The sequence below is a fragment of the Peromyscus maniculatus genome, chromosome 5 (genome assembly GCF_049852395.1).
Source record: "Peromyscus maniculatus bairdii isolate BWxNUB_F1_BW_parent chromosome 5, HU_Pman_BW_mat_3.1, whole genome shotgun sequence".
In the NCBI taxonomy this organism is placed as follows: domain Eukaryota; kingdom Metazoa; phylum Chordata; class Mammalia; order Rodentia; family Cricetidae; genus Peromyscus; species Peromyscus maniculatus.
In genome coordinates, this window is record NC_134856.1 from 137,572,023 (window position 1) to 137,642,907 (window position 70,885).

General features: G+C 49.3%; 1 protein-coding gene and 1 long non-coding RNA gene across 2 annotated transcripts in view; both read left to right on the top strand.

The window, feature by feature from the left end:
• Positions 1-196, top strand: part of LOC121829637 (uncharacterized) — a 2,702-nt gene extending 2,506 nt beyond the window's left edge. The window contains exon 3 of the long non-coding RNA XR_006072699.2: positions 1-196. This exon is cut by the window's left edge and continues 326 nt beyond it. This is a non-coding gene — a long non-coding RNA (uncharacterized LOC121829637).
• A 12,985-nt stretch (positions 197-13,181) lies between these two features.
• Tgfbi (transforming growth factor beta induced) lies at positions 13,182-43,255 on the top strand. Its single transcript, XM_006976758.3, has 17 exons — positions 13,182-13,389; positions 17,866-17,964; positions 26,796-26,860; positions 28,272-28,432; positions 28,718-28,882; positions 29,145-29,291; positions 31,186-31,327; positions 33,964-34,176; positions 34,770-34,907; positions 35,453-35,598; positions 36,242-36,378; positions 37,023-37,153; positions 39,193-39,317; positions 40,298-40,400; positions 40,711-40,790; positions 41,854-41,878; positions 42,609-43,255. Exons 1-17 carry the CDS (start codon positions 13,256-13,258, stop codon positions 42,647-42,649), a joined length of 2,052 nt encoding a protein of 683 aa, XP_006976820.1. The 5' UTR covers positions 13,182-13,255; the 3' UTR covers positions 42,650-43,255.
• Positions 43,256-70,885: the final 27,630 nt, after the last annotated feature.

Here is a 70,885-nt window from a genome sequence, read left to right on the forward strand (position 1 = left end):
CTTGCCAATTCCTCAGCTGATCCTATTTTCTCAGACTGGAAACCTCTGAGTCCTTATCCAGGTGGATCTCAGCTGAACTGCTGCTCAAAAGCCTAAAAGTTTAACCAGCCTAATTCCTGGTCCTCATGCCTTATATACCTTTCCGCCATCACTTCCTGGGATTAAAGGTGTGAGTCACCATGCCTGGCTGTTTCAGTGTGGCCTTGAACTCACAGAGATCCAGAGGGTTTTCTGCCTCCAGAAGACTAGGATTAAAGGTGTGAGTGCCACCGTTTTCTAGCCTCTGTATCTAGTGGCTGTTCTGTTCTTTGACCTCAGATAAGTTTACTAGGGTGCACAATATTTTGGGGAACACAATGACACCACACACAGCTTGGTTCTTAAAGATTTTAGTTTGGTTGGTCTGGGGTACGGCCTAGGTGCCGGGTGTATAAGAACTCCCCGTGATCAGTGACTCCGAAATAAAGCCAGGGTCAAGCAGTACAGGCTTAGGAAAGATTTTGATTCAGAGGATGGGTCTTCTTGAGAATGTGCAAGGGATGCTAGCATTCTGGGCCGTGGACCATCTTTGTGATAGCGATGAGTCTATGGCCTGCAGGCTGCAATCTAACTGCTTCTGGGAGGACAGAACAAGAAGACCTTTGACCTCCTTCACTGGGCCGATCTTGGGATGCTGGCATCAGCCGAGAGAGGACTGCTTCAGTCCCCTGTACTTTCGGTACTTACGGACAAATGGAGGCTCTAAAATAGCTTCGGAGGATGTACGCAGACCTTACCAGAATCCGTTTCCAGGTCCTTGGAGTGCATGCTAAGAGCGCCCCTCCTCTCCTCTGGCACTTCTTCCCCATTTTCCTCCTCACCTTAACAAAGTAAGACTTCCCTGTAACAACCGTGCCAGGCACTGTGCCAGAGCCTCAGGCAAGGGCAGGGAGACAGCACAGGCTCCAGGATCCGCAGCAGAAGCAGGCAAAGTGTGCACCTGGTGCAGTCCAGGCCGTCTCTAGCAAAACAGACTTGTCTTTCTCCCCAGAATTAGACTCTTTAAATGAGACAGTTGTCAGGAAGGCAGGTAGTAACATGCTCCTTTGAATTATGGAAGTCATGCTTCTTTTACCTAAAGAAGTCTGGGCCGGTGTGACAGCAAGGGCGGCTGTCACAGTGAGATCCCTCAGTAGTGGCCACATAGATCCAGCTGTGTGAACCAGCTCTTATGCAAAGCCTTGCACGTGTAGCTCATCCAGCCTTTCCAACAGCCTGTTCCATTATTCATTCCATTATTTCCAATTACAGAGAATATTCATGTACAAGAGATTAATAATTTGCCCATGACAGAGTAGATGCAGTTGAAATAGGGCAGAGGTTTTTTTCATAAATTATGTTAACTAAATTTACACTTCCAATATTTTGACAAAAAGTAAAGTTTGTACATATTCAATATAATGCTCTGGCATTTTAGGTAATTGTTTAAATATATAATATAAACCTTTATAAGTTTTTAAATGTACAATAAGGTCAATTCTTTGAGGAGGTTTATAAGCAATATATTTGAAGATCACTGACTTTGAGCCAAACAGCCCCAGCTAAGACTCTTGGCTCAGTCCCTATGCTGTGCTGGCCAAGCCCCACCCTTTCTGAGACTCAGCCCTCATCTGTAAAAATGAAGACAAGTGTCTCTTTTCAGCAAGGTTGTTGGAAAGATCAGATGAGATATCCCAAGAAGCGGCCTGGCTTGTAGCCCACTCTGCTGAATAGTAAGAATCATTAACATAGTTGGCATCTTGGAAACCTTCCTGGCATGGGAGGAGGGTCCATTTAAGTGAGCATCCCCCCCTTTGCTAAGAGCAATGGTTCCCACATTTGTTCCCATGGAAATCTCATGTGGAATGGGAATATGATGCAGCTAGGCTCCATGTTCCCATTGTCTTCCCTTTTCAAACTTTCTCAAAGAAAATCTCAAGACATGCCTTCTCCGAGAAGCTTCCCTGAAGTCGGTAGGACCACAGTGGCCTTTCAGACCCATCATGCTAGGAGCTTCATAAACAAATAATGGGCTGATGATGAATTCTGGGAATAGGGTAATAAATGAGCCAGGCATTTCTCCCACCCTCACCAAACTGGTGATCCAGTAAGGAGAACAGGAATCCACTGGTTGGCATGGTGACAGTGGACCATCAGGGCCAGTGGAAGAAGCCCAGAGAAGGTACCTACCAGGTTAAAGTCACCAACAAGAGTGTCCTAGAGAAAAATTGTCTCAACTAAAATGTAGGGGGCAATCGGAAGGCACGCTGGATTCTGAGAACTGAGATTTCCTTAACATTAGCTGTGGAGATAAATGTTTATGGGTCTTGAACTTGATGTCACTCATTTCCTTGCCCTCCTAGACAATGGCATATACTTGGCAAACATAAAGAATCTCTCCTCTAAGTTTTGTGTTTACAGTTCTAGTTGCTCAATTATGCAACACCACAGCTAACAGGCAGTAAGTGTTACTAAGCTTAAGAGGAAGGGAGGCCTCTTGGAAATTCTTGTGCTGTGTCTTCTCTGGGGCTGGGCAGCACTTCATGAAACCCAGTCTAGCCAGACAGGGCCTACCAGAATCCCACCTGTTGGATCCTAAGGCATGAATCCCTAAGAGGCAATATTCTGATGTTCACACGTGACTCCAAAATCAGGATTTACCTGGGAGCACTTGGGCAAAGGAGTGTATGCCCACTGATCCCCCGGCTGGGGCTTTGGGCCAATAATGGTGAATGGTAATGCTGTGACTTGTCTCAGCCTGCATCTGCTGTCCCAGACCAGAGAAAAGCAGAGTCATCAGTGGGGATGAGAGGGCAGGATGGTCTGTTCACACTCGCTTGTTCTTAGCAAGTCAGATCCAGTCACTCAGCTGACAGCCTCAGCTTGTCTTGTTGCCCCAAAGTGACCTTTGCCAAACCCCCACCCTCACCCCAGCTCACACCCTTCATGCTGTTCTGTTCAAGCCCACAAAATTCACAGACTCAGGGAAATAAGCCCTGTTCACCAACAAACCAAAGCCAGCTGGGACTGGATATTCTTTTTAAGACCCAAAATGAAGACCTTCTGGGATACTTCAGAATCTTCGATTTGTGGGATGTTCCTGGAAAGCTTCTTGTGTTCCCAAGAGCATGAAGCTGATTCTCACACTGCCAAACCATCCCAATCTTATGGTTGGCTCCAGAGGGTTGGTGGTGCCATCCCGGCAGCCTAACTCCTGACCCCTCTGCTGAAGAAGGCCACACTTAAGGCAGATCAAGCTGTGTGTTTTCCAGTTGCCCACCTTCAGTGCTGATTTTCCTGTGGTTATGCCAAAAGAAGTTGCCCAGTGAGTGAAAACACAGAGGAGACTCTGAAGTCCATGGGAAAAGCAAAGCACAATGTAGGAAGCCAGACTCAGCTAATCGGCCTCAAAACTTTGACCCACACGTGAAGGGTTTGGTTCATAGACCAAGGTGCTCAAGGCTTACCTTGCCCCAGAGAGGGAGACCAGCCCCTTGAGCCAAGCCGATCCAGCCACTTCCAGAGAACCCCTTTTGTGAAAGCAGGCCTGTCCCTACTGAATCCTGTCGTATGCCTGTTGGTGGCCCCAGTCACTTGATTCTGTCTCATGCATGTGGTTGACTTTTGTAAACATTCACAATCGGGAATAATCCTCTCTTGCATCCTCCCTCCTGGACCACAGAACAGACAAACATTTCATTTGCAGCAAGGACAGGCTCCTGAGCTAATGGTTTCCCTGGTGCTATTTCCACAATAAGAGGTTTCTACCCCCAATCCAGCCCCCGCTGTGACCCTTGCTTAGGATTTCTTAGAAGCATGCCTTCTTTTGGAGGGGACATCTTGTGGTATGGTCTTTGTGGCTTGCTACCATCTTTTCTAAGGTCCATGCCAGGTAAACATTCAACATGGGCCAATGCCTCCAGCCAAGTGAGGCCTCTGAAAGAAAAACACACAGACCCTGCTGCTGGGACCAGTAGCCACTTGCTGTTAGCTGGGAAAGGACTGCCATTCGTTATTGTCTCAGAGCTGACACCATGCCAATCCGCACATCTGGAATCAGTTAGGAAGAAAGAAGAGCATGAAAGCCAGGGTCTCATGACCCTGCCGTCTTCCTTTCTGTAGCTCTATTTAATTCACTGGTTAGAGCGATAAGTGGGTCTCCAGTATAAGTACAGAGACTAAAGGAAAAAATAACTCACAATGGCACAACATATTATTTCAGGGGGCTTTGTATCTAAATAAACACTTGTTTGAAGCTGCACATCATGCTGTACTTTAATCCCCATGCCAAGCCTTTGGGAGCCCAGCCTTGAGGTCCGTGTCTTTCCCAAACTTGGCTGACTCTGCTTCGTAGTCCCAAGGGCTCAGAATTTGCACTTATTGGATGTGGTCACACGGAGAGAGTTGGGTGTTTGCAGGCCACAAAGACACACACTTCTTATCCTTCCTTGTCTCCTTGAAACTGCAAGCAACCAGAAAGTTCAGCAGGAGCCTGAACAGCACCAACACGTGATGCTGGTTGGTGGTCCTGCAGATGACATCAGGATCCACAAGTCCTTGGGGCCTACTTTAGGGCTTCTTGCTTTTGGAGAAGTGGCCCAGAGAAAAATCAGGTCTAATTTTGAGAAGACTGAATGAATCAAGCCTTGGGGTATTGAGTATATGCTATACCATGAAGAAGAGAGTAAAAGATGGTTTAATGTGAAAAGTCAGAATAAGTACGTATAAATATGACTTCTTTGGGCTCTCCTGAGTCTCCCAAATCATCAAGTACTAACAAGAACCAGAAAGCCAGCCCAGCAGTCCTGGCTCCAGTTTCTGCCTGAGGAGTTGCAGTCTACCTTGCTGACATGGCTTCCTCTTGCCCGGATGATGAATCACCTCTTCTGGGAAGATGCTGGGACCCCTGCCCCCCTCCCTGCCCACACCAGCTGTATGGTGTGGCATGTGGTTGGTACTTCCCTTAGGAGCTGCTTTTGCGTAGGGCCTCGTATTAGGCGCTGATTTCACTGCGTATGCCTCTGGCTCTATGGGCTGAGTGCCTCCCGCCAGGCATGACTCACTCCTGTCTGGAAGCAGCCCCTACAGGCTAGCTCAGGCAGCTGAGAAGACCCCATCCAGGCCTGCTTTCTGGAGTGTGCTGGCTTCTGAAAACTGTCAGGACATTTTTTTTTAAAGGACTGACTAATAGGATCAGCTCAGCCCCTAATGTGGCTGCTGTATTAGAAATGAGGTAACTCTTTTGTTGTCTGAAGACTTTGATGTCCTAAGTGTTAGACAAGGCCATTAGTTTAACTTATAGTTGATCAGTAATGAAATGAAGTAGTCCAAGTTTTTCCTTTCAATGTGCCTGGCGCAGTATTGTGGCACATCCGTGGGGCTGTATGAGCCACTCCCTTCCCGTGGGACCTTTTCCTTCTTATTTCATGCGATTTTCTGGTGCTTTGGAGTAATGGCAACTGCTTCACGGGTGTGAGTCCTTCTCCAGAGTGAGCTGCACTGGGAAAAGAGCCCGGCCTGGCCACAGTCAGACAGAGGTTGTTTAGTGCTTTAAGTGCAGAAAGCTAAAGAGGGATCTAGACAGTCTAAGCAGGATGATGGAGGCTGGCTGGCACCTGCCAATGTGTGCTTAGGAAGCCGAGGGCTGGCGAGATTGCTTAGGGGTAAAGGCACTCACCACCAAGCCTGGGGCCCGAGTCCCGCCTGACATCCATCCTTGCGACCAGCATGGTAGAAAGAGAGGAACGACTCCAACCTGGACATGCATCCTGTACCAGCCGTGTGCACACATAAAATGAGTGAATGAATGACTAAATAAATAAATAAATAAATAAATAAATAAATAAATAAATAAAAATGTTTTTAAAAAACCTAAAAGAGTCTCTTTTAAACTAGAGCAATAAATAAATTATTGCCTGGGACCTAGACAATCCCTGGTGTGAGGACTGGGGGACATACCCTCCAAGAGGCCCCAAGATACAGAGAGTGAAATATTAGTCCTAAATTACCTAGGTGTCCATGCAGACACCAGGGATATAGTACAGACCTAAAGATGAAGTCCCTCGTTGCCCTGCAAGGTGAGTAGCCACTTCCTCGGTTCACTTCTAAGAATCAAACCCAGGGCTAGGCAAGCCCTCCATCACCAGGCTGCATCTCCAACCTGCTTAGCCACATTTTTATTTTTTGTTGAAATTCTAGATGCTTCTTCAGAGTTAGCACCTGCAGTAGGGTTGTGGGGTGGGTGCAGAAAGTCATAGTTAGGGGCCAGCAGAGTGGCTGGCTGATTAGAACCTGCTCTGATGAGCCTGGGAAGCCCCAGACCACAGAGACTCACTAAGCCATGATAAGAAGTGTTCTTGTATGCTGGGAATAGAGACCATGTGCTGGTGAGAACTGTTGTTTATTTGAGAAGGGTCTCACTGTGTAGCCCTGGCTGGCCTGGAACTTGCTGTGTGAGGTCCACTTGCCTCTGAGGACACTAATTCAGAGGACCTTGACTGTGAGGTGAATCTGAACTTTGACCCAGTAGCTCTGGGCCCATTTCACTCTGGAGGAGAGTTCACTTGGCTACCAATCTCCTTACCAAAGCTGCCTTTCTCACCAGAGTGGCTTTGGAAAGCTGGGAGGATTTGCTCAATGAACCTCTATGCAAAGAAGGTGATAGGATTTCAAAGCTACATAGCCACTATACATGGAGAAGGGTACATCTTTGAACAACTCCTCCAGGAATAGACCTGACTGGAGGATTGAGGGAATGAAGAAAAGACACACACACATAGGAAAGTTGGAATTGGGTGAATGGGACTCTCTGATGGAGAAACTGCAATCAATATCTTGGAATCGCAGTGTGTTGATTATACACAATTGAACAGGTAGGTGGGGTTATGGCATACAGCTGAACTCAGAGGCAGGTTAACTAACGTCTATAGGAGTCATCTCTGTAGGGGAGCAGTCTTTAGGCATGAACATCTGGGGAGAGAAAGTTAATGATGGACATTTTCTGCACACACTGTCAACATTCACGCTTAGACATCCCCCCCCCCCAAGGAAGACTTTTCTATCCCTCTGAGCCTTGAGGGGAGGGAGGGACTTTGCCATTTTCCATGGACCTGATGCTACAGCCCTTGACATGGGCACCTGTCATATATCCACACAGGATTTCACACCAGGACACAACACACATCTACTGAGGATTTCACACACCGGTATTCAACACACATGGCAAGCTTGTACGGTATTTTGGGGTACAGCAGGCTGGGACAGGGGGGATGCTCTCTTCATATGTTGATTCTGCTTTGCTGGCTTTGTGGACACTCTTGTGAGTTCCTTTGATTCTCTCAGCCTTGACTTCTTTTTGTGTGGAGTACTGAAGACAACAGTACCAACCCATAGGATTCTCTCAAGGATGGGATGGCTTAATGCGTGTCTTTGGTAATCCACTGACAGGTCGGCCTTCTGTGTGTGCACATGCATGTCCATTTCTGATGTTCCTCTTCTGGTTCTTCCTGCCACCTTTCTCGGGATGTCTTTCCGCCACACAGCCTAGAAGGACCATGGAGGCTGGCCCTTGCTTTCATTGTGTTCAGAGACAATAATCCAAGTCTGTTATCTGTGTCCTCTTTATCACTACAAATGTTGTGCCCTTCACTATGAGGGATAGGGTGTAGCTAGCAGATATAACAACAGACCTGCCCTTGGATCCCGTCTTCTTGACTGGGCCTAGTGTCTTACTGGGTGTGGTTAATGGAGGGTTGGGAACAGTCCAAAATGGTTTTCATGTGGCTCTCTGTATGGGATTTAATTCTATCCTTTCATGGCTGGGCAAAAATGCAACGACAGAATCTTACCATCCTCTCCTCCACAAATCCCCTTCTATGGCATGGTTTGAAGGTCTGGGGTGTTCTGGGGTGGAGTGGCTGACACCTGGAGAAGAGCATTCTTAGGATCTGGGACTCAGCAGAGCCGGAAGTCACCATTGCTGCAGTCTGCCTTTGCCTTTGCCTTTGCCTTTGGCACAACACCGCAGCTGAGGAGGTAGAGACTGACTTCCTCATGGTTTTGAGGACCAGCCAGAGTCAGTGTATGACTTAGGGAGTCATACTCTCAGACTCTCAGTCCTTCGTGCTTGGATGGGATGTTTTCAGTGGGCAGTCAGCGGAGGAAGCCAGGAATAACATTCCTAGAGCCCTTCAGAGTTGTAGGCAGAGCCGGAGGCCACGCAGGACAGTGTAGTCCTAGACAGGCTGGCGAGTGGCTCCCCAAGCAATCCCACCAAAGTCCCTCTCTGGTCCAGGCCTCTCCATTGGAAACAGCAAGAACACACCAAAAACGATCTAGACAAGACCTTTCAAAACTCAGCAGGGCAGGCCACTGATGGGCCATAAATATCAGGTTGTTTCCATGCTGTCTTATTATGGGGTGTATAAAAAGACCACTGGGCAAACACACAGGCTGTCTGTCAAGACAGACTTTCACCCTCAAAAGGAGAGGCCTGTCAAGTGGGAAAACCCAGGAAGGGAAGCCAGCTGAAAATGCTCCAGCCCAGAGAAATTAAGTCATTTGCCTGAGCAAAACTTTTTAATGGTAAAGTTGGTTATAAAAGTGCTAGTATGTATGCACAAGACAAAGAAGGCGTGGGGAAGCTGCTGGGGCTGTGGGGGGGCTGTGGGAGGAGAGAAGGAGGGGAGCCAGCAGGAGCTGACAACGGTGCACGTGGGCAAGCGGATGAGGGGAATCAGGAACGATTTCGAAGGGGGCTCGGGTGTCGGGTGCACAGGAGGAGGGAAGGGAGTCATGAGATCTTTTGCTGTAGGTGATACGGATGGATTTTCCACTGAGCTAGTCTTTCCCCTACACTTTGTAATAACGTGGCTTATTTGTAATAATTATTTTGTAAAAATGTAATTACTTTTTTGTAACAATGTAATAATAAAGCTTTGCTCCTTTTTCTATATGTTGAAAGAAAAAAATGAACAGAGCAGTCTGGATCTTCTTCCATAAATAGTAGCTGTCAGGAGTGTCAGGGAGAGCAGTGTTTGGTGGTTGGGAAAGACAGGACGCTGGTAAACGTGGGTGAGGGGTAGAGTAGGAGATGGTGTTAAGCAGCTGGCTGTGGGTCAATAAGAGGAGGAGTCTGGGTGTTCAAGTGTTAGAGAGGAACAGACACTTTGAGGAGAAATTTGGAAAGAACTTTTGTCTTGGTCACAGAGGACATATGGGATCAGGAAGGGAGGAGAGGGAAACCCCCACACAGGGTTTCCTACCTTGAATGCTGCCATCGGCAAGAGTAACCAAAAGATATGTCACCCTAGAGAGCTGTGTGGGTTCCTGGACTTTGGAATGCATGGCCACCTGGTGCTATCCAGCTCTCTGGGGCCATTGCCTGCCTTGGAGAAAAGGACAACACACCCAGGGAAGCCGAATGGTGTGGGTAAGCTTGGTCCCCCAAGCCAGCGAACCGGCATCTGTGGGCATCATTCTGCAAAAGGATTTGAGGTTAGGCAATTAAAGCACCCCAGGAATGCCTCTGGCTTCTTCTCAGAGGTTAGAGCTGTGCCAAATCAATGAAGCTCTCTTTATGAAAGTCAATTTCCCGGGAAAACAAATTTGGGTTCTAACCAGCAAGTAGCATTTGGCAAATTCTCCTGAAGAAAACCAGTGTTTGGAGGAGGGAGGAACACAGCGAGTCATTGAGCAGAGCAAACCTGGGACCCTACTGCTGTTTCAGGGCTGTGGCGGCTGCTGTTCCCATCAGCTGGGAAGTCCAAAGCTGTGGCTTTGTTTTAAGATCTTACTGCCACAAACTCTGGTCTGTCCTAGCCCCTCAGAGTCTTGGAAGCGGGGATGAAGAACAGAAGACGACTTGGAGCCTGATTTCCTCTCCCTGTTCAGTGTGTAGAGGACACCGACTCTCAACAAGACCCAGAGCAATAGCTACTTGGAGGTCACACCTTGATGGCCATCCACAGTGGGAGCTAACCTCGGCATGAGCTGAGATTTCCTATGCGCTTGTTTCGCATGCAAGATCACCAAAAACTATTTGAAAACTTTTGGGTCAATCATATGATTCATACTCTGCCCTCACCTGAAGGTTACCTATCTAACATGACCCCATAGGCCGGGCCTTCTAGGGAACATCACAGAGGGCCCCTGTCAAAATATGGAGTCAGATTCTGTAGGTGTGAAGAGAGCCTTCGAGTCTGCATTTCTAGCACATTCTCCAGCGGTGTGGATGCTGCTTTTTGTACGTCACACCAGGAGTGGTAAGGCTGAGGGAGAGCTCTGGAAAGTGGAATCCCACACAGCACCATGGTCATCCCCTCACTGTAGTAAATGGGGCTGTTTCTTGCCTATGTTCCCTACATGAGGTCACACTATGTGTGACGTAAGAAACGGCAGTTCCCAGGTCTGATACATATGCTCTTGGAAATCCTGTGCAAAATATGTCTTACTATCCCTTCCAGGTGGTGTATGGAGCAGGCTAGAGAGGCTGAGTGTCCCCTGGAAAAGGTCTGACCATTTCTCTTGGTGCCCAAGCACTTGGCTTGGGAGCAGTACAGCCAGGCCTGAGTTGGCCTGATGCCCACCTTTCACCCATAGACACGGGATCCCGTGCAAAAAGCTCCTTGGAAACACTGGCTTGTCTTCTGCTTCTGAAGGCTCATTATCAAGTGTCCCAAAGTTGTTTTCAAATAGCTTTTGGTGATCTTGCATGTGCCACCGAACACAAAAGCCGTCATTTTTCTAAAGTACCTGGAAAAAGTCTAGTAATTATTGTTCCAAACAAGCCTCATTTTCTTGTGTTTAGATTTTCTAACATGGAAAAGGAAAAAAAAAAAGTTCTTAAATGAAAGCACTGTGTTTTGCCCTGGCAGCTCCAGGTCATGGGGCTAGAGGACCTCCCCACACAGCAACATCACCGTCTTTGAAGCAGCAGCCACTACCATGGGGGGTATGTTTACATTACTCCCTTTTATGCTGAGGGGTGGTGTGGAGCTTGTGGTGGAATTTTTAAAAATATCTAAACAGTAACTGAAGCATTACTGTGATCTCCTCACTGAGCTCATGGAAAAACTCGAGTCATCCAATGTTAGTTTTATAGAGGGGAGTGAGGGTGGCTGAGATCACTAGCCTCGCTCAGACCCCCTCCATCTCCAGAGATGGGGGTGCTGGACTGGAAGGTGGAACGTGCCTCCCAGACTCTTCTCCCAAGTTAACACTGCTGGTTTTCCTGGCCTGAGGGATGCTTTCTGGGATCAGGTCTGCACTTGACTCTCTATGGGTGTCTTCTAGCATCCTAGACCAGACAGTCGTCAAATGCAGAGCTGTGTTTTGCTTTCTAGCAGAGCAGAGGCTGTTTGGACCAGCTTTGTGTGCAGCATTTCTCTGTTGAGAGTTCCTCCATCAAGGCCTCCCTCCTCCCAATGCATCTCCACCCACTGGCTTGTCAGCCTCTTCTCTGCTGGTACCTCCCTCCAGCAAATCGCTGATTAGCTCTTGCTCGTGTCCCCTCACAGGAGAATGGCTTCCAGGTCTGAATCTCCATCTTTTACCCCTCCCTCAAGCCCTGGATCAGGCTGTCTGTAGACATTCCACTGAGATGAATCACGTGTACCTCAAACTCGTCAGGTCCCAAGCTACTCATCTTTCCCTGGCAGAGTATACCTGTCTCCGTGCCCTTCATATGAAAAACAGCAGCAGCAGCAGCCATCATGATGCCTGAGTCTCAAACACCTAGCTCATCCTTGATTCTTCTTTGTCCCCTGTACATAGTGTATCGGTAACTTTGCTCGCTGCTGGGACCTGACAAGAAACAGTTTAAACTGGCTTGCAGTTCAGATGATGCCATCCATTGTGACTGGGAGGGCAGGAAGTAGAGGCTGCTTGCTCACATTTCTGCAGATCATGATGCAGAGCATGGAGACTGCTCATGCTCCTCTTACCTTCTCTTTCCCTTCTTTATCCAACCCAGCACCACAGCCCGTGGCATGATCCCATCCCTATTCAAGACAGGTTTTTCCCTTTCGGCTCATCTTTGAAAACACCATTGTAGACACACTCAGAGCTGGGTTTCACTGATGCCCCTGGCATTTGTCAGTCTAAGTCAGTTGGTAACCAAAGTTAGCCATCACATGTAGCTCATGTGTTCCCCTGAGACTACTGTCTCCTAGACATACCTCCATCACTTCTCCCTCCATCCCCACCTTTACAGTAGCTCAAGTTCCTACGTGGTCCCTTCCGTCTCCCGTCTTGCCTTATTTATCTGGTCTTCTCAAAGCCTGCTCACGACACTGGCTGTGCCATTTGCTTGCTTCCCTAACACTGGCAGGATTCTCAGCTTGGATCTGGGCCCTGCTCTACTCCTGTCTTCTTCTGCCCTACTCTACCTCAGTCAACTGGATAGCTCGGGTCCTCTCAATCCATCCCCATTTTGCCTGTCTAAATCCTGGTCAGCCTTCAGATCTAAAAGCAGATGCTATCAGACTCTGCCTGAGGCAGGAGCCCCAGCTGCCTCTCTCCATGGTGTCTTCTTGGCCAGGCCCATGCTCTCCACCTCTGGGAGCTCATCCCTGGGGCTAGTAGAACCAGGTAAAGGGAGGGTGATTAATGGGTGCTAGGGTGAGTACTCACCTCCTTACTATGTGACTGCTTGCATACTCTGAGCTCCTCCAGGGCATGTTCCTAGCTCTTCCCTCTCTTTGCTGCATCTATCTGGCATTCACAGATTTTACTGAAGCCAGGTGAGGGATTCCTGATTGCCAAGGTGTGAACCCCACCCTTCCTCACTTTTCTACTCTCTGTCAACAAGAATATTTGCTCCTCATCTACAGTGTATCAGCATGGCTGGTGCATCTGTACTGGATGGCAGAGACCAGTCTGACAGGTCAAAGCTTGTGGGAGTCGGCACAGACCCTCTGTTTTCCTCTAGTCTGGTAGGGAGGTATCTTTGGGCTCCAGGCATGAACATTTAAAAGAAAGAGTGAAACTTGAGGGCGCCTTCCTTTGGACCCGCACTTTGTGCAAAGTGGGAGGAGGGTGTGCGAGCAGGCTGGGCGGTGCAGGAGGGCGCGGGTGCTTAGTAGTGGCTTGGCCTGGGAGGCGCCGGCCGCCCTTCCCCGCCCTCGGCCGCTCCCTCCCTCCTGCTACTAAAACCAACGCGCACTGCCTGGCCGCTCTCACTTTGCTACCGCCTCCGCGCCTGCTTTCGTCTTGGGTCGGCGGCGCGTGTTCCTGCTCCATGGCGCTCCTGGTGCAGTTGCTGACCCTGACTCTGGCACTGGCTCTGGGCCCCACCGCGACCCTGGCAGGTCCTGGCAAGTCGCCCTACCAGCAGGTTCTGCAGCACAGTCGGCTCCGGGGTCGCCAACACGGGTAAGCCCCAGCGGTTCCATGGTGGGCGGTGCAAGGACAGGTCACTGAGCTGCCAGTGCACTCCGCTGAGGACATCATCATAGTAGGCCAGAATTGCAGGGGACAAAGCCCGAAGGAAAAGCAGCCAGAACACAGAGAGACTAGCCCTGCGTGGAGGGAGGGACCGTGGGAGGATGAGATGCGGGGACCTAGTGGAATGCTTTGTGGCAAAAGGGTTGGGGACACTGACCAGTGACCACTCAGACCAAAGTTTATGATACATCTTAGGGGACTTTCAGTCTCCTCTCCTAACTCTAGGTAGAAGGGGGCGTTAGCAGCTCTCAGCACAGAATCGCCATCACCCTGAGAAGGTGTCCTCTGCAGAGGGGAAGCCAGCCAGGTCACTGTCCAGTGATTCCAGGTGTGAGACTGGTCACACCAGGTAGCAGGACCCTAAATGCCCGCAGCTCCTATACACCTGGCATTGCTCTGCACCCAGACACTCATCCCCAAACAGTGCCACAAGAGCAGTGTGGCACCTGGTAAAAGAAGAGCAGGAAAATTCACTACCCTTTATACATGCTAGACACATTGGGAAACCAAGACCTGAGAGGGTACCAGCCTGTCATGCAGAATGTGCTGGAGCCAGGGTTGGAATCTGTCTTGAAGCCATGGCCAACTTTGTCAATGCGAATCATTAATGCTTCAGATATTCCTCTGGGCAGTGCAGATGTGTGGACTTTAGGAGACACACTCTGACCAAGGGTATGCCCCGATGAAGAGCCTGGCATGGGCACAGTCTGCACAGAACTTCTACACACAACCAGGCCATGCCTGCTTCAGACATAGCCCGGCACTTCAGTCTACCTGGCTGCATCAACATCGTCGGGAAACTTCTGTGGAAAGAGTGGAGTAATGACTTCAGGAGTGGTCCAGGTGCCCCACACCCCCAGGCTGTGCCCAACTCTCGGAGAGACTAGACAGATCTGTACTCAGATTAAAGAAGAAGGAGGAGGAGGAGAAGGAGAAATCCATGTGGCTAGTGAGGGTTGGCTTTTAGGCCCAGACAAAACTGCAGCCCCCAACACTGGGCATGTCCTGAACTTGGGTAAAGGCTGCACTTTTAGGGAGCAGTCACCCTTTTTCTACATATGGCTTTCAGGTCTCTTATAGCCTCCCAGGTCTCAGGGCTTATGGGGAAGCAAGCAATGGGTGCAGGACTGACCACTCTACAGACCTGAGCCACAGCCTCACACCCTCCAGAAAGGAAGGAGGCAGTGTGCATGAAGGGTTGAGGGGACAGATCAGAAAAACGCAGATTGGAAACCTCAAAACCAAGCAATGACAACTGGAGCTACATCCCTGCCTGGTTCACCTTTGGCCCAGCTGCCTGTCTTGCATGATGCCTTCAGGTTCGAAGACGTGTGTCATGTGTGAGCTCCACGTCACACACAAGCTGCAGCACTGCCACCCAGAGCAGAAGGCCACAGCCACGGTGAAGTCTCTAAAGACACCGCAGACGGTCTCCTGCTGAAGCCACCCTCCTTCCCTTCAGAGCCCAGAATACCAATTGTCAAGAAAACTTGAGCATTTAAACTTATCGAGGTAGCTCAGCTAAGGCAGTTGCTGCCAAGCCTGCCGACCCACAAGGGATGAGAGAACCAGCCTCCCTCCCAAGAGTTGTCTGCTGACCCACACACTCACTGTGGCGTGTGCTCCCCATCCAAATACAAAATGAGGAAATGATTTAGACCAGCTTCTCTGATGTATCCCCAGTGCTTCTTGCACTGAGTTGGAAAACCTACAGTAATTTGTGACAGGCTGAGTGATCGAGAGGTGATGTGTGCTAAGCAGGGTGATGCATTATTTTAAGGCCAGCTATTCCTGAGGCTGGGGCAAGAGGTGGGCAATTTAGGGAGACCCTATCTCAAAATAAATATAAGGAAGACCACATCCGCACCCCTCCCCAAGGGAAATCTGGATGCCCAGGCACACAAACCACAGCCAATGATTTGGGGCATAGTTGCATTTATTCTGATCTAACTGTCCCTAAAGAACCACGGGACTGCCTGGCCTTGCACACATGGGTGTGGCCCCCTGTGCAGATGGATAACCTTGTTCCAGTTCCAGCCCTTTATTCAAAGTGAGAGCTGAAGAAAGGGGAAGTTTAAAGAAGTGCGGGGTGTCCCGCGAGGGGGGAGAAAGGACAGTGTGCCTAGCCGCTGGGCAGCAGTGCATGGCCGCCTATCCCCTGATGCACTCACCTCCCCACATGCTGCCCCCAGCACACTGAGAGCCTCTGGATGCAAGTCCCGAAAGCTGGTGGGAGGAGGGGGGCTGCTGGGTGCTCTGTTGGCTCCCAGCTGCCTCTGTGTTACTCTTGCATGGGGCATGCTAATGCGAAAGCAGTGAGAGCAGAGTGCAGCTGCACGTTTGAACAGCCTCAACAGAAACTGGAGGGAAGTTCTGGAAGCCCTTGCTTTTCAGATGCGCCTCAAACAGCGGGGCTGCCGGTCCTAGGGCAGAAGCCTGGAAATGGCCTGCTCGTTTTGATTACATCTCAGCATAGACACAGCTTATCCCCCCCACCTCTCCCCACCCCCAGCTTCTGCTCCTGTCACAGGGCAGGAGCAGTGCAAACTCTCTCCGCAGAGGAGAGGAATGCTGGAGCCAAGTCCACAGGGACTCACTGACGAGCGGCTGGCCGCCCATGGTGAGCTGCAGGGAATTCATCCACAGTAATTATTTCCTGCTCAGTTGGACAAGAGAGCTGGGGTTGTACAGTGGGAAGGATGAGCTGGGGCTGGAGTGTGGCCTGTGGAAGCTCTTCAGGGGTTATTCAAGGACCGTGAAACACGTGGATCACTGGCTGCAGAGTCTCTAAGCACCTGGTGAGACCCAACTAAGGTGGGCTGACCCAGCCTTTACCTGTGGTCACCTGTCAAGCTGGACTTTTCACCGTCACTTTCCTAGTATCACGCCTGCTCTGCTCACTTACTGCTGTCTATTGAACAACAAGAACAAAAATGCATTCTTCATACGGAGAAGAAACGGGGAGGAGAAATAACGGGTCAGAGCGAACAACCACCCAATCATCCAGCTGTGGACACTGTCCAAATAATGACATGGTAGCCACAGACCCCCCCAAATACTGTGCTCTGTGGATCACAGTTAGTTAGTTAGTTAGTTAGTTAGTTATAGTTAATTAGTTATTTGAAACAGAGTCCAGATTGTCCTCAAACTCACTGTGTAGCCCAGGCTCACCTTGAACTCAGAGCAATCCTCCTGCCTCTGCAATGCATTCTTAAGGTGTTGAGAGTTGCTATTGAGGCTGCCTGCATCTGAATGCACCTGAAGCTGTGGGCTCATGGAAATCTTGTGAACACCCTCAGTCCGTTTTCTTTGATTTTCTGACTTGCAGTTTAGTCAGATGGCTACTGCCTGCTCAGAAAGAGCCTCGCCTTTGTGATCACACATGGCAGCTCCCTTGCCCCGGAGTGCCAAAGAAGATGCCACCATCATTTGGCCTGAACACCACTCTGGTTGCTCAGGAGAAGAAAATATTCAAATAGCATTCTCCAGAACACCAAAGGCTCCAGAAGGCTCCAGAGAAGCCTTCTCAGCAGAAACCCAGGGAGTTTGTTTTTCCCACAGTTATTGAAGATCTTTTTAAACGAAATTGTTATACATTGTTTCCAACGAGCCTGTTCCCATACTGACTCTAACGGGCCGAGAACTCTTGTCTTTACAGTTCTTTTGAGGGTAGTTGGAGAGAGGTAACATTCATGACATATCAGTCACAGGCTCTCTTTGGTACCCAGCACAAAATAAAGCCAGCACCCCAGGTTAGAGTCTGGAAAGGAAAGTGTTGTCCAGGAGTTTCCTGGGGGGTGTGGGGGTGGCCCTGAGCAATGGGTAATGGAGGGTTAAGTGGGAGAGCACTCCCTGTCAGTACTGACAGCAGCTGGCCGCGCACCCTGGTTTACAGGGTGGATACTCCCAGTGTGTTGTCCCAGGAGCCAGGCAGCTGGTCTAGACACGCAGAGCATGTCTGTTTATGGAGCTGGCTGAGAGGTGCTGGAAGCCTCCTGACAACAGGACCTGTGATGCACACTGGGATGCCAAGTCTGTGCTCAGGGCAGGTACAGATAGAGAGGGAGGCTGGCACAGCTCAGCAATGTCGCTTGGATTTTGCTCATTTTCTCCGTCTGTAACAGGTAACCTAGACTTTAAGGTGCTTTGCACTTAATATTGGCCTGTGCCAGAGAAGGATGCTTAGTGTGTAAGACAGACTTGAAGGATTTATTTGAGGAGAAGATTTTTATGGGAAAGAAAGATGTACATAGACCGTGCCAGAGTTTACCCCAAACCACCAAAATGGCTGTCTCTCCTCTCTCTAGACAGCGCTGCTGGCCCTAGGAGGTTCACATGATGGGACGGACCTCAGTGTGGGCTGGCCTGCGACCATCTCACTAACACTGTTACTTTTGATTCCAGTCCCAATGTATGCGCTGTACAGAAGGTCATTGGAACCAACAAGAAATACTTCACCAACTGCAAGCAGTGGTACCAGAGGAAGATCTGCGGCAAGTCCACGTGAGTATCTGTAGCCTCCCAAGATCACCACCTGCCAAGGAGAGCACAGTGTGTGTGTGTGTGTGTGTGTGTGTGTGTGTGTGTGTGTGTGTGAGAGAGAGAGAGAGAGAGAGAGAGAGAGAGAGAGAGAGAGAGAGAGAGAGAGGCAGCCACCACTGTATGTGTATAAGTCAGCTGCCAAGGAGGCCACACTCTGTGGTGTGTGTGTGTGTGTGTGTGTGTGTGTGTGTGTGTGTGTGTGTGTCTCAGTCTTCACTAAACGATACTGAACAACTATTCAGAGGAGAAGCTATGTGACCCTGGGGATGAAAAGCTGTTGGTGAACTTACCCCAAAGGTCAGGCTTGCTCAGCAAGTGCCAAGGTGAACACTTCAGAAAGTCTCAGTGTGCCTAGAAGTCCGGACACCAGGGAGCAGCGCAGCAGATTTAGACTCAGGCTCTGCCGCTTACTTGCGGAGGATTCGTCTTTTGTGTCCTCAGTTGCCTCCTGTGCAAAATGGACACAGCAGAAGGAGGGTTGAACTGAGCAATATACGTAAAAGGACAATATGGTACCTGGCACATGTAACTACAAACCCCAGAATATGCAAATGGAGCTCACACACACACAGAAGGGCGCACCCACAGAGTGTGATGGTCACAGTAGGCCTTGTGGGTGCCTCTCTTCATGGAGGGAGGTAGCCTTTGCCCTCACTGCTGGCTGCCTGGGGAGAGCAGTTGAATGCATGTTCTAACAGAACTATGGGGAAAGCTGATCAGCTTTGGCATTGACAATCAATAGACCTCAGAACTGACTGTCTCTCACAGAAGAGAAGAGGTGCCATACAAAACCGCTTGAGCTACTTGTGGGAGCCTGACCTTCCTCTTTTCAGCAAAATAGGAGATTTCCCTGAACTTGTCCCAGTGTGAGAGAGTTTTAAAATGTGTTCCTTATGCCATCGCTTTCAGCAACTGTCTCCAGCTGAGAGGAGGAAACATGTTCCCTTAACATGTTCGTTGAGATGAACACCACGGTGTGTGGCTCAGATTATGTTAAGCAGTTGTTGATCTTGCTTTCATAGAGCGGGAGTGAGACCAGCAGCTCTCTGGGAGCCTCTGCACAGTCCATGGCAGCGGTTCACAGCCCGTGGGCAGCCCAGTCTCGCAGCAAGGTGTGAGCTGGGACACCGCTCAGATCCAGTGAACAGATGCTCAGCAGAAGTTCGTGCTCTTTGTAACAAAAAGAGATTATGCAAATTCTATATGGAACATCTTTGTAGGACACCCAAGTTTTAAAAACCAATTACCTCCAGTACTGATAGGTACATACGTGATCTACTCAAACTTTAGTTGCTTAATTAAACGTGAAGTCAGATTCCACACAATTGCTTCTCAGAAGGTGGCCAGCATGCTGGTGCCAAGCGGCAGATCTTCAAGTCAGAGCCTCAGGTTTCACAGGGCACCTGTAGCAAGCTGGCCACAAGGTGGCATTTGCCATGCTGTGTCAGATGAGCCTGTGTTATGGAATTTGACTGAGGAATTCATGGCGGCTTGACGGCATTCCTTGAGAGTTCCCAGACTCATGATGTTGACAGTGAGTTGTATTGCTTTACTGACTTCTACCCATGTCTCTTCTCTGTGTGCCAGGCTGAGGCACAAGCCACAGGAGGGGGCTGCCAGATGGTCCTGGGTAGAGTCCTCTCCTCTAACCTGATTTGGTTTTGAGAGCACAGTGAGGTACTGGGGCAGCCCTCTCACCCCAGTGAGTGTAGGAGGCGGGGGAGGCAGGCACCGGCCACCAGCTCCAGGAAGGGGAAGATGGATGGGGTTGAGGATGGAAGAATGGTGTTTGTAGTGGCGGTCAGTCAAGGTCCAAGGCCATCCAGGCTTTGACCTGGATCACAAAGCTAAGAGAAAAAAAACATTCACATCCAACTCTTGAATGTAGCTGAGGCTTTGGGAAGCCTCAAAAAAGAGGAAGTGAGATGAGGAAAACATGGGCTGATAAAAAAACTTTATGATCCCAGATGGAACATCACGCACAGCCTTGGCCTCAGGAGATGGAGCTGCCTTGGAAGAGACCCAGGGGACAAAGAGGGAAAGAGAGGGAGATGGGCCTCATCTCTGTGGTCCTCAAGGACTAAGAGCTTCACAGGAGAGCAGTGAGCACAGGGGGGAGGTCTCCAAGGGAGCTATTTTCTGACCTGATATGGCCACAATTAAGTGCTAGGTGGGGGGCTGTACTGGCTGGAGTTAATGGCGACTGGGTCCCTAGAGGTGCTTAGTTGACGATGAGTGGGAACTAGAAGCGTGGCACTTGGAACAGAGGACTGTCTTGACAAGCCAGCATGGGCACTGGCGTTTTCTCAGCCAGATGTCAGGCGGGCTACAGCAAAAGTATGTACTTCTGAGACCAGAAGGAAATTTTGGTCCCGAAAACAGATGATGAGCACCAAGTGTGAGGTAAAGATCTTGCCATGTGAGGTCACCAGAGACATGGAAACAGGCCTAGTGACTGTGGAGCCTAGAACCCCTTGTCTGTGCCTGTGAGGCCCTGGGTGCTGTCTTCCAGAGGGTAGGGGGTGGCCCTGCCGCACTCAGTGTGGTCCCTGCCACACCGGTGAAGCCACTGAGTCTCCCAACACTAACTGTCTGCATTTCCAAGGAGAGAAGAATCGGAGACTTTGGTGCTGTGTGTCAAAGCAGCGAACGCTGTCACACTGATTTACGGCAGGGTTCGGTCAGCAAAGGTCTCCCTGTTTGGTGACCTGAGTGGATTCTATTCCTTAGCAGCTCACTTCAGCCTCTACTTCAGAGCTGTAGAGCCCCAGAGTGATGCAATCACTGATCAGACAATAGACCTGTGGCTGACAGACAGGACCCGCTCTGTGATTTCAGGCAACCATAAAAGGATAGGGAACCATAAAAGTTTTATGTGTGGCTCTAGGCTCTAAGAGTCTAGACAGAAGCCTCTTATCTGAGGCCAGGGGATGGGGGTCTGCTCAACAGACAGGTTGAAGCTGACATAACAGGGATGTCATAGCCATGGCTGGAGCTACAGCATCCTGAGGTGATACTGTGGCCAATGTGGAAGCCAGCAGGTGGGGGCCAATGTGGAAGCCAGCAGGTGGGGGTGGCAGCAGTCCATCCCAAAGTCTTTAAATTGCCCCCCTGGCAGACAGCATGGCTCACAGGTGAGAAGCCATTTTCTGGAGCCAAGAGGAACTGACAGGACCCTCCTGTTTCTCCAGCTCCTGGTGTTATTCTGCCCTTCAGCTACATAACATAGTTCCTCAGCATTAGCAGAAATCGAACATGTCCTGAAGCCATCGGGGACATCGTGGCGCCTTCCTGTCAGCTGGAAGGTCTACTTCTAGTAGATGGTCATTCTGGCACAAAGAAGCCCTCCATTTCTCCCTCCCATGGATCCCTTCTTCTGGTCCCAAGAGGGAAAGAGGTGGTCAGAAGCAGGCTGCACTGTCCCCAGACCACGCCTGTGCGTATTTCCGGTCCCCATCCATAACTTGCTCTAAGATAACAGAGACTGAGCATACTCCAAATGCCCCATGAGGCAATGCTTTCCAAAAATTCTAGATCTAGACCATTCTGTGAACTAGTAGTCTGCTTAGCTGATGTGGAATTTTGTTCTGTTGAGAATTTTCACGAGCCCATGTAGATGCCCACATCCTAATCTGAAACCTGTAAATACATTCTTTTACATGGAAAAGGGACCTCACAGACATGACTGGGGTGTCTACCTGCGGTGAATCTGATGGGATCATAGGGGTCTTGGTAAAAGCGAGGCGAAAGTTAGAGTCAGAGAAAGGGGCATCCCGAAATCCACAGCTGGAGCAATGTCACCAAAGGCTGAGCCATCCAGCAGCCTCCAGAAGCCGAAGGGCAGAGAGGGGAGTGTCCTGGCAGCTTCTAAAAGGAAGATGGCCTTTGATTTTAGGCACATGAGGTCGATTTCTGACCCTAACCTTCAGAATTGTAACACAACACGTTTGTAGGATTTTAAGCCACTGAGTTTTAGGTAATTTGTCACAGCAAGGTATCAGAAACTAATAACAACCCTCGCTGCTCTGTTTATAGCCCTCAGGATGTGATTTGATCACCTGGCTTCATGGAGGGCTTTGCTTTTGATGAAGTTGTGTTTGTTATGTTAGATTATAACTGAGCTTCTATTTTAACAGTTCTGTGGGGGCGTTTTTATTTTCATCAGCTTTAAAAGCTCCACACTGAGCACTTAGAACACACCACTGCACTGAAGTAGTTCCTGTATGTTTGCCCATTCCGTTCCCATAGTCATTCTCTGACCAAGTAGTGGGGGATTATTTAAGAAGAGAGAGAGAGAGAGAGAGAGAGAGAGAGAGAGAGAGAGAGAGAGAGAGAGAGAGAAAAGAAGAAGAAGAAGAAGAAGAAGAAGAAGAAGAAGAAGAAGAAGAAGAAGAAGAAAAGAGAAGAGAAGGAGAAGAGAAGAAAAAAGACAAAAAGAGCCCATTTGTAGATGAGAATACTGAGGCTCCAGAAGCCTGCACAACCTACTGAAGAGTCATACACTGAGAAATGGGGTGGTCTGGCCACTTTGTGCCATCCCCTGGAGAATCAAGCCTGGCAGCTAGGGTCAGCAATGCCACAGGTATCCAAGGGAGCAGGCTAGGGTCTAGGTGGATTGTCCTACGTCTCTTTTTACAGCCCCACATCTGTAGCCAGGGTCTCCTAGAAACATGTCCTCTTGGAGTCAGAGATGCCCTTTGTGCCAGAGTCACTGTCACCTCCCAGTGGCTTATTCAAGTCTGGTGGTCATTATGATGACTGACATGAGACTGAGAACCAGAATTTCTCATCAGAAAACGAGTGTGGGATCTGGAGACACAGTCAGCATCCAACAGCCACCCAAATGCACTCCCATCCATATGGGAAATGCCATGAACCTATGTTCTGAAGTCACCTCGCAGCGCACTAGGCTCTGAAAGTTTCTGTGGCAGAGGCCTTCACTGGGGCACAGTCGGTTAGGAAACTTCAAGAATCAGCTTAGCCTCTGTCCAAGGAATGGCATGCAGAAAGAGCTGCTCCAGGCTGGCAGTCCATGGGGCATGCCGATATCTAGATGCCGTGAGTGTGTGTTTGCTCTACGGTTCATCTCAGGCAGAGTGACGCCATGAGTGTTCCCTATCACAGGAGGCTTTGCTTGGTCTCCATTCCTTACTCCGCCTTCTCCCTCAGTGTGGTCAGTCTCCTGCCTCTTAGGACAGCAGGAGACCCATGCTGCACATTTTGGGGAGTGAATGTTCTAAGTTTGTATTAGCTCAGTGGAAAATAAATTTGGGGAGAAATTAGTGATACTCTCCCCATCCAATCCAAGAGAAAACACTAGATAGGCATGGGAAAGGGCACCATCATGTGTGTTCCGGGAGCCTTTAATCAGAATCTAGCTGACGAGACAAGATGCAGAAACCAGTAGCCTGGTCCTTCCTGTGAAGGGACATGTGGGGACTGGGGACATGCAAGGAGAGGCACCCATCGTTTCCGTCCATTTCTGCTGGGTCTAGAGAGGTGGTACCAGACTTAAGTTCTATTCTTACAAAGTCTGTATATTCTCCAGTGGGAGCCTATGTAGAATGGAGCAGGGCAGAGAGGGTAGGAGAGTTCACTCTGGAGACTGCCAGCTCAAAAGGTCCTGGTCAAGAATGTTCCAGTCAGCTGCTTTCTCTGTCTACAGTCCCAGCTGTCCCTGCTACCCCGGGCCTGAGCCGGCTGGTTCTGAAAAGGGCTTATATTGTCTGGATAGCTAGGAGCATGGAACCTGCCACCGCAGAGCCTTCTCAGCACAGAAGGCTGATGTCCTCAAATGAGAGCATGGCCTAGAGAAGATACCTGGAATGGCTGCCAGTGAGCCCAGGAAGGAGAGTCTCCAGCGCAAGAGGATTGGAAAAGTCTTCCAGAGGGCTGTGCTTGGTTCCGGCCTTTGTCTGGAGAAGGATTCACAGCCTTAGAGACTGACGCTCTGCTGTGAGGACTGTGGCACAGAAGCCATGCCCATGTGAAAGCAGGGCACTGTCCAGCCCTGGGGCGGGGGGGCCGGGGCAGCGAGCCCACCAGAAAGGCTTTGCCTTCAGCGCTCCGGACACAGCACCAAATCCATCTGACCCCTCAAATGTGCACTTGGTCAAGAGCAGTGGTCAAAGAGCTAGCCTCGCTAAAACGGGGAGAGCCTAGGGACATCCCCACGTGTCTGGGCTCTCAAGGACCGCTTGGCCCGTCCTACCCCACAGTTTGCTTTCTGACTAGCCTAAGCTGTCTGTCTGTCCTTCTGAGACCGTTCTGCTCAGGTTGTCCCTTTCTCATCAGCCCCTCCACTTTCCACTTCTCCTTCATGTCATTCTCTATCCCTCTTGTGCATACATGTACACACAGGTACACACACACACATGCACTTTGAGGACTTTATCTTCTTTTATCTTCATTGAAATCCTGGTGAGGCCACCCAAGCTGTTTGGCTGTCCTTTGGTTTGGGGGAGGGGGACTAGAACTCAGAAAGCTAACATTTGGTGAATAGAGTCTGTGGGCAGTGTGGCTGGGCGCTCCAAGCCACGGAACATGAAACAGCCATGTTCACCAAGGGGGCCCAGAGAGCACTGTGTGGATAGGCCAGTTTTCCCCAAATGCGTCTCTAACTCTGTGGAATTCCGCGTCGGCACTTGGGGAGAATAACTGAATCGAGGCGATGGCTTTATCTGATTCCACCTCCCCAACTCCAGTCATAGAACCCTGGTGGTGTTTCTGCATTTATTTATTCTATTTATTTACGTGTGTGTGCGCGCGCGCGCATGCGCGCGCGTGCTCGTGTCTACTCGCGCAAAGGTCAGAGGACAGCCCAGGGGCATCGGTTCTCTCCTCCATGTAGGGCTGAGGATCGAACTCAGGCTGTCAGGCTTGATAGCACGTGCCTGCTGAGCCGTCTTGCCATCCAGCCTTGGTATTTATCAGAGAAAACCTGGGATTCTGCGTGAGTGCGTGCGTGCGTATGTGCTTGCGTACGTGCGCGCGTGGGTGTATTGGGGTACGGGGTCCTGATGCTGTAGGCTTAAAGCTTGGGGATCTCCCTGAATTGTAGAGCAGCTGCTTTAATTATGCTGCACTCTGTGGTTCAGGAAATAGAGGCCACAGAGAGAAGTGGGTTCCCAAGGTCACCCCACTAGTCATGGAGGGATCCTAAGGTGAGCCTCCTCATCCAGGACGGCTTCTCCTACACCACTCTGCCTTGGCAAGTTCTTCAGCGGCGGAGATGGCACACATTCAGAAGCTAGCATTGTGGGTTGGCCAGTGTCAGCCCTGATGTCTGTCTAGTTCTTTAAGTACAGGGATTCAAGGTAAGAAGGGAGAGGTGTGTGTGTGGGGGGGGGGGGTGCTGCAGAGCAGGATGCCAGAGGGTGGAGAGAGCAGGACACGGACTAATGTGTAGCCTGTTGTGCCTCTGTCTAGGGGGTGGCGTCTGTCTAGCCGAGTGACACCTGTAGCTCCCTGGCTGTCTGAGAACCTGAAACCTCCCCTGGGTAACAGATGACCATGCTTCATCCTCACGTAACTGAGTCTTTCCTGAACTGATTCCAAAGGAATTCACAGGAGCCAGCAGCCTCCTCAGCCCACACTCCTCCCCACCCCCACCTCCACCCCCAGCACCACCCCCCAGCACCACATCTCTTCCCGCCTGCCTGCCTCCTTTCTGATGATGTCATCCCTGAACGAACAAGACTGGCAAATCTCTAAGATACAAGAAAGAGAGGGAAACTGGATTGTTTGCATTTGGCTCCAGGCCTTGGGGGAAGGGGCAGGGGGAGAGGGGGCTGCACATCTGTGGGCAGCCGTGAGCACAGGGCTTCAGGCTCCTCTAGCTGCGATGTTATTTGAAACTCTCTCAGCTTTGTGGGGTCCTCAGAGTATCGGGGTGGCTGAAGCATGTTTTGTGAAGTCCCGACAGCAGCCAGCAGCCCACAATGGGCTCCTTGGAAGGAGGAGAGCAGACAGGCTTTAGTTTTCTGAAGAAATGACTGTTAAGTGCCCTGCACATCTTATGTCATCCAAATGCAGAGGATCATGCAAATTGGTGCTATTGGGGCCTCTGGAAAGACAATGGCAAGGTTGAAGATGAGGGTAGGTGGGAAGTAATTTATAAATAATCACTAAGATGTCTTAAATTTGAAACTGTAAACATGTTTTTAATACGTTTTTTAATGTAACTAAATAGCAAAACAAGTGCTTCATGAAGAGGCGCTCTATTTTCGTTTGCAAGTAAAAACCAAGAGAGCACAGTGATCACCCATACTCTGCCTTTTGGGTTATTAAATTAAGTTCTAGAATAGCAGAAGAGAGACAGAAACCACAGCCCCTCCACCCTCCACACATGCATTTTACATGTGTGTTGAGACCCAGAGAAGAGGTAGGACTGTAAGGATGAGGTAGGTTCAGAGCTAGAACCCACACGGGGCTTTCTAGTCCCCCCAGCTCCTTCCCCAGAACACCATTCATCTGGTTGCCTGTGCGTGGTTGTTGGAGGTCATTGCTGGGTGAGTTATGTTTCTGATTGGGTTATTGAGTGTGCCACCTTCACCTGGTTTCCCAGTCAGTTGACAGCTGGTGCTAGCAACCATCAGAAACATTTTACAAGGCTGAAGTGAGGTGCTCCTGGCCACTGATCAGGACAATCATGATAGAGCACACGCTGTCCTAAGAGTCAGGGCGCTGTGCCTGCCGCCTGTTTTCTGTCGTCCCTGTGACATTTCTTCCCTGAGGACATCTGGGAGGAAGAGTGATGTGCTGAGGGACATACTCCTATATCTCTCTTTCAGAGTCATCAGCTATGAGTGCTGTCCTGGCTATGAGAAGGTCCCAGGAGAGAAGGGCTGTCCAGCAGGTGAGTGAGCCAGGCCCTGCCTGTGGGTGGATGGGACGGAAGGGCAAGAGGAAGAATTATCCTGCAAAAGGCAGCAGAACCACAGCAGAGTGGGGGGCACAAGGTTGAGTTGTCCCTCCCATGCGCTCACTGAGCCATGAGGTGCAGAGGACGGAGGTGAAAACAGCACCTCTCCCCCACTACTCCTGACCCTCACCAAGCAGGTGGGGAAAGGCCACTCCACTCTGTCCAGCCTCTTCCCAGTGGCTGCAGGCTCTGCCCTTGCCTCAGTCTCTGGCAGGGATCCTCGGAACATCTAATTAGGGTGATCCGTTAGCCCTTCAGGGGCTCATTAGCCCTGCTGGGGATCAGCCAGGATAACAGGTCTCTGGCCTCTGGACCAGCAGGAGGAGCACAGCAGACCTGGTGGGCTCACCCATAGGCAACAAAGGGGCCCACAGACCCATAGGCAACAAAGGGGCCCACAGACCCATAGGCAACAAAGGGGCCCACAGATGGCCACAGTCAGCCAAAGATGGGGTGATACCTGTGAATCGTATCAGAACCTTTAGTGCCACACAGCAATTACTCAGGGTTTGCATTTGTCTTAGCTTTGAAATTCAAGGTAGTTTTTAAATTAAGATATGAACAGGAATTTAAAAAAGAAAGCAATTTGACTTAGTGTCAAGATCATGATGATGTAGTTAGGTGGCCAGTGCCATAGCATCACTAAGCAAAGCAGAGGGCAGTTGGAGAGATCAAAAGGGATAAGGGCGTTGGCCTGTGGGGGGACTCAACTTTGGGGTGATAGTCTCAGATTACTTAAGGATGAACACTAGTCTGTGTATGTGCACACATCTGCTATCCCAGCTCTCAGGAAGCTGAGTCAGGAGGATCACCGTGAGCTGAGGGCCAGCCTGGGGCTCCACAGTGAGTCTGTCTTAGAAAGTGAACAGACATCCAGTTGCCATCTAAGAGGGCCGTTTCCAATGGCAGGCAGTTCCTGAGAAATGCGCAAATGACCCGGAAGGTTTACACTTCTTTCACACTAGCCAAGCTGTCGGGGAGTAAGTGGTAACAGCTAGGGAAGTCTGTGAGACCAGTCGGGAGTTTCCCTCTTGCTTCTGCCTGCTTTATCCAAACACACAGGAGCAGAAGCTTTGCTCTGCTGTGCTTAAAACAATTAGAAACTCCCCGCTAGGCTGGTCCACACGGGGGGGGGGGGGAGCGGGGGGGGGCATTTGGCTCGCTCACGGAGTGGTTGGTTCTACGAAGCGTGAGTTTTAGGCACCTCCATCAACAGATGTCTGGGCTTCTCTCCACCCACCTGGCCTCCCTTTGCTCTGCAGCTGTGCCCACCATCCCTGCTGACAAAGAAACAGGGTAGGTGTGTATCCAGGATGGGCTCACAGCCATCCCTCTGCCTCTGCAGCTCTCCCGCTCTCTAACCTCTACGAGACTCTGGGAGTCGTGGGATCGACCACCACGCAGCTCTACACAGACCGCACGGAAAAGCTGAGGCCTGAGATGGAGGGACCCGGCAGCTTCACCATCTTTACCCCTAGCAACGAGGCCTGGGCTTCCTTGCCTGCGGTGAGAGGAGCCTCCTGCTCGGGGCGCTTGTCCTGGGAACTGCCTTTCTCCTGAGGCCTGGTCACACAGTGGGGTTCTCCTGCTGTGTCAGACACCCTTTCCCTTAACCCCTGAGGGAAAGTTAAAGCGGGGCTCCCCGGGTGCCTTCCAGTGGCCTCATCTACCCACTGATGCTTATTAAAGGAGGGACTCTTGGCAGAAGAGGGGTGTGGGTCCACTTGGAGCCGGGGCCTCTCCCTTGAGTAGAGGGCTGCTGTCTCTTAACTGTCTGCCCTTTCTTTCTAGGAAGTGTTGGATTCCCTGGTAAGCAACGTCAACATCGAACTGCTCAACGCGCTCCGCTACCATATGGTGGACAGGCGGGTCCTGACCGATGAGCTGAAGCATGGCATGGCCCTCACCTCCATGTACCAGAATTCCAACATCCAGATCCATCACTATCCCAACGGGGTAGGGGCATGCCCAGTTACCCAGCACCCAGCACTGTCCTCTGTCCATAGCAAACCCTCCCCTGGCCCACCTGGGGTGTTTCTTTCTAGGGTTCTATCCTGTGGTGTGATAAACGGTGACAAGCCCTTGCCTCCTGGGTCTTCTCTACAGACCCTCCCTGCTCCCACTCGGCTCCCAGCTGTGGACCCACGGTCTGCCCTTCCTGGAGTTTGCCCTTCCTCAAGCCTCTTGTATTGCTCACCCTTGCTTCTTCTCCGGACAGATTGTCACAGTGAACTGTGCCCGGTTGCTGAAAGCTGACCACCATGCAACCAACGGTGTGGTGCATCTCATCGATAAGGTCATTTCCACCATTACCAACAATATTCAGCAGATCATTGAGATTGAAGACACCTTTGAGACCCTTCGGGTAAGGGACCACTTTGAGTAGAGGCCCATGCTGGGGACAATTGGCTTCCCCAAAGGGGCCTGAGGATGTCCCAAATGTGGTTATTTGGAGAAGATACTAATGAGTACTGAGCTTGACCCATTCCAAGCAATGCCCCTGTTGCAAAGATTTCCTTTCTTTGGTTATTCTGGATAATCCAGCGGTCTGTTACAGTGGTAGACAGTATTCTGAGCCTTAAGGCTGAACTGTAAAGTCCAGAAGTATGAGGGCCCTCCTTCCTGATGCTCCTTCCCACACAGGACACTATTACAAATGGCTCATCAGCTGGTGTGGTGTTTCTAGGCCATATGTCCTCATTCCAATGTGTCTGGAGTATAGACCTTGCAGAGAGTCTGCTGCTGTGACTCAGAGTGTAGTCTTGATTCCTGAGCCGGCCCCTGACTGCTCTGGCTGAAGGCATATGTCTAACAACTGGAAAGGCCAGAGGTTTCCTGTTGGCACTGGCCACACAGGAGGAAGTGGGCAAAGGCTGCCATGTCAGGGATTTTGCCTGATTCAAGGAGAACTTCCTAACCACAGAGTACACAGTGGGAGTGGGACAGCCCCTCCCTGGAGATCTCCAATGCAGAGACAAACACACACCAGCATGGGTGCAGAGGGGCCTTGGCATTTGGGGAGAGCTCTTGGCTGGCTGAGGGAGGCCCCAGGAAGTCTAGCTCTTTAACGGCTTCTCCCTGCCTCTTCTGGGTCTTCAAGGGGCTGTTACCCCAAATTTGACAGCGCAAACTTTCGTTATCAGCACAGAGTCCTATTGAGTAGCTTCCCCTTACTGTTGGGATTGACAAAAAAAAAAAAAAAGATTTCCTCTTTCTTATTCCTTTAGCCCTCCCTGATACCCATGTGTCCTTCTAGTGCATGCTTCTTAAACCCTGTCACTTCCAGGCCTAGGTGCCGGGGGACACAGTGAGCCAAATGGCTTCTATTCTTTCTGGGAAGACAGATGAGATGTGAACAAGGCAGGACAGTGTGATGAGCTTGGGGAGAGTCAGCAAGTGAATGGTGGGTGGGCAGTGTAGCCCAAGAGGGATGGCCAGGGAGAGTCAGCAAATGAATGGTGGGTGGGCAGTGCAGCCCAAGAGGGATGGGCAGGGAGAGTCAGCAAATGAATGGCAGATAGTGTAGTCCAAGAGGGATGGCCAGGGAGAGTCAGCAAATGAATGGCAGGTAGTGTAGCCCAAGAGGGATGGCCAGGGAGAGTCAGCAAATGAATGGTGGGCAGTGTAGCCCAAGAGAGATGGCCAAGGAAGGCTTCTTTGGAAGAAATGCTTTGAGTGGAGAGGCTGAACGATGAGAACATCCCAGGCTACACAGCCCCAATGCAGAAGCACCGCTGCTGAAGGGAAGCCTGCGGGCTGAAGATCCTGCAGGCCTTACAGACGGGGAGGCTCTCTATCTGAGCGCAGTGAGAAGCAGCTCCGGCTGCTAGGACATTGTTCTGGATGCTGTGTAACCCCGAGTCATGTGATCTTTACCCTCCATAATTGTAAGATTATAGCTGGGAGACATGACAGTCAGGCTCACTGTCTTTTGAGAACCTATGCCAAGAGGAATGGCATTTTGGTCAAGGTTTGAAGGAATAGGAGTCCGAGAAGCAAAGAGAGAGAGAGAGGCAGAGGGAACTACTGGATAAAGATGTAGAGGTGGAATGGAGCGAATCCATCAACACCTGAAAAAGAGCCAATGTGGCTGGAGCACAGGCTGGGGCTTGTGGAGTCCATGTTGACACAGAACTTCAGCCAGGCTCCTCTCTCGCTTGGGACTTCCCTAAATGTCTCGGGTCCCCAAGGGAGGCATAGCCAGGATGTGTGCGTCTTGCCAGGTGGGCCTAGGAACTTTTCCTCCCTTCCCCACACAGGCTGCTGTGGCTGCATCAGGACTCAATACCCTGCTGGAGGGTGATGGTCAGTACACACTCTTAGCTCCAACCAATGAGGCCTTTGAGAAGATCCCCGCTGAGACCTTGAACCGGATCCTGGGTGACCCAGAGGCCCTGAGAGGTGAGCAGTCTCAGCTCATGTTGCTGCCTCCTTAGAGGAGCCCAACGGAGCCCTGGCCTACGCTAATGCCACAGTTTCAGGATGTCCATGGCAACCCTGGCTTGTGTTGTTCTCTGTGGCCATGTCGCTGTGGAAGCCAAGCAGAGCCAGTTCTGGGGGTCCCCAGCTGACCCTGGCTAAATAAAGGCAACAAAACTGGAGTGGCCCGAACTGTCAGGTGGATGGGTGATGCTTACGCAGCTTGGAGGAATCAGGTGTGGGTGGCTGGCGGTGGCATCCTTCAACTGGAATCATCTTGGTGACCTTTTAAGTCTATCTTTCTATGTCTGGCCAGAGGCTTCATGGGTAACCAAAAAATAATAGTTAGGAATCAGTAATGGTCAGCTGATTTCCATTGCTGGTTCCATCTTTCAGCTCCTAAGTTAGGCGTGGAAGGTAGATTTAGGAGTGTTCCCACTCTTACCTCACCTGACCGACCCCCTTTAATTCTAGGACTTCTGGAGGATCACTAGCACTAAGCTGCCCAGTGAACCTCTAGACCCTGTAAAGTCCACATTCTTCCTCCCAGACATCACTAGGCATGACTTCATTGACACCTACCTTGGCAGTGTACCATGTAAGATGCCTAGTGCTTTACAGACACCCTCTGCATTTAAACTCTTCAGGCCAGGCAGGGGAGGACGGGCCAGGCAGAGGAGGACGGGGACACTTCAGAAAGCACAGATGGGGGCTGTACCAGATGAGTGTTGTCCTTTAAAATGCCTATTGTGGCCTGAGAACTGGTACCCCGCAGCGAGGACAGCCCGAAGTGTGCCTTCAAGAAAGTCAAAGTCGGGTAGGCAGAAGGCTTTCGAAGAAGCTGTTGAGATGGTCTGGTGAGTGCAGTGAGGATGGGCGAAGCGTCGAGGGCTAGGAAGCTTCCCGGAGAGGTGCGGCTGCATCTCTGCACACACGCCTGATAGAGCCAGATTACAAAGAGCAAAGACTTCCTTTGGCTCACAATCTTGGATGTGTTATTGCATGATCACTTGACCCCATGGCTTTCAAGCCTGTGGCTTTGGAGGTTGGGCACCAAGTGACCTAAAGACCTCTCACTGGCCCTACCTTTTAAAGTTGTCACCACCTCCCAATAGTACCACCCTAGGGGCCAAACCTTTAACATAGAGGCCTTGGGGAGGGCAGGGGGCATTCAGCATCTAAACTATCACGTGCATCAAAAAATCCCTTGTACACAGCGCATTTTTATAGTCGCTGATATTGGAACTCAATTACAGACCCCAGCTATAGAGGCCTTTTGTTTATCTGCTTCTTCTATGCAGCAACCAGTTTGCTCAAATCAGGGGCCCGCCCTCTGCTGCTATAGCTGCAGACTTGAAGGCAGAGGGGTGGGGTCTACATCAGCAGTGCCCGGTTTTGTCTCTAGGTGCTTGACAGGCAGGCAGGAAGCAGCCCCGGGCTGGCATATTTTGTTTGAAGCCTGACTTCTGGTCCTGCTCTTCTCACACCCGTGTGGCCCCTACTTCACCCCAGGACTTCAGTTTACTTCTCTAAGAAGCATGATCCCCCAAAGGCCTCATTCCGACAGGGCTCACTGTGTAGCCTAGGCTAGCCTCCAATTCAAGGCAGTCTTACTTCTGAGTGCTGGGATTACAAGCATACCACCTTGCTTGGCCCGGCACAGATTTGTCCCTTCTCTGCTGACTGAGTTGGGTCAGTACTGGTTCTCAGAGTCTGTTTCCAGAATTCTGGTGCCTCTGTCAGCCTCAGAGCTTCCTCCGAACTGTGACAGGGCAGTTTTGGTTCCCACGCTGAAGGATAAACTGAAACTCCGCTCTGTGGTGAAGCTGAGACAAAGGACCTTGGTGACATTGGAGAGCAGCATCTGGGAACCTGTGGACTTGGGGAGAGGGCAGGGCATGTCCTTGACTGGTCCCTGCTGCTTGCTCTGCACAGGGATCCTAAGTGACCCTGAGATTCTGTTAGAGGTGTGAATGTGGAGGCTTCACCTTATGACTGCCCCGACACCTGCCTCTAAAGTAGTGTCTAGACATATGAGTAAGCAATGGTTGCACCATCCTCTAAGACAGATCCCGGCCACCATTAGACCTTGGGGTAAGATGAACATAAGCCAGGAAACAAGACATACAAGTAACTCACAGCTCTCCTTTGGGGCAGTTTTCATCATTTCCTGCCGCATTCTAATTAATGTCTTATAAAGGCCTAAGACATAAAGACCCACGGTGGGCCCAGTGGAGGTTTCCCCTTCTCCCTGGCCCGTTAGGAGAATTCACCCTGAAGCCCAGTGCTTATGAGCTAATGGTTGGTGTTTCACTGTCACGGAGAGGCCTGCATTTCAGGCCTAGGAGACAATGCCAATCTCATCTGTTTACTCATAAGGAAGATGAGACTCAAGGGACTCAAGCAGGCTAAGTAGCTGGCCCAGGATCCGCAGCCAGGGGATTTAAACCCAGGCAGTCTGACCACAGAGTCCCAATGGTTTTAGACAGTGATAGGCAAGAGATGAGGATGTGGTCCCTGTGGTACCCCAGCAAAGTCCTCAGCCACAGGCAGGCTGGGAGTCGGCCCCTCCAGACAGGCCATGGCAGGCGCTAGACCTGTGTCCTGTTCTGCCACAGACCTGCTAAACAATCACATCCTGAAGTCAGCCTTGTGTGCTGAGGCCATTGTCGCTGGAGTGTCCATGGAGACCCTAGAGGGCACCACATTGGAGGTGGGCTGCAGTGGAGACATGCTCACCATCAATGGGAAGGCTGTCATCTCCAACAAAGACGTCATGGCCACCAACGGTGTTATCCATTTCATTGATGAGCTGCTCATCCCAGATTCTGGTAAGTGAGCCTCAGGGCCTCTGTCCTACCCAGCTTCCTCCCTCTTCAGTCACCCCTGAGGCAGGGCCAGGCGTATCCAGCAATCTTTTGGTCCATTCCCTGCCCTTGGTACAGTACACAGCCCCGTACCTACCATGAACCTAAGGTCTATGGGAAATGTGAACCAGACACTGTCCTGAGGCAACCAGGAACATTTTAGGGTATCTAGGAAAGGAATGAGACTCCATCCTAGAGCTCTTTCTAGTCTGCATCCTGTGGTTGGGCCCAAAAGGCCATTTGTTGATGTCATAGCATTTTCTCTCCTTAGAGAACCCAAGGCCACTGGCTCAGGGAAGAAGGCTGGATGGACTTTTGATTTCCATTCAGAAAGGAAGCCAGTCTCTTCCTATGGGAGTATCTTCAGAAGTGGCTACACAGGCCACGCTGCCTCTTCTCCCCAGTCAAACAGGCCCAGGCCAAGCCAGTCTGGGGCCTGGGACTGCTGCCTGCTACCAAGCGACTGTGGTTCCTGCCGATGTCCATCTGTCTAGGGTGGACCGTGACATATACACATGGCCCTGTTACCTTTTGAACTCCATTTCTCCTTCTTGTAGCCAAGACACTTCTTGAGCTGGCTGCAGAATCTGATGTGTCCACAGCCATTGACCTCCTCAGACAAGCTGGCCTCAGCTCACATATCTCTGGAAAAGAGCACTTGACCTTCCTGGCCCCTCTGAACTCTGTGTTCAAAGGTAACATGGGGAACACATTCTGCTATTCTGTTGTCTCTGGGACAGCTGCCGCATCCCTACAGCACTTGCCCTGATTTACAACAATAGCCTTGGAACCTTCTGCCTACCATAGTCCAAAGCAGATGTGACTCTATCAGAAACTTTGGACTACCCATTGTTTATCTGAAACTGCCAAAAATGTACCGGGGAATCTTTTCCTCAGTACTCAATATTTCGCATCTGGCGGGAGAATGGAGCAGGCTTCGGCTTTTCGTTTGCAGGGTCAACATCAGTGTATAAGGGCAGAGGTCAGCTGAGCTACCACCATGGGGATGGCAAGGAAGACCCTCTCCTCCCTTTGAGGGCAAAAGTACAAAACCCCTCAGTATCTACAGCTACTTTTTTCTATAATAGATGCCAAATATTAAGGGATTTTGGCAGCCACGCTTCCTCTCTGTCTCCCTTTCCAAACCACGAGGGGGATGGGCTTTCTGCTCTGTGTGTCTCGTCATCCACTCCATCTCAGGAGCCTGACTCTCTGGATCTGTCCACCCCTTTGCTTGCAGATGGTGCCCCTCACATTGATGCCCAAATGAAGACTTTGCTTCTGAATCATATGGTCAAAGAGCAACTGGCTTCCAAGTATTTGTACCATGGACAGACACTGGACACCCTGGGTGGCAAAAAACTGCGAGTTTTTGTTTATCGGAATGTAAGTTCTAGGTCCTAACTCACGCCCCTTCTTTGGCTTTGGCCCTACAAAATGTTTTTTCTTTCTTCTTTTTTTTTTAAAGTCTTCAATAGCCAGGGGCTTATGTAAGAACTGGCTTCTAATAAAGGGGAAGCAGTTTCTGGGAAGTCCCTGGTGCTCGAGGACACTTCCTCTCCTGCAGGCTTGGAGAATAAGGCTCCAACCTAACTGAATGGGGCTACCGGAGACCCAGCAGGATGGACAGACGGGGGAGAGCATGGAGACTTTGGGTCCTCCCAGGCCTCTGTGAAGAGAAGCCCCACGAAACTCAGCCCTCTTTGATCCAAGACCGTCCCATATGGGACAGGAAAGAGCACGGATTGCTCCTGGTCTGGGGCCAAACAGGACCGTTTAGCCAAAGATGTCCAGTGACTGGTGAAATGAACCAGTCATGAAATCATCTCTGGTTAAATCAACAGTGAACTACCTCTAGTCCGTCTGTTGATCTTTGTCTTGTGAGACTGATCTTGTCATGGAGTCCTCGTGTCATTTTATCAGAACCGCTATGCCCACCCTTCCTTGAGAAACACTCTGCGGGGGATGCCACTGGAGGCCCCTGCCAGAGAGGACAACCCCTTCCCTTCCTTTCCCCCTCTCTGTGCAGAGCCTCTGCATTGAAAACAGCTGCATTGCTGCTCATGACAAGAGGGGACGCTATGGGACCCTGTTCACCATGGACCGGATGCTGACCCCCCCAATGGGGACCGTTATGGATGTCCTGAAGGGGGACAATCGTTTTAGGTAACCATCCCAGGGCTGTCGAGTGGTCATGCTGGACCTCAACTCTTTTGTCCTACTTCCCAGGGGGTGACCTAACGCTAGTGACACACTGGTGTGATCATCCTTGGTTGGGGTGTGGAGAGGATGAGGGTCTCAAACAGGACTCCCGCCAGCAGTGTACTCCTCATGCCCACTGTACGGGGGGTCATTTTTATCCCTACACAAGGGTATCACTCACACCAGAAAGTCCCCTGTGAGCTAAGAGCCCAGGCTTTACGGACCTGTCGCACCTTCCTCTTTCTGCATTTTATTTATAGGCAGCTGAGGCCACTGTGTCCCTTTGCGTTCTTACCTCGATCCCTCTGATTCCAACTGCTAGTTCTCTAATGAGTGCTATCAAGCCAATGTTTCCCAGGCACTGACTTCAGCCATCTGCCCAAGGGCTGGGAGACTGGACCTCTGGCTCCCCAGGATCACACACTCAGCCGACACTGCCTCAGCCAGGCTCTGGGTCAGCCATGCTGGTTCTCCCCTTTCTTCTTCCCTGTGGCCGTATCTCCTGTGTGTAACACTGGTTCTCAGTGAAGACACGTGAAGTGCAGCGGTCTCCCCTCCTGCTGCCAGGGGGCACGGAAAGCAAACTGGTTTTCTCTGTTTGTCTCCAGCATGCTGGTGGCCGCTATCCAGTCTGCAGGACTGATGGAGACCCTCAACCGGGAAGGGGTCTACACTGTTTTTGCTCCCACAAATGAAGCTTTCCAAGCCATGCCTGCAGATGAACTGAACAAACTCTTGGGTAAAGAGCAATTTAAGCAGATATTCCAGCTTCTCTGAAATAGCAGGCCATCCAGGCCATCCCAGGAGACAAGTAATGCATTACAGAGGGACTTGGTGGTGAGGCCATGTTGTAGACATGTGGGCAGGATTAAGGGGGCAGCAAATGGGACAACAGTGGAAAATGGGGTGGGGTGAGGACAGGAGCCAGGGAGACTTGGGACAAAGGACACAGAAAACAGCCAGAGCCTTTTCCCTCATAGTAGGGCCATGGCAAAGGGGGGACCCGAGGGCCCCTCCCTTCCTTCCCTCTCTTGGGCCAGTTGACTTTCAGCTGGTTGTAGGAGGGCAGAGGTGATGCCACTCAGTTTCCTTGGACACAGTGCCAAGCAAAAAGAAATTAGCCACTGAGGTGTGCTTTCCACTGGGGGTCTGTGATCATGAAACCACTGACCTGCATTAAGTGTCTTCAGAGATTAAAAAGCCTTCCCTGGGCAACTCAGCTGAGGGTGGTGGCCAAGAAGGTGAGCGAGCTGCTGAACCTCTCTGAGCCTCAGTTTCCCCTTTAGACAAATGAGGTTGGCAATAGTTCCCAGCTCACTGTGATGCAGATTGAATGTAACACACAGGACAAGACACACGTTCCATTAACAAGACAGTGGTTTTGACAGTGAGATGGGATGGGGTGATGGACTTTACCTCTGATGCATGCCCACCCTCCCAGCAAGGTGAGCCGGGGTACAAAATGGACGAAAAGGAAGAGACTCAGCCAGCCTCAGAACAAACATTGTTTATGCCTCCCTTCCTGCAGGAGACCAGAAGGCTCAGGTTGCAGTCCGCAAGGAACTACATTTGTGTCCTGTTTAATTTTATTTATTGCCAAGCAAATGCCTGTGTCTGTGGTGCTGACGCAGGTTCCTGAGGAGAGGGGAGAAGTTCAGTCTGCACATAAACGTCCATCCTCTCAGCCCCATAATGGAATACTCCCCAGGAGGCCTGTGCCTGCTCCAATTCCCTCTTGTTGAGATGTGTGAGAATGGAGGAGGGGTGTGGAGAAAGCTTCCCAAGCAGCCTCCCAGCCCTAGGGGTAGGGTAAATGACACCTGAGGGGGAGAAGGTTGGCCCTGGTGTTGGGGACCTAGATAGGAGGCCCTAGCTTGACTTTGCACCTCTGGGCCATATTTTTGTGGAAGGGGAACTCGTACCAGCTTCAGTGTAGATGTCTGGGAGTCCCTCGGTACAGGGGGCCCTAGGCCCTAACACTGTATAGACGTGTTGATGACCAAATGAACTCTCTAAAACGTTTTAAATTTTCCTCTGGCTTTCCTGGTCCTGGGAATAGCCACTCATAAGCCCTAGGGGAAAAAAGCCATTGGCTGTCTATGGGAGGATCAGAGACCAGGGAATAGCTGGCAGATTTAGGTGCTGCCTCTCCTGTAACTTGGGCAAGGCATCGGATGCCTGCCCCAGTTGGCAGAGAAACTGATGTGGGCTGGAGGGAATGTTGTGATGTGCCGGGGAGGAAGGATGCTGTGGAGGGATCAACTGTCTCAGCCCTGACCTCATCGGCTCCATGGCTCCTCCGAAGCACAGCTGTTCAATCTTTCAAGTTCTCCCTCCAGGAAATAGCTCTCTCCAGCAGAAAATGCACTTGAGGGCATAATGTGTAAATATTTCACTACTGTGTTATAGTCGGCAGGAGCCATGTCAATGGTGAAGCATCCCAGATGCCGATGCTGGAAAGGTCCCTGGCTTTCCAGGCAAATATTTAGCTCATGGAAACATGAGTCATACACGTAGAGGAGTATGGATTAACTCCTTCTCAGCTGCCACAGAATTCAGCTTAACTTAGCTGCCTGCTGGCTACAGGGCCAGCTCACAGACACACTTGTCTGCTGACCGTTAGGCAGAGTGGACCATCATCTGTGCACACAGTGGGTACTCAGTACACACTTCTGCTGGTTCAGTGGGTTGTCCTCAGGAGAAACCACGGGTATCTTCTCTTGTCCCTTAACCTCACCAGCCACCACTCTTGTGCTTAACAATCCCACAATCTTACAGCAAATGCCAAGGAACTTACCAACATCCTGAAATACCACATCGGTGACGAAATCCTGGTTAGCGGAGGCATCGGAGCCCTGGTGCGGCTGAAGTCTCTCCAAGGGGACAAGCTGGAAGTTAGCTCGGTGAGTACGTCGAGGGAAGGTTGGCTGCGTGCTGCCGTGCCGTCTTGAGGACACGCCTCACCAGGCACACAACTTTTAAGATGCTAACTGAACCTCTGAGTGTGGTTTGTCCAAAGACAGAGAGGAGAGAGGAACTCCTGAGGGATGCCAAGGAGTTATAGTTAGATGTAAGAACTTCCAGATGTTCGGGGCAATAGGGCAACTGATGCGGATTGTGAACTTCAGGAAGTGGGAAGTAGTTACTCATTGTGAGAAGTCGGTCCCCTGCCTTCTTCCCCAGTTCCAGTCCCTGAAGCCAGGCTCGCACTGAGCTATCCCATGACTGGCATCTTAAGAGGCCCTTCCATTCTGGCGCTCCTCTGGGAGCCATCTCTAGCTGTGTGTTGAGGGTGGTGCTCAGCTTTGGAGCTGTGTTGAAAGTGTTTCTACCTTGGAAAGAATGCAGCAGCCTCACTCAGCAGAGGCCATCCCTGTGATAGGCGCTGGTGGCTGTCTGCTCCTTTCTCTGGATCTTTGGTGTCCCTTGCTCAGCAGATCCTTGGAGAGCATGGGAAGACATGGGAGGAAGGCTGGGAGAGATCTCTTTAACTCAAGGTCACTCAGGGTCTCTCAGGATTGAGTTTCACCTGTTAGAATCCTGTCTGTCGCAGGCACAGGGGCTGTCCAAGAAAGCATTCACCCCGAGGCGACCTCCCCACCTCCGTAGTTTCAAGGGGCTCTGTGGCCTTTCTTGCACCTCAGCTCTCACTTCTATTGGGAGACAGTCTCCCTCCTTAGCCCCATCGGGTGAGGGCAGGAATCCTGCCGATTGTACTGCGCTGAGCTTACACAAGGCAGGGGGAGTCTGCAGTGGGGAAGGGCCACTGCTCACCAGAGAAGCCCTGCCACCCATGTGCAGTGTGGGTGTGTGGTCAGCAGGTGCCTGCTGAACAAATGAAGCCAGTCATCTCCACATTAACAACTGTTGTCTCTTCCCTTAGAAAAACAATGTGGTGAGCGTCAACAAGGAACCAGTTGCCGAAACTGACATCATGGCCACCAATGGCGTGGTCTATGCCATCAACAGTGTTCTGCAACTGCCAGGTGAGGTCCTCATCTGTGGTCCTAAATTAATGGTGCACATGAGTATGGCCTCCCTGTGGCTGACTGGAAAGTGAATGGGAGCTATGGTTTCAAGATGACACACTAAAGAACTTGAGGGTGTATTTCTTATTGAGTTGCCTCCTATCTTATCCCAACTCTTACATTTCCCAGCATGCATATTTACAGGGGTGCTGGTAGCAGACAAGGTCCAGACATGTGTGTGTGCATGGAGACGCTGGTGACAGAGGGAGCCGGGCTGTGTGTGCACTGAAATGCGGGTAGCAGACAGTGGGCTTTTCTTTCTCTCTAGCCAACCGGCCACAGGAACGAGGAGATGAGCTGGCGGACTCTGCCCTTGAAATCTTCAAACAGGCATCGGCATTTTCCAGGGTACGTGTTCTTCCACCAGAAAGCCGTGGGCAAGGAAAGCAGCCGTGGGATCCACCTTGCTCGTGGGGACAGCTCACTCGGAGGCCTCCAAATTAGTCTTCCGTTTTCCAAAGCTTACCCATCCTCTGCAGTGTGTGGCTCCTGTAGTGTGTGTGGAGCTGGCCTCCCTGGCCTCAGCCCTGTATGCCTCACCCAGAATCTCTCTCTTCCTGAGTTTCCTTGCTGGGTCCCCTGCCAGCTTAGAGCATGGTGAGGGGTCCTCTGAGTCAGGGGAAGCCCATTAGTAGGTTACTAAAGCTTTGGTTTCAAGAGAAGAGGCTTCAGGCTTGAGTCCTGACCCCAGAGCCTAGGCTGGAGCTCTATCTAACACAGCCCTCTACTTTTGAACAGAGATCTCCTCCACAAGGGCTCTGCACTCTTACTCTCGGGAGATGCTCCAGCTGATCACCACCCCCAACTCTAAGCTTTGGCCTCAGTGGAAAAGCCTCACTTGGGGTCCCCCAGGAATGTCTATCTCTACATAAGCCCACACTTGAAAGGGGGCTTGTACAACCAAAGGCCACCGAGCTAACGGAGGGGGTCTTTGAGGCCCATGGGCTCAGCGTTCCCCTTCCTCTTCCCCTCCTTCGCATTTGTTCTAAGTTGAGATGGCCAAGTGCACAGCCCCTCCCTACACAGGTTCAGTGACAATGTGTACTAGGAAACCTGACACCCGAGGCAGGCATGATACACAGCTACAGTCCTTCCTCTCTGGAGGACTGCCACAAGTTCCAGGTGATCCAGGGCTACATAGTGAGACCCTGTCTCAGAAAGAAAGAAAGAAAGAAAGAAAGAAAGAAAGAAAGAAAGAAAGAAAGAAAGAAAGAAAGAAGGAAGGAAGGAAGGAAGGAAGGAAGGAAGGAAGGAAGGAAGGAAGGAAGGAAGGAAGGAAGGAAGGAAGGAAGGAAGAAAGAAAGAATGTTGGGAGGTGGGAGGTGGGGAGGGAGGGGAAGACAGAGACCAAGGGGAAGGAAAGAAAAATAAATGAAAAGAAAGCCTGACCCATGACTGTTTGTTCTTTCAGGCTGCCCAGAGGTCCGTGAGGCTCGGTAAGTGTCTGGGTTTGCTGTCCCGTCTGGGCTAGTGAGCCCACCAGTCCCTAGCAGAGCCAATCTGCCGTCTGTTATCATGTGCAGTAAAAGAAGCCTGGCCCTCAGGGTCAGAGTAGCAAGGTCAGCTGGGGTCAGACAGACAGTCTAGTTTCCTTCTCTGTGACGTGAAGATAGCGGGGCGACAGCCCGTCGGGGTGGATGTGGCTTTGGGCTCAGGGAGCCTGGGAAGATTGCGCAGGGCTTGGCAGGCTCCCACGCTGAGGATATCATTCCGAGATGATAGATGAAGAAAAGCCAAAACATCAAATACTGAGTAAGACATGAAGTTCACCAACCCCAGAGGCCCCACTATGTACCAGAACAGGAGAACATGGCAGAGGGGCCTCATGGCTTCTGCCCATGAGATTCTGAAGCTGGACCCGATGGTACATGATCCCAACCTCTTGGTAGTTTGAGGCAGGAGGATTGCAAACCTAAGGTCTAGATAGGCTACAGAATGAGTTCAAAGCTATCTGATCAATCTAGTGAGATCTTGACTCAAAAGTAAAAGTGAAAAGTGGGCATGGCGATCACTCAGGGGTGAGAGATTTGCCAAGCATGCATGTGGCTCTAGTATCATCCCCTAGTATCACTAATTCAAAAAGACTAAGAGTCCCGGACAGATGGTGGCACACCAGACAGACGGGGGACACCTGCATCTCACTGGCTCTCATGCTCCCATTTTCAGCTCCTGTCTATCAGCGGTTACTGGAGAGGATGAAGCATTAGCAGGAAGGACCAAGGAGGAGTGTACTGCAGCAGCTCCCTGCCACTTTCTCTCAGTTTGCCAAAGAGACCATTGAATGTTTTGAAACCAAATCACACTTCAACATACATGGGCTGCACCGTATTGAGATCTGAGCCTTGGACAGGTAGGGAAGGGATAGAGGAGAGACAGGTTTTTGTTTTTGTTTTGTTTTTTTAGATTTTGATCCCTCTACTCGTGGTTGTTGACCCACTGAACATACAGATTACCTGGCTCTGACCTCCAGAAAGGACCTCTCCAAAGCATGGACTTTTCTGACTGTGCAGAGGGCCTGAAAAAGGGAACTGCAGCATTTCGGAGCTCACAAATGTGAATCAAGCAGTTCCACATTCTGGAAAGCCCTGGCATGTTTCTGTAGAGCTCTTGTACAGCTGGAGAAATGGCATCACGATAAGCTATGAGTTGAACTGTTTCTGTCAGACATGTCTTGTATCCACACGTGGCTTGGACACTTCTATATGGCCCTGCCCAGGTAGAAAAGAAAGGGTATATAGAACATGTAGAATACAGATTTCCTGAGTGTGATGGAGCCATGGTGTATTTGTAATAATAAAAACCAAAGAGATTTATGGCTGTGTGCTGGCTGGTGTCGGGGATGGGTTCTGCTCCTTGGAGCCTGCAAGCTGCTACACACCTGAAGCCCCCCAAGACCAGGTCAGCAAAGAACTCCAAGGGTGGGTATTGGTATGGTTCCAGTGACCGGCCCTAGGGTGCCCAACACAGCTGTGCGGTGTGAACCCCAGCCTTGGCCCTCAGATGTCCACACAGCTGTGCGGTGTGAACCCCAGCCTTGGCCCTCAGATGCCCACACAGTTATGCGGTGTGAACCCCAGCCCTGGCCCTCGGATGCCCAACACAGCTGTGCGGTGTGAACCCCAGCCTTGGCCCTCGGATGCCCACACAGCTGTGCAGTGTGAACCCCAGCCCTGGCCCTCGGGTGCCCACACAGCTGTGTGGTGTGAACCCCAGCCTTGGCCCTCAGATGCCCACACAGCTGTGTGGTGTGAACCCCAGCCTTGGCCCTCAGATGCCCACACAGCTGTACGGTGTGAACCCCAGCCTTGGCCCTCAGATGCCCACACAGCTGTGCGGTGTGAACCCCAGCCTTGGCCCTCGGATGCCCACACAGCTGTGCGGTGTGAACCCCAGCCTTGGCTGCGCTTATTTCCACCCGGTCCTGAGTCCTCAGTTTTCACATCACCCAGCACTGTACCCCTTTATTTCTCTGAACCTTCCTCCTTCCAGGAATGAGATGCCATCTTTGTGTTGGGCTTTTGATGACTTGGTCTTGCCAACACAGACCCATCAGTCAAGGGATCAGGCAGGTACTCCAGGAAGGGAGGCCACATTGGGGCTGGAGCCCATCTCCCGGCTCCAGAGACCAGTATCTGACAAGAGAGCTAGTGCATCTTTCCCAGGCTCTGCCTTCTGGACCCACCCATGTTCAGATCTCCTTCCTGCTCCCTCAACCTATACCATCTAGACTGTGCTCAGTACTCTGGGGTCCGTACTATGTGACTGTAGTAGTGACTTAACTTTATAGACCTTCTATGTAACAGGGTAGTGACCTACTTCCTGGGTTAGATATTTGTGGATACGAGGGTAAGTTAAGACATGGTCTATAGAGTACTGCAGTGTCGTATCCTTATTGTTATGTCTTCCTGGATGCTCAGGATCCTTGTAGCCATCACTCAGGTCTTTCCTGAAGGTCGCCTGCTCCCCTGGAGAATGAGACAGCCCTGCTCTGCCATGGTGACTCACGAGAGAGAGAGAGAGAGAGAGAGAGAGAGAGAGAGAGAGAGAGAGAGAGAGAGAGAGAGAGAAAGTATAACACCAGTCAATTCTGGGACTAGGGTGATGGCCAGGCAGGAAAGCTCTTCTCTTACATAGTTTTGAGTCTAGAGAAAGATAGACATTGTATCAGTCCATTAAAATTAACTGTCGGGGTGTGGGGTGGGGGGTGGGAGGTGGAGAGATGGCTCAGTGGTAGGTGTGCATGTTGTTCTTGCAGAGAACCTGAGTTGGGTTCCCAGCACTCTTGTCCTACAACTCACAACCACCCAGAACTCCAACTCCTGGGGGTCCAATGCCCTCTCCTGCCCTCTTTGGACACCTGCACCCACATGTATATACCCCCACATACATTCACACAATTAAAAATAAATCTTTTCTCTCATGTGCACAGATACCTTTAGAGGGTCACACACATCCGTCTTAGGTCTGGGTAACAGATGTCTTTGTTGTCATGAAGCTTCCCTGTGGGTGGAAAGAGAATGGTCACTCAGTTAATGGCACCAATGGTGACAAGTGCAAAGACTGAAGCTCAGCACCTCAGCTCTGTGACAGGAAGGAACCCGAGGGAGCGGGGCGAGAGGAAGGGATAGCCTCGAGCAACCACTGTATCCCGAAGTGGGAGGTGCTGAGGGGAGCTCAGCTGACCAACTGTGGAGCCTAGGGTGGGGGCTGGGGGACACAGCGTGTGGAGAGGTGAGGCACAGCCTTGTGTGTGCAAGGTCCCGCCGCTTCCCCATAGCTCATCCGGCCTCCTGGGCAGTCCCCCTGCCTGGCACCGTGATGACCTTGCTCCTGTTGGGTGGCCTGCAGGTGTGCTTCACTGTGAGTACACACAGTACCCAAGACTCCAGCAGACCCCAAAGGGATGGCTCCCTAACTCTTAAAACCCATTACACTTTAGATAAAACTCTGCTGGAGAGATGGCTCGGCAGTTCAGAGCACTGGCTGTTCTTACAGAAGACCTAGCTGTGGTTTCCAGCACCTACACGGTGGCTCACACCATCTGTTATTCTCCTTCGGTGGGGATCCGATGCCCTCTTCTGACCTCCATGGGTACCAGGAACACATGTGGTACATAGCCATACATCAGGCAAAAACATTTATACACATAAAATAATCCAATAGATTTTTAAAAAAATATTTGAAATAAAACCTGCCAAAGGATTCCTTAAAAATGCCAAATGCCGACCTGGGTTTGAACCCTTCCTGACCTTTTCTCCATCCTGCCTTAACCACATCCTTGCCCCAGCCCTTCCAATGAGGAATTCCCCTCTCCCATCAGCCTCCCTGTGGCCACAACCAGAGATCCTCTCCCTTCAGTACCTTTCAGCCCTTCACCCACATGCCGCTTCTCATAAAGCTCAGGCTAAGCTTTAAACGTGTGCTGCCACCTGGAGGCTGCCCTCCTAAGGCTGATAAATCTACCAGCCAAGGCCCAGGCCTCCCCTGAGTCCCAGCCTTAATCAGGGGAGGCGATAGAGATTGAAGGGGAAGGAGATTCTGCCTCTTACTGCTGTCTTCTGGGAGCACAGGACCCTCTGGAGTTACAGAGGGTAAAGGTCCTCGGCATCCTGGGCCCAGAGACCACCCGGTGGGCAGGGGCTGCCTACACCTGGCTTCACTGGCCAATTGGGAGGACAGCCTTTCTGTTGGCCAAAGAGGGTCCACAGCGCTGCGCAGTAGAACTGCAGGAACGAGCATTGCTGTTTCCTCCCCAGTGCTGTGAGCAGGGAGCTGCCGGGGGAGTTTTCACTCCCTGCACGGAAACTGGAGGATGAGGGGCGGAAAATGGTGTGCCACATCACCCTGTGTAGGAGCTGACCTGGCTCCAAAGCCCACGCCCTGGACTTCTCTGCTCCCTCTGCCCACTGTACCAGGGCCAACCCTGAGCAAGCGGGACACAGGCAAAGGGGAGCCCACTCTCCTGAGATCACCCTTCCCCAGACAGGAAGCCGGATCTCTGCTGCACCTCCCTAACTATAATTTGCTACCACACCACTGAGGGACTAGTATAGGGGAACAGTCAGAGTCACGGAGCCCCAGCAGCACACCAACGTCATGAAAGACAGAGGGAAACCCCTCTGTGATGGGACCATAATTCAACACCCAGCCCTTGAAGAGCGGCATGGAACATTGTGCTCAGATTTGTTTCGAAGCCAGGAAAGACGGCCCTGGAATAAAGGATGGGCCCAGTGCCCCACCCGCAGAAGTCAAATGGGGCCACTCGGACCAACCATTCATGCCTGGCAAGGATGGAAAGTCACTTGCTCCAGAGAGCCAATACAAAGACGGAACTGGGAGGGGACAGGGCCCTGGAGTCCCCTACACTCGTCTGCACACACACCCGCCCCACACCCACACCACACTAGGGCCTGAGAGGTCTGAGACAGAAGGCCAGACATGAACAACTGCGCTCCTCATTGATGGAGCAAATGACCATCCCATGACCATCATGGAGTAGAAATAGACAGAGCTGCCCCTAGGTCTATGGTACTGAGCCTGTTAACACTCCCTAGTAGAAGGAAGGGAGAGTTCACAGATCACCTGGGGTTCAGCATTGCCCCCACCTCCCCCGCACATGCTCTTGAGGGGTGCTGCTGAATCTGAGAGGTGGAAGGTTAGCTGGAGGTGGGATGGCACCACACACCTCTCAGTGAGACCGCAATTTTCTAGTCACGCCCGCTCTTTTGTAAGTAACGCTAACCCCCACACTGCAGGGGCCTGGACAGGTCATTTGACTTTCTAACCCTTTGGAGGAGATGGTTTTCATACATTCCCAGAATCCTCCCTGCCCCCCGCCAGTTTCATTTGCAGGAAGTTATGAGATTTGGGAATACCAGAGGGTGAAGACTTCTGATTAAATGCCCTCATTTGGTCCGAAATGAGGTTTTGCATGAACAGATGGGAAACTCCTCTTCCCTCCAGTCACTGGTGCCTGTGGTCCCCATGGCTTCTTGAGAGCAACCTGTCAATAATTGAGGTTCGAGGAAGCGGTGTGCATGCAGCGTCCTTGAGCTTTCAGGACCCTCGGGGTATAGGATGACGACAAAGCCCTGCTGTTTCCAGCCAGCTGAGCCCAGCACGACTGCTGCCCTGGTGGGAAGGACAGAGATACAGGATGCCGGGTGAACACTGTTGGTGCTGAGGTTGCAGCTGTGTGCCACCATTCTCGTTACCACGTGCTGTACACGGGCCTGAATTCTGCAGACCACGTGCTTCTCAAGCAGAGAGCAAGCTCCTGCTTAGTGGCCATGCACAGCAGGCGTGCACAAACACAGTCACAAGAAAAAGGACCCTCATCCTCAGAGTTCATGGTGCACCCATCTTAGTGAGGGAACCTGAGGGGTCCCGCAGATGCCAGTGACATGCAAGACCTTGACCGAAATCTCAAGACTACAGAGAACATAGTCTGATGGGAAATTCTGGGCCATTAAGTGATGTAAGATCATGTTACCAGTGGCTATCTATTACTTACTCAAGAATATCCTTCCACCAGAGAGCACATTTATCAACAGCCAACTGCCTTCATGGAGCTCACGGAACTTATACCTGTGAATGATTGAAAGTAAAATCCCATTTGTCATCGTTCTAAGCCAGATGTTTAACTTCAGACAGATACTTCGGGGGCTGGGAAAATGGCTTGAAAAACAATGATCTTCACTTCATGAGAAGAGTGCTGGAGACACAGCATAGTAGACCTGAGACACATCTGCTTTCCTTTCCACAGAAGCCAGGCGTCAGCCTGGACAAGAGGCAAAAATGTCTGTTACCATGATTTGGTGCATAACAGGTTTTTATATATTCCTAATTACATTCTCCTGCCCCTCACACTCCTCATTGACCGAGTTCTTCAGGGAGGTGTGATCCTTCCCTCTGGTCTAGCAGCCCCCACTCCTAGCCCCCACCCCCCAAATTATCCATCCTGCTGGCTCTAGCTCCCACCCATTTTCTGAAACAAGACCTGAATCATGCAGCTGATGGTCTGTGACTTTTCAACCCTAAGATAAACTAAGAAGTGTCCTGGCAAGCAAGCATGAGCCACTAGCGAGGGAAGACAAGAGTGCCCCCTGCTCATCTGTAACTCATTGCTGAGCTCTACATGCCCCCTCATACTGAAAATGGACCATGTTGAGTGATTTTTTTTACCATAGTTCGGTGGGTAAAGCATTTGCTATGCAATCCTGAGGACCTGGGTTTGAATCCCCAGAACCTGTCACCCCAGCGCTCCTATGTGCAGACAGAGGGTGAAGACCGCAAAGGCTTGCGTGCTAGTTAACCCAGCACACACAGCAAGAAAACAAACAACAAGAAAAACAGACACAGAGCCCTGTCTCCACAGGACAGGAGGTGGGGCCAGCCCCTGAGGCTTATCTTTGACCTCAGCACATGCACCATGGCCCGTGTGCTATATTCAAATACGAATGTGTGCACACACCTGAGTATATATCATATGAAGGGGGGATACTTTCAGTTTTGGAAATACATAGAATAATTGCCCACTGTTTGCTCTACGGTGACTTTCATCTGAATTTGATTCCTTTGCCATAGGAGGTGCAGCGTCTCGGGGAGTTTATTTCATCTATGAACTGTTTTCCCTGAACCGTAAAGTTCTCCCTGGCTCCCTGTCCTCTGCTGTCTTACCTTTCAGCAGCCTGTCTCTTTGTCCCTTTGATCTGCAGAGCTGTGAGCACATCTATAGCACACCACTTAAATTGGTGTTAATTTCCTATTTTTTTTTTAAACATCTTATACACTTAGATCTCATTGGAGCTCTTTCTTTTTGAAGATAAGTTGGGGTTTTTTGTTCTTTTCTCCCCCAAATTTACACTTTCTTCTTGTAAAAAATGTTAGAAAATATAGGAAGCTGAAAGAAAAAGTGAAGTTACTTATTGTTCTGCCAGTGGTGGCCATGTAGATCTCCTTCTAAGTTGGGGTTTTGAGGTAAAAATGTGAAATTACCTATCATTCCACCAGTGGCAGGAATTTAGAACTTCTTCTGAATTTGTGTTTTGAGGAAAATGTGTCTCTCCATAACATATGGCTAGAAATCAACCCCAGGCCCTGTGCACAGCAAACAACACTCTGCCACCAAGCTGTGTCCCCAGCTGTCACCTTCCATTACTGTGCTCAATTACACGTCAACATAAAAATAAAAGCCGTGCAGGTGGGAAGAACTCAAAGGCAGCTTTGGTGACTTATGGCTGTTAGTGATGTCTCCTTAACAGCATGGGGGGGGGGGGTCATCCAGCTGGATAGATATCACAAACCACTCAAAATAGATGTTTTTGAGTGGGTCTCCAGTTGGTGGCAGAGTTGAACATCAGAATGAACTGCAAGACTCCACGAAGTTGCTGGTTTGAATATGGATAGGTGGGGGACCAAGAAAGAAGGGACACAGGCAGCCTGGAGTGGGAGTGAGCAGTCCTCAGCTGACAGCCACTGAAGACACTGACCCCTCAGAGCCACTGAGGACACTGACCCCTCTGATCCATAGCCACAAGGAACTGGATTCTCCCACCAAGGCCAATGACCCTTGGCAGGAACCCTTCATTTTCTGAGCATCCAGTAAGAGCTCTGTCAACACCCTAGTCCCTGCCTGAGAGACAGACCTTAAGTACGGAATTCAACCAGCTCCCTCTTAGAGAATTTCTACTTTACGAAGCATGAGATGAGAAACAGGTGTTCTGTGAAGCAACCAGTACAATCCTCCCTTGGTGGTTTACTGTGCAGAATGATGATTCTTTATCCTGCCACCATAGGGCCCTTGTTACAAGTGCAGATTTCCAGGCTCCATCATGTCAAATTATGCCCCTCTCTCGTTTGTATGGAGAAGCCTAGGGATTAGGAAAACAAAATAAAACAAACAAAAAAACCAAACCAAACCAAAACAAACAACGACTAAACCAGAGTCTTGTGTTTCCTGTAAGAAGGCCAAGCTGGTCTTAAACTCCGCTTGATCCTCCTGCCTCCATTTCTTAAGTTCTGGACTTACAGGTAGGCACAGCTGACGCCGGGAGATAAGGGGAGGATGCTGAGATCCTAAAGAGAAACTAAAGCCTTCTTGCCTCAGCCAGGTAGCAGCTGAGGTACTGAGTCCTAGAGAACCAGTGGTCACCAAAGACCCAGGAGGCCAGCGGCTTCAGGTCCTTTTCCTCACTAAGTTGAAGAATGAATTTCACAGGGGCAAATGTGCTGTTGAGTTTTTACTGTCAAGTTGACACCACCTAGAGCCACCTTGGAAGAGGGATCTCAGTTGAAGAGTTGCCTCAGTAACTTTGCATGTGGCCATATCGATGAGACGTTGTCTTAGCTAAACATTGATAGGGGAGGGTCCAGCCCACTATGGGTGGACTATCCCTAGTTACATGTGCCTGGGCTGTGTATGAAAGCAAGATGAACGTGAATCATTGTTGTAAAATATTATTTTAAAGTGTGTTACTTTTGTTTATATTACAATTGTTTAACTCTGTCAAGATGTGTTGCTGTGCCTGTCTAAAATACCTGATGGTCTAATAAGGGAGCTGAATGGCCAATAGCAAGGCAGGAGAAAGGATAGGTGGAGCTGGCAGGCAGAGAGAATGTATAGAAGGAGAAATCTGAAAGTAAAGAAAAAAGAAGTAGCCAGAGGAAGGAGGAGGACTGCAGGGCCCAGGCACCCAGCTACACAAAAGCCACAGAATAAGAATAAGTTTTATAGAAGTAAGAGAATATGAAAAGCCCAGAGGCAAGAGATAGATGGGATAATTTACATTAAGAAAAGCTGGCTAGAAACTAAGCCAAGCTAAGGCTGGGCATTTATAAGTAATAATAAGCCTCTGTGTGTGATTTATGTGGGAGCTGGGTGGTGGGCCTCAAAAGAAAAACAAACAACAGCAAATCATGGGAGAGTAAGCCATAAACAGGGTTCCTCCAGGGTCTCTGCTTCAGTTCCTGTCTCTAGGTTATTGCCTTGGGTTCCTGCCCTGATTTCCCTCACTAACTGACCATAGAAGTGTAGGCTGAAATCACCCCTTTCCTCTCCAAGTTGCTTTTGGTCATGGTGTTTATCACAGTAACAGAAAAGCAAACTAGAGCCGTCAGCTTTACAGAAAGTGTGTTGTAGGTTCAGAGGTGAGAGCTGCGGCTGTAGAGTGAGAGTATGTCTGGAGTTAATAAGGATTGTTTAGCTTGAGGCATTGGGGGTGGTGGTGGTGGTGGTGACCTGGTCAGTCCAGTTGGCCCCACCTCTGGGTGTTGTGGATACATTGTGAAGATGTGTCTCTGCCAAGGCACCTTCTGATTGGTTTAATAAAGAGCTGAATGGCCAATAGCCAGGCAGGAGAGGATAACCAGGACTTCCAAGCAGAGATAGGAATTCTAGGAAGGAATCAGAGAGGCAGGGATATGCCAGCAAGACGAGAAGGGAGTTGGAGTACAGTATGGAGCAGAAGTAACAAGCCACATGCAGAACATAGATTAATATCAACGGGTTAATTTAAGTTTTAAGAGCTAGTTGGGAACAAGCCTAAACTAAGGCCAAGCTTTCATAATTAGTAAGTCTCTTGTCATTATTTGGGAGCTGGCAGTCCAAAGAAAGTCCGACTACATCTGGGGGTCTGTGTGCCTCTCCACCCAGGCCCATGGACAGAAGTTTCAAGCAAATCTTCATGTGCAGCTTCCAGGCAGCTGTGTAAAAGAGGAAGTAGAACAAGGAACCAGAGCCCCCAAATACTTTTCTGGCTTCTGGCCAAGGACAAGAATGGAGGTCCCTGCCCCTAAAGCTACCTCACCAGTTTCTACTGCCTGTTCTCATGACATGACACCTAGCTCAGCATGTTTGACACACGCTCCAGCTCGAGGCCTCTTAAAAGCCGTGAAAATGGAGGTTTTGATGCCATCACTTTGGGCTGGAGCTGCAGACTGTTGCATCTCACACAACTCAACAGGTGACATTGATGCCACCAGTCCTAGGAGCCACAGTCAAGGCCAAAGTCTCAGCAGGTTCAGAAGGTCAACCCTAGGCATCCTTAAGTAAAGTCGTGGGACTGAGAGCATTCCCTAGGGTAGTGGTTCTCAACTTGAGGGCCATGACCCCTTTGGGGATCTCAAATCAGACATCCTGCATGTCAGATATTTACATTACAATTTATAACGGTAGCAAAATTACAATTATGATATAGTAACGAAATAATTTTATGGTTGTGTGGGAGGGTGGTGGGATGGGGTGTTCACCACAACATGAGGAACTATATTAATGAGTCGTAGCATTAGGAAGGTTGAGAACCACTGACCTAGGGGCTTCTTAGAGGTGAACTTTGGGGACCCCAGCTCAGCCCTATTGGATCAGACATTCCCCATAGTTTCAGGAAACCCACTAAAAGTTGCAGGAAGTCTGGGAACCGGTGCCAGGGTTGGAGAAATGCATTTGCTGAGTAGGATAGCAGCAAGGCCTGTAGGGAGGGAATGCCTGGCCCTTTCCAGTCTTGTTCCCCCAGGGCCTAGCCTCGAGGGCAGGAAGCAGACTACCCTCTGCCAGAGCATCTGGAAGCCAGTGTGAATTCTGCTTCCTGATAAGGTCAGGGGCAACTGCGTGGGTATCATTATGTAAATATTCAAAGAGCAACATTCTTGGAAGGAAGCCCTTCACTCTGTGACTTTAATGAGCTGAGGCTCAGGCCAAGCCAGATGTCTACTCCACCACAGCTGCCAGGGAGATAAAAACACATCTGATTTGTTTATTTTCTCCCAATTTAATGTATCAGTTTCTAGAGTCTAAACACTCATTTCTGGAAAGCTGTGGGATTTCCCTATGAGGAAACAGGAAAGCATCTCTCTGAAAGGAAGAGACCGGTTTGCCATTCTAAACGTGCATGCACACATTCTTCCCGTAATGTGTAGAATGCCTGCCGGATGGCAGCCTCTGTGCTAAGAACCGGAGCTGGAGCAGTTTGTCCTGACAGTCAAGTATGTCTTCACAATTGTTGTCTCATCGTAACCAGCAGGAAGACACTCTGAAGAGACACTTGTGCTCCTCAGTTTGAGTTGATGGGCCCCAAGAAAGTGGGAATGCCCCGGGGCTTTTCACGTTGTGGAGAAAAAAAGCCAAAAACAAAAAGACTGAAGCCTGGCACCAGCCAGAAAGGAGCTTGTCTTCCAGAAAGAGACACGTAACACATCACATCACTGTAGGAGATGCTGGAAATAAATGCGGGTCAGTGATAGACAGGACCACACCTTGACTAAGATGGCTGCTTAGTTAGGAGTACTTCTTGCCCTGTATCTAAACCTGAGCATTGGGGCAGAGATGTCTCAGCCAGTAGAGACATGTGCTACTAAGTCTGCCAACCTTGAGTTTCATCCATGGAACCCAGATGATAGGGGAGAACCAATCCTGCAAGTTACACACACACACACACACACACACACACACACACACACACACACACACACACACACACACAATATAGGTAGGTAGATAGATAGATAGATAGATAGATAGATAGATAGATAGATAGATAGATAGATAGATAGATAGATAAAAAGATAAATAAATAAATTGTAACTTTAAACCATAGACCAGCATCCTGGAGATGGATGTCCTGGTTAGTTTTTATTGTCAAGTTGACACGAGCTAGAGCAGAGGAAACCTCAGGTGAGAACTGCCTTCATCAGATTGGCCGCGTCTATGAGAGGTTGTTCTGACTGACCTGACGGTTGATGTGGGAGGGCAAAGCCCGCTGTGTGCGGCACCACCTTGGCTATATAAGTAAGATAGTGAGTGAGCCAACGAGCAGCATTTCTCCGTGGTTTCTGCCTCCAGGTTCCTGCCTGGAGTTCTTCTTCTGACTCCCTCAATCATGGACTGTGACCTGGAAGTGTAAGCCAAATTAACCCTTTCCTTCCCAGTCGCTTTTGTCCGGTGTTTTATTACAGCAGTCTCAGAGTTGTTTTGGTTGGCATTTTCCTGATGGCTAAGGATGTTTGTGCTAGGCTTTCTTTTAGCCACCAGCCAGCTCCCAAATCACGACACAAGACTTAATATTAGTTATGAATGCTCAGCCTCATCTTATGCTCTTTTCTTGCTAGCTCTTATAACTTAACATGTTTCTCTTCATCAACATTTTGCCTTGGGGCTTTTTACCTTTATTTACTTTTGCATATCTTACTTTCCTGCTGTCTTCATGTCTGGCTGGCTGGTAGCTGCTTGGCTTCTGGCCCTGGGCATGTCCCCCTCTTTCTCCCTCATTCTCTCCTCTTTCTCACTCTTGAGCTTAGATTTTTCCTTCTACTCATTCTCACTGCCCACCAGCCCTGCCTATCCCTGTCCTGCCTAGCTATTGGCCATTAAGCTTCTTATTAGACCAATCAGGTGCCTTAGGCAGGTAAGGTGAAACAAATGTAACACACTTTTACACAGTTAAAGTAATATTCCATAGCATAAACAAATGTGACACATCTTTACATAGTTAAATATTCTACATTTCCCCTTTTTGTCTAGATATAAAGAAAGGTTTTAACTTTAACATGGTAAAACTATATATAATAAGAACAGTTATTAATTAAGATTTACATTTATAATATCCAGTCCATTTGTATTTGGCAAAATCAAAGAAAATACTCCATTATTAATTCTATTTTGATGAGTCCAAAGTTTTGTACCTAATTTACCTTCTATCATAACTAGGGAAAACTGTAACTATGTAGTCTTTAACACCATCAAAGACCCCAGAAGGATATAATATTACCTGAGTAAACAGGAAATGCAATGCAAGCAACTTCAAAAACTACAAAATCAACCATCTTGTACAGTCATCCAAGATCTCTCTGTCACATTGGGCATCCATCTTCAGCCTGTAGGCTTAGAACATCTGGCAGACACTTCTATAAAGCAGAAATTTTGAAGGACTGTCTTGCCCAGTCTTGGCAAAGTTCAGTAGTTCATTTTACTTTGCATCCTGCATGTCCAGTTTGGATGGTATACTGTCAGCATTCAAGGCAAGAATAGTTTCTTGCCCAACTGGTTACCTTTACCACAATGAAAGCAAACTCCATATGGAGATTCTTTGATGCCCATCATCCTTTTATGGTGATAAATTGGTGCTGCCAGGAGCAGATGTGTCTCGCTGTCATGAATAGCCTCAGGTTGTTAAACATCTTAAATGCCACAATCTTTCTTCTTTCTTTTTCTTTCTTTCTTTCTTTCTTTCTTTCTTTCTTTCTTTCTTTCTTTCTTTCTTTCTTTCTTTCTTTCTCTCTCTCTCTCTCTCTCTCTCTCTCTCTCTCTCTCTCTCTCTTTCTTTTGGTTTTTCAAGACAGGGTTTCTCTATGTAGCTTTGTTGCCTTTCCTGGATTAAATGCCATATTCTGTAGGTCTTTGAAGTGTTTGAAGATCATCTATCTATCTAAAATATATCTGTTTAACCTTAAAAACATACTTAACACAACTATAAGTTTGATTATTATGGATGACTACTAACCTGCACTTCTTAATTATGTATTACATTTTTAAATGAACTGCATAAGTACAATACCCCAAACAAGAATAGAAGCAAACGATATAACAAAAAACTTAAAATTTGTATCAATATACCAAAATCCATACCAATGCAAAATATTTGAGGTTAATAGTTATTTTTATCTTATATTCCTATATTCCCACTAAATGATGACAAGCATCTATAACCCATTTGAATACCCCAAAACAAGCCACCCTACATCTTGGGAATGTGGGTGTTGTGTTCTCTACACTGCTTCCTGTTGTCTGTGGGTGATGGCATCTTTGGGGAACCTGAGAAAATTGAGGTAATGGTCAAGTCCTAAGAAAACTAGCCATAACATTTGTTATCCAGTCTCTATGCAATGGTGAAGCACGAGGCTTATCTGAAGTCCTGGCTAGAATTAGTCTGTGAGGTTGGACCATCTCAGCCAGCAGCCTTGAAGCTGTTCTGGATGCAGAACTCTGAGGAAACTGCAACAGAGGTACTCTGAAAGGCTGGATCACCAGGACCACCTATTTTCATTGGTGTATGGTCCTCTTGTTCTGAAAACATACAAAATTTTAAAGGTAACATACATATCTGCATTAACACAAGTATGGACTGTGCATTATACATAAGCCAACCAAAGATAATTTTTTGTTTTATGTTTCTGTAGGTAAAATATACATCACCTGTCTTGTAGTTTTTCTAGGTTTATTTCCTTATGTCTGTAGCCAGGATTTTCAGGGAGTCTCCCCTGATCAAACCTGATCTCTATTAACCTTGAATGAATTCACAGCCTTTCATTTTCTGTGAAAGCAAAAGCATAACCTCTTCCCCAAAGCAATACATTTTTCTGGCTTCCTTTTTAAAGTTAAGCCATCTCTAAAGTATCTCGGCTGGTTTAATTCAGCAGTCATTGTTGCAATCCTATATCTCTCAGTAGCATTCAAAGCATTCAAAATCAACACAACACTGTACAAGATCCAGACTCCCTGTGTATTTTTCATCTTTATGTGACTTTTCCCCTTTATATTACTTTACTCCTTCTTTAAAGACTTTACTTTATTGTTTAAAAACTATTTACTTTTTTCTATGACTGTCTATACCCATTTTCTTTTCCTTCTTAAACCTATGTACATTTTAAAATACACTGTAACCTATTTAGAGGTTTTTTCTGTCTGGACCTATTTACTAAGTGCCTGCAGCTGCACACTCGCAGTGTTCTCTGATGCATGAGCCAAACTTGAAACTGCAAAGTGACTGTGTCACAGCAAAAAGCCCTCTGCTGGTAGCTCTCCGTGGTCCATGGGAGAAGAGCTCTATGACTCTTGGGCCTGGCCAAGAGCTGTGTTTTACACTGGGAACTGCATTCAATCATCCCAGCTCTGAAATGCTGGTGTCTGACCTGCGCAAGCTTCCCTACCCAGGACACTGTTTCTACTTAGTGTACCAGCTTTTTTTTTTCTTTTCCAGCTATCTCAGGCCCTATGAGGAAATTCAGACCCCATATTGGGCGCTAAATGTACCAGGCTTTCTTTTAGCCACACATCTTTACATAGTTAAATATTCCACAACAGATTAAACATTTCTTTAAGTGTTTCTCTACCATTTGAGAATCTTCTATTGAGAATTCTATTTAGACTTGTACCTCATTTTTTAATTAGATTATTTGGGGAGGGGGTGTTATGTCTGGTTTCTTGAGTTCTTTATATATTTTGGAAATTAGCCCTCTGTCAAATGTCGGGTTGAAGATCTTTTTCAGTTCTGTAGGCTGCTGTTTTGTCCTATTGATGGTATCCTTTGCCTTAGGGAAGCTTTTCAGTTTCATGAGATCCCATTTATTAATTATTGATCTTAGTACCTGTGCTATTGGGGTTCTGCTCAGGAAGTATCTCCTGTGCCAATGCATTCAAGGCTATTTCCCACTTTCTCTTCTATCAGGTTCAATGTATCTGGTTTTATGTTGAGGTCTTTGATCCACTTAGACTTGAGTTTTGTGTAGGGTGAAAAATATGGATCTATTTGTATTCTTCTATATCCTGACATCTAGTTAGACCAGCACCATTTGTTGAAGATGCTTTTTCCCCCATTCTATAATTTTGGCTTCTTTGTCAAAAATCTGGTATCCATAGGTATGTGGATTTACATCTGGGTCTTTGTTTCAATTCCATTGATCCACCTGTCTGTTTTTAAGCCAATACTATGAAGTTTTTATTACTATAGTTCTGCAGTGCCAGGATTTTTTTTAACTTCACCACAGGAACGAATTTCAAGACAAGTCAATAGGAAGCTAAAGCAGAGTAGGAATTTTTGTTTTTGCTTTTGGTTTTTTGGTTTTTTAGAGACAAGGTTTCTCTTCAAAGCCCTGGCTCTTCTGGAACCCACCCTATAGACTAGGTTGGCCTTGAACTCAGAGATCCACCTGCCTCTGCCTCCCAAGTGCTGGGATTAGAGTCCTGTGCCACAGCTGCCAAAGCTGGAGTAGGAATTCATTAAGAAAATATTTTAGGGTCTGGAGAGATGGCTTAGGAGTTAGGAGTGCATACTGCTGTGTCAGAGGATTAAAATTTGGATCCCAGCAGCCAGCTCACAAATGCCTGTAACTCCACTCCAAGGGGTCTGTTGTCCCCTTCTGGCCTCTATCGGCATTCACACATACAGACAAGTGCACACCCACACACATATATAAATAAAATAAATCTTTCTTTTTCCTAAGGAAAGCTTTGAACAGATTTAAGCATGTGTGCTGTAAGGGAGAGAGGGGAACAAAAGGAAGGAATATTACAGATAGAAATGTGAACATGGGTGTGCCTAGAGAGCATAAGTGTCCTAATAATACATGGTTTTGGTGACATTGGAATTTACATTGTTTAAATAGCTTCTCAAGAACTTAGTTTTTATTTTTCAGTCAATGAAGTTACAGTTGATCCCTGAGGTGCATTGGATAGGTGTTAGATTATGGGCCTGCACCTTGAAGGCTGATCCCATTGCCTGGATCAGGCCACATCTCCCTGAAGCTCTGTCTGATTCCATCCCCTGAATCACAGCCTAGCCCCTGATCTCCCTCAGCACTGGCTCTTCCATGTTGCTTGTCACATACACTATGTTGCACTAAATTGGATGCTGTGAAACATCCTTCCATCCCTAAAAGATTGTAAGTTAGCCCTTCCTTCAGTTTAGAAGAATGGTCAGGGAATCCTTGGGGAGACTGCTCAGGGATTTGGTCCCAGAAATGAAGGCTGAAGGGGCTCCTCTGGCCTCTCCCAGCCATCCTTCCCATAACACACACACACACACACACACACACACACACACACACACACACACACACACACACAAACACACACATACACACATAAACACACACCACCAACAACAACCCCCTTCTTTTTATCTCTTTCTTTCATTTCTTCCTCTTCTCTCTCTTTCTCACTCTCTCGTCTCTCCCTCTCATTTCTTCCTCTCCCTTCCTCTCTTCTCTCTCTCTCCTCTCTCTCTTATCTTTCTCCTCTCTCTTATCTCTTGCCTCTCTTTCTTCCTATTATTTCTCTCTCTCTCCTATCTCCTCTCTCTCATCCTCCTTCATTTCTAATGAAGCTCCCCTTCACTTAAAGGGAAGTCTCTGTTTTCTTCGAGACCCCATCAAGTTTGGAGATCTTTGAATGTTGTTTTGCTTATTTCTCCTGTTCTCTCTTTCTCCTCGAGGCTCAGCAATGGCCTTGAGAGCCTAGCATCATAATAACCCTCATCCCTGGTCGACCTCATGTGTCAGCCTACTTTGCTGAGCAATCACTGCTATTTCATAGTTTGCTGATAAGGTAAAAACCACAGGTCACAGGGATGAAGGGAGGATTAGTATAGCCACTTGAAGGGGAGTGCAGATGTGGTTTGACTGTGAGCTGAGTTCATAGTTTTGTTTGTGAGGTTCTTGGAAGGCATTTGCAAATTGACAGCTGGAAAAGGAACAGGTCAAACTCAAAGGTCACCTACCCCTAGGCCTTCAGCGGGGTCCCTTGCTATTGTAGAATTCTTATTTGACATCACTCTGTAAAAATGGTACTGTCCCTGTGTAGACAGGCTTCACAGCAATTGGTGTTAATTATGCTGAAATTCTTGACTTAAAACTAGCAAGGAGGCTTCTACCAGACTCCATGGCAAGAATCTCCCCCCCCCCCCCCCCCCCCCGCCCGCCCCAGTCTGTTCATTTCCTGTTTTTCTGTCCTGCCTTATACCTGGGGCGACTTGTTATAGCATCTCTCCTTCTTTATTTAGTGACTGCTGTCTTTTCATTGGCCACACCGCAGGCGCAGTTCTTGTCACTGGGCACACAGTACAGGGGAGACGAACAAGGAAGGATGGAGAAGATGGCTTTGACTTTCCGGCCTAAATATCAGGATTGGTGGGCACTTAAGAGACCTCATCCCTCCAACCACACCCACCCCAGAGGTAATAGGTCAGTATCCCAACCTTTTCAATGTCATCAATTATGACCTGAGAGGGGGATGATTTACAGTTTCCAAAGGCTCTCCTTTTGGAAAATATTTTATTTTATTCTATGTACATAAGTGTTTTTCCCATATGTATGTATGTATGTATGTATGTATGTATGTATGTATGTATGTATATATGTATGTATGTGTACCACATGCATGCCTGGTGCCCACAGAAGTCAGAAGAAAGCATTGGAGTCCCTGGAACTGGAGTTGCAGATGGTTATGAGCCACTGTGTAATGCTGGGAATACTCAGGTCCTCTGTCAAAGCATTAAGTGTTCTTAATTACTGAGCCATCTTTCTACCCTGTCCCCAAAAGATCTTTAAAATGCAGAACCCGGAAAAATCTATGCCTCTCTGAGCTGGAGCTCTGCCCTGAACTCAGGGTGCTCAGTTACAGTGGGATGTAGAAAGTGCTGGAGAGGAAACAAGGGCCCTGGGCCTTACTGGTGGAGGCAAGAGCAAGAGGCCTCTTGTGTTTCCCAAGTGCAAGCCCTGCCCTCCAGCTTCCTACCTCCTGAGATCCAAGAGGTCACGTGAGGTTTAAAGTCCCACTGCTCTGCCTAGTGATGCCTCCGAAGCTTTTACAAATCAGGACACCAGCATGAGGAGTCCATACTCAGCAGGGCGATGTCCTGCTCACAGGTCCCTAAGAGCTAAGAGTGACTTTCTCATAGAACAATGAAGTAATGATTCTATGCCTCAGTTTCAAGTCTGGGATGGAGGGGACATGAAGAGTCACCCACAATGGCCACTGAAGGTGACCAGTTGGAGCTGTGCCAGCACGGGGAGAGCTGCCTCATTTGCCATGATCTAGCAGTTTCCTGTCCAAGGGTGTGCGATGAGATGCGGTGTGTTCCTGGGGGTGTTGGGGGGGCATTTAGGGATTCAAATCAGGTCAGTTTCTCTCCCTGTATCCCTCCAAGCCAGCTGGTGTCTGTATCCTAATATGACCCCAGGAGCTTTGAACCATGTCTTGCCTTTTCTGTAGCAGAAAATGGGAAGGGAACGATTCTGAGCCCGCTGCACAATGGCAGTGGTCCCGCCGAGAGGGACGGGGTCTGGGTTCATGTGGCCCAGAGTTCAGTGGACGCATTACAGAAACAGAGCCAATGGGGCTTATTAATATATTGACTGGGGGCAGGGGCGATGGAAGAGGAGAATTACAGATGGGGTCTAAACTTCTGACATAAGCATCCAAGTGGGCTGTGCTGTCACTTCCTGAGATAGGAACCCAAGGGAGACCAGGTCATGTGGGCAGGAGGGACTTGAGAGTTCTGGTTTCTCCCATTTGAAACGTCACTGGAACACTTCAAGTAGAGTATTGGATGCTAGAATCTAAAGGCCAGAAAAACCCGGGCTAGAGGGGTTGTTTTTAATGGCGGGTTTGTGTAGGTCTGTATGAGAGAATGCTCACTTGAGTGCAGGTCCCGTGGAGGCCAGAAGAGAGTGTTGGATCCCCTGGAGCTAGAGGTATAGGCAGTTGGGAGCCTCCTCCCGAGACTGCTGGGAATGGAACTCAGGTCCTCTACAAGAGCCATGAGTCCTCTTAACCCCCGAGGCATCTCTCTGAGCTAGAGATTTATGTTTGAAAATGCTTCGGGGAAGTTTAGAGGGGAAACCATGACTGATGCCGTTAAGGTATTCAAAGAAAAGGAAAAGTTGGATTTGGCTTGAGGCCTTGATGTGGGCTGTTGATTTGTGGAGAAAAAAAAGCCCTTTAAGGAAGTGGGTTGAGGGGCTGGATAGATGGGTTAGTGGTTAAGCGCACTGGCTGCTCTTCCAGAGGTCCTGAGTTCAATTCCCAACAACCACATGGTGGATTACAACCATCTATAGTGGGATCTGATGCTCTCTTCCGGTGTGCAGGAATACATGCAGATAGAGCACTTGTATATATAAAAAAATAAATCTTGAAAAGGAAGTGGGTTGAGAGAAGAATGGAATGCAATGCCTAGCCATAAGGGGACCCAAGAATTGGATTGTTGCCAGGAGGAGACATGGATTAGGGGGCAGGGGGAGGGGTTGCGTTTCATTTTGTGGGAAGAGGGGCTGTAATGATTAATCCTGATTGTCAGCTTGGCTTTTAGGAGGTCCCTGGGTGCAGGAGTCCTCCTCCACAAGGCAGTTAGGATTCCTTGTCTACTTTGTTCTGTGCTTGGTACTGTGTGTTCATCAAGAATAATTGGAAAATAAGGTTTGAGCGAGATATCAAGCTGAAATCCCCTGCCTACTCAGTCCAGCAACAGCGGTGTCTTAGGGTTTTTATTGCTGTAAAGAGACACTATGACCATGACAACCCTTACAAGGAAAACATTTAATTGGGGTGGCTTACTTACAGTTTCAGAGGTTCTGTCCATTATCATCATGGCGGCATGCAGGCAGATATGGTGCTGAAGAAATAACTGAGAGTCCTACATCTTGCAGGCAACAGGAAGTCGACTGACTGTCACACTGAGGGAAGTCTGAACAAAAGAGACCTCAAAGCCCGCCCCACAGTGACGCACTTCCTCCAACAAGGCTGCACCGTTTAACAGTACCACTCCCCTTCAGGAGCCATTTTCTTTCAAACCACCACAGGCAGCATCACTGTCTAGTTCAAGTGTCTCATGGAGTTTAGTTTCTTTCCTTTACAAAGTCCAAGGTCTGGGCTGGGGGTGCCTAGGGCTGGGCTGGGGGTGCTGAGATCTGGGCTGGGGTGCCGAGGGCTGGGCTGGGGGTGCTGAGATCTGGACTGGGAGTGCCAGGGGCTGGGCTGGGGGTGCGAGAGCTGGGCTGGGGGTGCGAGGGCTGGGCTGGGGGTGCGAGGGCTGGGCTGGGGGTGCGAGGGCTGGGCTGGGGGTACGAGGGCTGGGCTGGGGGTGCTCTTCTCTCTGAATTAGATCGGTGGTTCTAGGTGTGGTGCAGCAGGGCACAGGCAGAGAAAAGACACACAATCAGGCCGAGCATACATGACCGTGCTGTGAAACTGAGACTGGACGGCATGAACTGACAAGTGGGATCCCGTTGGTGCCTCATCAAGGCTTGTCAGCAAGGGTAACTGGGATTTGAGGGTGGAGAGGAATTGGCACTGCCTTAGAGGGCCTCCCTGCCCTGCACCTTCATGTCCCACTCTGCACCACATCACAGGGATTCCAGGGACCTGCTGGGCTGAGGAAGACCCCCACCCCATCAACCTGGCCTTTCTCACCCAGACCTAAGATCCTGGGGACAGGCAGGATCTGCTAGACAAGAATTTAATAGAAGAAACACATGAATGTGTCTATATGCATTAACTCATTTTTCTTAGCAAATACTTAACCTGGCCTAGTAAGTCCTAGATGATGTAGCTACCACAAGGGTAGAAAGTCCCTGCCCTGAGTGACACGTCCACCCCACACAAGTGAAGACAAAGCTCATGGAGCATCTGGAGAGCGTGCAGAGCACTAGATGGGAGACAAGTAAGGATGGGGAGGGGCTACTCAGTACCCCACAAGGTCAGCACAAACGCAGGACAGGGAGGAAGGGACTTAGTTCTTTACAAGACCTATAAAAAGTCCTGGGTGACTGCACTGGAGGTCTCACTGCCAGGGATTGTCACATGGTCCTTCATACAAATAAAATGCTGGGTGGCAGGTGGGGGGACAGTTCAGTAGGGGAAGCACTTGCCCTCCAAGCACAAGGACCTGAGTTCGAATCCCCAGAACCCACATCAGGGGCACGATGGTGTGACCTGCAGCATGCCTCCACAAGAAGGAAGCACCAAAACATGGCAGTCAGCTGGCCTGGTGTACACACAGCTGTGAACATGGCAGTCAGCTGGCCTGGTGTACACACAGCTGTGAACATGGCAGTCAGCTGGCCTGGTGTACACACAGCTGTGAACATGGCAGTCAGCTGGTCTGGTGTATACACAGCTGTGAACATGGTGGTCAGTTGGCTTGGTGTACACACAGCTGTGAACATGGCGGTCAGCTGGCCTGGTGTACGCACAGCCGTGAACATGGCGGTCAGCTGGCCTGGTGTACGCACAGCCGTGAACATGGCGGTCAGCTGGCCTGGTGTACACACAGCTGTGAACATGGCAGTCAGCTGGCCTGGTGTACACACAGCTGTGAACATGGCAGTTAGCTGGCCTGGTGTACACATAGCTGTGAACATGGCAGTCAGCTGGTCTGGTGTATACACAGCTGTGAACAACAACAAAAGACAGTCCGGCTCAAACAAGGTGAAAAGCAAGGCCTGCACCTGAGGCTGTCTTTTGACCTCCACATAAGAGCTATGACTGACACGTGTTTACACACACACACACACACACACACACACACACACACACACACACCTTCAGGATCTTTCTTTGATCTCTCTTTCATCTTTATTTCTTTTCTTACCTCTACCTAGATGTATTCATCCTATACATTCTTAATTTTTTCTTACAACTTATATATCCCATCAAAATCTTTCAAGCAGTATAAAAATATGGTTACATTCTACTTTTCAAGTGAATGATTACAATGAATACAGGTGAAAAACATCATGTTTTCCATATCCCTTACATGATAATACAGTTTATATATTACAGGTGAAAAACTAATTATCCCCAAGAACCCACATGCATTCATGTCCAAGCAATTTGTTATAGATTAACAAAGTGTAAACAATCAAGGTACTTTTCTCGGCCAATTCTTTTACTGGCAAGTTGTATTTTGTAATTACAAAGAAAGGATCATTCATTTTATTATTTATCTCAAAGAGTAATCTTATAATAAAAAAAACTTAAAATAATCACAAATTTAAACTTTTACATATGAAAAACAACAAGTCAGCTCTATTTTAAATCCTCAGGGTGCATACCCACTCACCAAGAGTTTTTATAGCAGGAAGAGGAGGGCAGAAATGCACACAAGGAATTAATCTCCACCCTTGATCACCAACCCATTCTAGGAAGAAAGGTTCGTCAGCCAGCAAAAGCCAGGCTGCCATTGTTTATGTCCCTCACTCAACTATTACAAGTGTGCCTTTCTAAACGTTAAATTGTTCCTCAAGATTTTCTGCCTCAAAGCTGTTAACAAAGACATCTTAGCCTAACCTTAAGTCATTATTTAAAGCTTCATTTTGGCTATGATGCACACCGAAACCTGTGAACACAACTCCTAAATTAGGATTAAAGGAATTTGAGCTATCTTGGCTTCTGGGACTCAATTGTTTTCCTCAATCATTACCCAAGCCACGATCTATACGGCTCCTCAAGAGAAACCCTTAAGTCGTAGCTGTGTGACAGACACTTCCTTGTTTTATTTTTTCATCCTTTGGAACCTCTGCTTTATCAGAGGCAGAGACAACACTATAGCCCACCTTTACCTGTATTAATTTTTCCACTAAACTAGCCTCTATCATAATCCCTTACTACATTTGTTAGAAATCCTTAATCAGGCTGGAGAGATGGCTCAGCGGTTAAGAGCACTGACTGCTCTCACGGAGGTCCTGAGTTCAATTCCCAGCAACCACATGGTGGCTCACAACCATTCGTAATGAGATCTGGTGTCCTCTTCTGATCTGCAAGGACACATGCAGACAGAACACTGTATACATAATAAATAAATAAATCTTAAAGAAATCCTTAATCATCAAAATTCTATTTAAGCTAACACTATTATTGCATAAAATCATTGCTTCAGTTAAACAGTACAGCTTAAGAGGAACTCGTCTTCATAATAATCCACAGGTAAAAATGCCCCGTAGAACGGGTTATTTCCAAGAAATGATCATACTGCATTAAAGGCAGTGGGGATCTCCCCACCCCTATTCTCACCATGCCAGAGAAAAACAGCAGCAGCAAATGAGGCACAGCAGTAGGAGAGACATTCTGGAGCCTGGCCCTTGGGGCCTTGCCTATGGGATTCACCCATCAGTGCCTTGCATCCTAGTGGGCTAATGTCCTGAAGTCAGCTGCTACCTGCTGCTCCTCTGACATAGGCACCAGCAAAATACACACACACACACACACACACAGAGAGAGAGAGAGAGAGAGAGAGAGAGAGAGAGAGAGAGAGAGAGAGAGAGAGAGAGAAATTAAAAAATAGAACACTGAGTGGAGGCTGTTTAAGGTTCCAAGGCCCTCCTGGAGTCCTTGGAGCAAAATTGATAACCAATACTGTGGTGGTTTGTATAGCTCATATATTTGAATCCTTGGTCATCAGGGAGTGGCACTCTTAGGAGGTGTGGCCTTGTTGGAGGAAGTGTGTCACAGGGTGGGGGGAGTAGTCTTTGGGGTTTCAAATGCTCAAGCCAGGTCTGGTGTCTCTTTCTCTTCCTGCTGCCTGTGGAGCTGGACGTAGAACTCTCAGCTACCCCTCCAGCACCGTGTCTGCCTGTGTGCTGCCATGCTTCTCTCCATGATGACAATGGACTAAACCTCTGACAGTAAGGAAGTCCCAGTTCAATGCTTTCTGTTATAAAAGTTGCCATGGTCATGGTGTCTCTTTTCAGCAATAGAACACTGACTAAAACAAAACAAAAAAAAAACACCAAAGCTTTTCGTCCCTGCTGAGATTTTCCCAGTATCTCTGTCTTCTCAGTATCCCCAGGTATACGGAACTGGCAACAACTGTTCAGTATAGGATCAAAGAGAATTTATGCAGAGAAGTGACCAGTGTAGACCTTAGCAGGTCTCAACACAGTCCAAATTATATCATCAACCATTGGATTAAGAAACAACAAATCACACAGCCAGTCTTCAAAATAAGAATGCAGAGCTCGGGGAAGCCAGTCAGAATATATCGGCACGTCTTAAACCCAGGACGGGATGAACTGATGGAAGGTGACCAGGGATTTCTGGCATTCAGGAGGCCGTATAATTGCTCTCCCAAGAGGACAGGAAGACGGCACTGTTAACAGTATTTGCTAATAGAGGCGTCTGAAATCACTCAGCCCAGGCAGCCAGACACACTGTGGGCTTTGTTAGCAGTTACAGGAAGAATTGTCATTTCCCTGTCCCCTACCCCCAATCCCCTGCCTGGATTTGTCTTCTGGTCCTGTCTTTGGGGCTGAAAGAGGCTGGGAGAAGCCTGGGTTAAGAATGAGAATTGGCAGGCAGGAAGGTAGGGCCCAGCCCTGTATCCCAGGTGCTCCCCCTGGTGGGCAAATATTCCGGACTGCAAGAAAAATCCCCCATCTTTGGGAACCAGAAACCCTAGTTCTCTGTACTCACCTTTGAAGGACCTCCTTTTAGTCTTGGAAGCCAATCCAGACACCACTGGCTGCATGAGCTGGTGCCGCCTGCATGTCCCACAGTCCCGGGCACCCCTCTCCTCTGCCCTCGCTCTGCTGCGACCACACTGCTTGCCTGAGTCCTTGTGCCGAGTACTTGTGCAGAGTCCTTGAGCAGGCTTCTTCCCACCCCATCCCTTTCTTCATGTGCCACAGACTGGAACCTCTTTCTGCTTTACGACCCACTTCCTGTCCTTGATCTGCCGGTCAGCCTGTGCTCCTCCTCAGCTAACAGGAACACACCTGAACACTCCCAAACAGTGCCTAGTGTAGGTATTCTGAGGACAGAGGACACCTCCCCAGTGTCTGCCATGGTGCCTGGGTGAGCAGCACCGACAGATGTTAAAGAAATGAATAATAAAGAAATGAATAATGTATAACGTTAACCCGCAGACCCAGCGGTGAAGTGAAGGGCATAGTGTGGGTAGGGCAGAACACATCTCCAGGGTTTCTGGTCCCTGCTCTGCCTCACGTGTGTCTGCAGTGGTGGGAAGGGGACAGTGGTAGAGAAGCTTCTGGAACATGCACACCCTATTGTTTGAGAAGCCCGGACCCGTGTCTGGGGTGTGTCTTTCTTCCTCTCTCTTTAATGAAACCAAAACTCTACTTCACATTGGTGTGTCATAAAATAGGTCACTAAAGCCACAAATCCCTGTTTGGGCTGAGTCAGGGTCCCTAGGAGATGAGGGGATTGTCTCTGGCTGCTGTGGGTAATAGCAGACCTGTGCCTCTCTCCCTGCTCACTCCCATCAGTGGGGGTGTACATGCGCCATACTACATACTGGTAATATCCAATCCATATTTGTAAGCATTGCACCTGGAAGCCAAGGAATACCACAAAGTCACACGGCACAACAAACCTCACACATGAGATTTATTGGGAGGAAAAAACCCAGGAGGGTGGCTGCCTCTGCTCATGCAAGAAACAGCAGCAAAATGACCAGGACAGAGAGCTTATGTAGAGTTTCTTGGGAAGAGGGTGGAACTTTTCAGGGTGGAGCTTTCCAGAGTGGAGATTGGTGGGATTTCATATCCAGAAATTGGGCTTTTACTCTGCAGGATGGAGGCAGGGTCCAGCAGTGATGCAGTTAGTATTCTGTGGGTGGAACCTGACAGTGAGAGGTCCTCAGGGGAGGAGCCTGGCCACTCATGTGGCTCAAGGGGCTTATATTCCTCCCCCTTTTCATTTATTATTGATAAACAATCAGGTCACAGGAAAAGAGGCAATGTTATCACTAGACTACTTCCTGCTGAATCAGGGCATCAAGGTTCTTTGGGCAATCTTCATCTTCATCAGCAGGATGTAACTGGGTGCTGCAGGTCTCTGGTTGCATAGCTAGGGGCTGGTAATCCTGTAATAATAACCGGTTAAATGTCTGGTTAGAAATCTCTTGGGTTTGTTGTTGAAGAAATCTAGACAAGAAGTTTATAAGGCAGGGTGTAACTGGTAGGCTTAAGAAAAACAGGAAAAAGGGGGTTAAGAAGGGTAGTATCCAATCCATATGTTGGGAACCAGACTACACCTGTAGATGTTACAGCTCTGAGGGGAAAGTTATCCTGGCTGTCAGAAGCCAGGCTACACCTACAGCTGTGAAGGGAAAGGTATCCTGACTGTCAGAGGCCAGGCTACACCTACAGCTCAGAGGAGAAAGTTATCCTGGCACACCTATGTGGCTTTTGTAGTAAAAGTAAACAAAGCAGTAGCTCTGTAGTAGCTCATTGCCAGTGGAAGGGGAGAGGCAAGTGGTTAGAGCAGGTAGAGAAGAAAATAGCTGGAGAAGTGCAAGTGTCTTAGTGAGTAGAATTGCACACATCCTGGAGCCCTGAAGGGCGTTGCAGGGAGTATGCCCATGTGCTGGGCAGCCCAAAGGGTGTAGAAGATTCTTTCTTAAAAGGTCAGAGATAAGAGGCTTAAATCCCCTGAGGCTATGGAGAGAGAGTGGGTATTTAGTCTGGGTGATATATTTGGTGGGGTTTGATGAGGCTGGTAAAGCTGTCACCCTACCCTGGCAATAGGGGAACAAGAAGATGTTGGTCCCTAAAACTCTGTCAGGACTAAACAGGTGGCCCCCGTGTCCGGAAGGAGAGAGATAGATCTCCCTGTTATGTGATGTCTACCTGAGGCTCCCAGTGTGAGATGGTAGTGGTCAGGCCATGGGAGCCCAGGCCCCTTCCTTCAGTAGTCCATGACCAGATCTAGGAGGTTGGCGGAAGGGCCATCTGGGCTTGATGTCCTCACACCACGAAGGTCATAGGGGCAGTCAACACCCCAATGCCCTCCTCGATGGCACCTTGTATATGATCTGGGTGGTTCATGAGGGATTGGACAGGCCTGGGCTCAGTGACCCTCCTGACTGCATTTGAAACAGAGACCCAGAGGTTCTCAGGCTTTGGGAGGCCAGGGAGCCTGGGCAGTTGCTATGGCCAGTTGAAAGGCCTTCACTAGCATCAGGTATTTTTGTTTTCGGAGTTTTTCATCTCTTCCATGGTACACCTTAGAGGCCATTGCTAAGACTTCTGCCTGTGAAGTCATGGGTCCTTTCTCTAGACATTTAAGCTTGGCCCTAATATCAGGGAAACTCTGGGAGAAGAAGTAGGTCAAACAGAGTTGTTTTCCATCTGGGGTCTTGGGATTCAGATTGGTATATTGTAGGAGGGGCTTTGTGCGGCAGTCTAGGAATTGAGATGGGTCATCTTGTCTGTCCTGGATGACCTCTTGGATTTTTTCATAATTTCCATCTATCTTTAAGGGTGGCCAGCCAGGAGGCAAGTTACAAACTGATCCCTAGTAAAGATGCCCCCCTGAGGTACTGTAATTTCCTTCAGAGTCCTGCTCAGGAACTTCCTCAGCCCTGACTAGGTGGGCAGCCTGACACTGAGAAGGGAGAAAGAGAAACCAGAGAGGCTGGAGAGGAAGAGCAGGGACTGTGGTTTGGGGCTTGTTAGTGTGATCGGAAATAGTGGAAGAATCGCCTGGGTTTGGCCTCACAGCCGGAGGAGTTGTTTTCCTTGGATAGCTTATGTCATGTGGTCACTTTTAGTAAGATGGGGTTGAGGTCACATGGCAGAGTCCATCCTTTCCAATCCCAGCAAAGATGGTTGTCAGCCCCGTGGCTACCTCCATCCCAGTGGGGGGACAGCAGCTACAGTGGCAGCAAGCCACACGTGTCCTTTGCGTTGACCTATGTACAGATTTTTAACTATCA

Excerpts from the sequence above, each read along its gene's own strand:
- Tgfbi (XM_006976758.3), top strand. The coding sequence starts at position 13,256 with ATGGCGCTCCTGGTGCAGTTGCTGACCCTGACTCTGGCACTGGCTCTG. Across the intron at positions 28,433-28,717 it reads CCTGGGCTTCCTTGCCTGCG|GAAGTGTTGGATTCCCTGGT; the intron begins GTGAGAGGAGCC and ends CTTTCTTTCTAG. Across the intron at positions 37,154-39,192 it reads TGAACTGAACAAACTCTTGG|CAAATGCCAAGGAACTTACC; the intron begins GTAAAGAGCAAT and ends ACAATCTTACAG.